Source organism: Solanum stenotomum, chromosome 4, assembly GCF_019186545.1.
Source record: "Solanum stenotomum isolate F172 chromosome 4, ASM1918654v1, whole genome shotgun sequence".
Taxonomy (NCBI): Eukaryota; Viridiplantae; Streptophyta; class Magnoliopsida; order Solanales; family Solanaceae; genus Solanum; species Solanum stenotomum.
Genome location: NC_064285.1, coordinates 13,995,399 through 14,067,487, shown reverse-complemented (window position 1 = coordinate 14,067,487; position 72,089 = coordinate 13,995,399). Strand labels below are relative to the sequence as shown.

Genomic DNA, 72,089 nt, shown 5'->3' with positions numbered 1-72,089 from the left:
TTCTTTAGTGAATTTTTTCGACTAACTCTATTATTATAATTAATTAATTAATATTATAATTGTTTTTGCAATTACAATTCTTTTAATGTGATCAAAGTTATAACATGAGCAAGTAGATAAAATTTGGACAGCCACTTATCTATTACGATTAACTATACTACTACTTTTTCTCTTTTGATTACAAAATTAGTAAAAGTTGAGTTATAATACAAAATAGAAAATGACACAAATTTAAGTATAGCATATAGTGTTGAAGGAAAGATAAATAGAAAATTTCAGATCAAGTTTTTGAAATTAAAGATGTTACGATCCAAAGGACAAGTCGTGAAGGCACTTATACTTAAATCAATAAGCGAACTCTAAGTATTCATCACCTCACCTATATGGTACTCCCTTATTCCAACCCTTCATATGATGTTGATACAATAGTCAGGAAAATTATTACATTATTGAGGAATAAATTAAAAAAAATCGATTATTTACAAGGACATTCCTCAATCGGCGACATCCCGATTGAGGACATTATGAAATTATTAGAACACTCAAAACGACTGAGGTCGCCTCTACACACTTGATCATGGAAAAAATTTCAACGTTAAATTAACTAGTAAGTAACCCAAGTGTCCAATATACTTCAAGCCCCTTATAACTCATTCAAGCCATCAGTCTGTGACCTAAGTCACACTGCAAACCTATAGGAACTATCAAAACTAAGTTCGAGATCGCTTACCTTAAATATTGACTTTGATCAATTTTTTATTTTTAAATTTCTAGCTCTTTTTATTTTCTTATCCGATATATATATATATCGGGGTTACTAAGTACGTTTAAATAAAATTTGAATAAGTACGTTTAAATAAAATTAAGACAGATATAAAATTAAGTTATGATGTTGTGATAGGCTGCGTTTGTAAATTATGTTGTAAAATCCTACTCAGTACTCCCTCTTCCTGCTCCGTTATCTAGTTTAGTAGTTTTTTGTTACTAAATCTAAGTAATTTCTCCCAAAATTACTTTTTTTTTTCATCTCACTTTACTTTACTCTGTTCATCTCTTTTCTTTAACCCATGTTCTTAGCACCTGCTTCTTTAACCACACACTGGGATACACAGTCCTTTCGATTCTAAAAGATCGATAATAGGTTTAACAGAAGTCGACATGAGTAATAATGGAGGAATTTTTTACTGTAGTCCAGATTTCATGATAAATTCAAAAGAATTTGGAAAATACATAAAAATAGGTATACAAATCAAGGGTTATGAAGAAATGAACTGTGGAAACAATCTTTTTGTTTGTGTTGGCTTCATAGAAAAATTAGTCACCAATAGCAGTTCAAGGTTTAAAATAAAAATAGACTATGCGGTAGGTATAATGGGAAATAAAGGAATCAAATTAATGAAACCTTTAAAAATAAATTCAGAAGAATACGCAAGTAGAGAATGGAATTTAGAAAAATTCTGTAAAAAAGAAGTGTTAAGACCAAATTACCACCTAACATACACTAATAATAAAGGAGAAACATCAATCAGATTCACAGATTATAAATATACAGATCAAAAAGAAATAGATGAAGATTTGGAAGATAATGAATCAACCATGGAAGGTATGAATATTCAAAATATAAAAGAAGAAGACTATGAAGTAGACTTATCAATAGCAAAAGCTAAAGAAATACATCAAGCAAATAAAACAACTTTGTTTAAATGTAAATGTTGTAAATTAGGAAAAATAGAATTCTCTATAATAGAAAACACTTTAAAGAATGCAAACATAGAATTGATAATTATGGATATAGACAAGATGAAGATACCCAAGGAGAAAGCGATAATGAGACAACACGCAGTTTAAAAGAATTTATGGAAACCGCTTCCTCGAGTTCAAGTCCCTTCCAAAAAACAACCCCAATAACACTAGTAGAATATACTATAGGTAACTTACCACGACATCGTGCGTTTAGACAAGACCCGACAACAGAACCAGAAATGGTTAGACCTATAGGAATAAGAATGCCAATTGAAGCCCCTATCAAACTTCAAGACGGAGGAGATAGAGGAAAAATATTACATATAGCGGCTCATGACCCGCAATTATGGAACTCAGTAATAGACGTATGGAAAGGAATAGTAGTAGCAGATTACATACAACATTATAGTGAAACAGATGCAGAAACCATGTATAGATACATGGAGACCTTTTTAGGAGAATCAATCAAAGGAGTATGGAAGGCGTATAAAGTAGCTTACCCTCAAGAATTCCAAGAACTAGTAAATATGGGACCAAATCCGTATAACTTTACTAATAAAATACACAGCCTAATAACAGGAGAAGACCCAAATAGGATTACTAGTGTTACAAAAGAATGCCTTAATAAAATTAGAATAACTTAGTATAACAAATTGGAGCCATATAAAAAACTTTTTAAAAGACTATTTTTACTATTGCGCTATAAGCGGTAATGCGTTTGATCAAAACTTGGGAAAAAAGCTTTTTAACAAACTCCCTGGAGCCTTAGGAAGAGAAATAGAAGAAAGATGGAACAAAAAAGAGGGAGTAATGCAGAATCCAAATGCTACTTGGTCTATAGGACATAAAATACAACATGTTATGGAAATATTACAAGAAAAATGTACAAATATACAAATACATAAACAATTAAAACAAAATGAGACAGGTTTTTGCAAAAATATATATACAACACAGAGCTAAGATCAAAGTACACCTAAAAGAAAATACAAAAAGACATATCAAAATAACCAAGAGTATAAACAAAGGAAAAGGTATTATCTAAGAAAATCTACAACACGAAAGCCCTACCTAAATAAAGATAGACACGTAAGAAAACATAATAATAACAGAATTTACAAAAATAGACTATCTTGTTTTACATGCGAAAGTGAAGAACATCTAGCCAATACTTGTCCAGGTAGAAATAACAGTAGAACGAGAAATTCCCAACTTATAGAAGACTTCCAAGAAACCCTGATAAATGTAGATGAGTACATGTCTAACAATTAAAGCATATATTCAATAATAAGTATAGATACCCTAGAAGGAAGACAAGATTCGTCGGATTCAGAAGAAGAAACTCTAATAAACGAAATAGGATTAGAAAAATTAGACTTAGACATCAAGGATTTTACTTTTGTTAACATACAATGTGATCACCAGTTTTCTAAAGGTAAATATTTAGATGGTCAAAAATGCTTTAATTGCACAGGATACCCCAGTAAAGACAGAAGAGCTAAATGTATGAATTGTCATATAGAAGGATGCCTTATGTGCATTGACAAGATATTTAACATCAAAGTCTTAGACCAAACAATAAGTACAAAAGAAAAAACATTAATATCTTTAGAAAAAAGGATTGATAGTTTAGAGGACAGAATAAGTAAATTAGAAAAAGGAAAAGAAAAAGCAGAAGAAGAAACCAACCAAAATACAACGCCAGAAGACGAAATCGAACTCTTAAATGAAAAAGAGGACTATAAATCATTTGAAGGATTAATTTGTAATGAAGACAAAAAAATTAATACTATTAAAATATTAACAAGAATAAGGATTCAAGATTACGAGATAGAAACGTTAGCTCTAGTAGACTCTGGATGTACAAAAAGTATAATAAATAGAAGTATCCTACCTCTAGATATAATAAAAGAATTTCCATAACCACAGAGCGTCATGCAAATGGATGGATCGTCAAATATATATAAACATTATGTTAGTAATGCTCAAATAAGTTTTCTAAATACATGTGCAGACTTCTACAAACCCACGTATAAATTAGAAAAGATATGGGTTAGAGATTTAAATATTAGAGTGGACTTTGTTTTAGGTTTAGACTTCTTACTACATAACAACGGAAGTTGTCTCCTTACTAGAGACGGAGTAATATTTTCTTAAAATATGACTCAAACCTCAATAACAACAGAATCAGTTCCAACAAGATCTAGGAATCTTAAAACTACTGATAAACTTAATACAAATACATCAAACTGTAATAAAGGAGAAAAATGTAATTGTACTAAGATACATGTTATTGAAGAAACTGAAGAAATTGAATTATTAGAGCTAAGTTTATCTGATATACAAATAGAAAAAAGTTATAACTTAATAGAAATAAATACAGAACTTTACAATTTCAATAAAGGATTACAACATATAGGAGTCGTAAAAAATCAGAAAGACCTAGAGGAAGTAATTTACATCTTAGATAAATTAGAAATAATTGGAGAAAGACCTCTGAAGCACTGGAAAGCCAATCATATAACTTGTAGACTTGATATTATTAACCCAGAATACACTGTTAAAACTGCTTCAATAGAATCCACAAATGAAGACCTAAAGGAATTTGAAGATCAGATAAAAGAATTACTAAAAATAGGAGTAATAAGAAGATCGACTTCAAGACATAGGTCAACTGCATTTATGGTAAGTGATCATAATGAAATAATAAGAGGAAAAGCTAGAATGGTAATAAACTATAAAAAAAACTTAATGACACTACTAGAATGGATGGATATAAATTGCCAGACAAATCAGAATTAATAAATAGAATACAAAGAAGAAATTTTTTTAGTAAGTTTGATTGTAAATTAGGCTACTGGCAAGTTAAAATGCATGAAGAAAGTATAGAATGGACCGCTTTTACTTGTCCAGAAGGACACTTCGAATGATTAGTAATGTCATTCGGATTAAAAATAGTCCCTCCAATTTTCCAGAGAAAAATGGATAATATCTTTAGAGAATATAAAAGTTTTATTTTAGTATATGTAGATGATATTCTAGTCTTCATACTCTTAAAGAACACTTAGGGCATTTACAGACAGAATTTAAATTATTTGTAGACCAATGGAATAATTATTAGTAAGAAAAAGATGGAATTATGCAAAAGCCTCATAAAATTTCTAGGAGTAGAAATTGGAAATGGAAGAATAAAATTACAACCACACATAGCCAAAAAGGTTTTAGAAATGCCAAACAAATTAGACAACACTAAAGAATTACAGAAATTTCTTGAAATATTAAATTATGCGAGGAATTTCATAAAAGACTTAGGAAAGATGGCAGGACCACTATATTAAAAAACAGGAACACATGGACAAAAGACTTTTAATATTGAAGATATAAAATTAGTCCAAAAATTAAAACAGATGGTTAAAAATATACCAGACCTATCTCTCCCACTAGAATCAGATTATCCAATAGTAGAAACAAATGGAAGTTTAGAAGGATGGGGAGCAGTATTAAAGACAAAGAAAAATAAATACAAAGAAAAGAAAGAAGAAAATATATGTGTTTATCAAAGCAGAAAGTACAAAGAAAAAGGAAACATGAGTAGTATAGACGCAGAAATATTAGCAGTCATATATGATTTAAACAGTTTTAAATTATATATTATGAACAAACAAGAAATTTTAGTAAGAACTGACTGCGAAGCTATTGTAAAATTTCATCAGAAAATAGAGGGAAAAAGTAGCAGTAAAAGAAGATGGCTAAACTTCTTAGATGCTACATCTATATACAACATATTTTTAGAACACATAAAAGGAAAAGAATAATTCTTTAGCAGATCAACTCAGCAGACTTATAAAAACTAATTATTTATTTTCAGAATGAATACAGGAAAGGAAAAGATAAGGCCAAGGCCTCCGGTTCGAACAACACTCAGAAAGATAAAGACTTATATTTGCAGACTTTATTGCGAAATACCCTATTTCAACCACAGACAAGATTAAAAGAAGCAAGACTGAACACCCCGAGTATGAAAAGACTACACTTTGGAAAACAAAATCTAATTTTTTACCNCCCCCCATCTAATCTAAGTTTCAGGGTAAAATCAGAAACAAAGATAGATAAACCGCAACAATGTCTGATAGACAACCTGTGGATAGCATACAACAAAATTCCAAGAGACAATAGTTATTTCATTTCAGTGTTAAATTCATTAGGCCATTACTTTACGGACAGAAATGAAGACAAAAAATTCAGATTCTATGTAGTAGTTCAAGGAAGACTAGCAGGAGTTTTTCAGACTTGGATAGAAGTAATAAACTCAATCAAAGATTTCCCAACCCCTCTCTTCAAAGGATTTAATTATTTGAACGAGGCATTAGACTATGCAAGAGGGACTCTCGGGTTTAACTATTTCATAAGCCCAGCCCTAAGACAAACTACACCCCCTTTCTTACAATACAACATCCGAAAGGATACATACAAAATAATTTTTTGTGACCACTGTTCCTCAATGACCGAAGGATTCAAAAGACTAAACCAAACCATTGAGAAACTAGAGAAAGAAAAAGAAAAAATGACCCAACATCTTCAATTTTTACAAGAAAAAATAAAGATTTTACATTTTGACACCAACCAAATTATACCATTACAAAGGACTTTACACTTCGACACCAACCAAATTATACCACTACAAACAAAAGACCATCAAGACGAATCAAAGAGTTCTCCATCTCAATATAAAATGGATAAGACAGGTGTACATTCCCCAAAGAATGTAGAAAAAGCTACTGTATCAGCTAAAGGTACAACTAGTCCCGTTCAAACGGTAGCAGATAAAGACTCATCAAATCCGTTGATGGCTGACACTTTGCCAAAAAGTGTAAGAATTCTACCGGCCAGTTTCAATACTCCAGGAACCTCAGAGCAAAGAAAAAAGAACAAAGATTTCCTACTAAAAAGAAAAAAAGACAAAGAGATTGAAAAGATAATACAAGACTCTCTCCAAAATTCCTCGGCGAAAAAACTAAAGAAGTAGTACGTGAATATCCCAATCCAGAACCAGAGACTGCAGACACAGAAGAATCAGGAAGTAACGAATACAATCCCTCGATGGAACAACTCGCACAAGACATAGACCCAAACGAAGACGACGACTCCGGAATGCGTTTTAATTCCGTAGCACTACACAACCTAGACACGTAATGGACACGTAAGCAATAATGATTAGAAGAACAAAACAAAAAGGCATAGGTAAGCACTGACGCATAAACCACTACTTTAATAAAGAAAACTCCACTCCTCAGAAACGGACAAGAAAAAGGACAATAATTGTGGAAAAGTCTTTCAAGACCATGTGACGATGGGGTCCAAAGAGCACCCGGCAGGGAAAGAAAGATCATTTTCAACATTTGAAATCCGAACTTCAAATCCGATTCTACTCCTATAAATAGAGACCATTTGCAAGAAAAGAAAGACAGAGCGAAGAGTAAGTAGAGCATACAACAAAGAAGAAATTTAGTTCTAAAAAATTAGTTTGATATTTCCTTTCCAAAAAAAGATAAAAAGAGTGTAAGTGTTTGTTGTGTTTGTGTACAAAGAGTGTGAGTGTTTATTTTCTGCAAGTAGCTACAAGGTCACTCGGGGACTCCCGAAAGGGAAACCTCATTCCGACCATTATCATGTAAGTAGCTAGTTATCTGTTTTCTAGATCTTAGTAAGTTTCTCCCTATGTATTATTATATTGTTATTATGAATGTATAATATGATGTTTATATTACTATGATGTTAATATGTTCATATACTCTTTAAATTACTTTTTCAGTAAATGGTTAGTTCTTTACCTTCTTAGTAACCCCGATGGATTAACCTGTAAATACTTAGAGAAGTTGAAAGTCCGCCATGGTCAGGGAACCGAAAGGACTGTGTATCTCATGGTGTGGTTAAAGAAGCAGGTGCTAAGAACATGGGTTAAAGAAAAGAGATGAACAGAGTAAAGTAAAGTGAGATAAAAAAAAAGTAATTTTGAGAGAAATTACTTAGATTTAGTAACAAAAAACTACTAAACTAGATAACGGAGCAGGAAGAGGGAGTACTGAGTAGNTTTTATTTTTAAATTTCTAGCTCTTTTTATTTTCTTATCCGATATATATATATATATTCAATTGCCTCAAAAACCATATCACTATCCTCACAAGTCATATATTACATGTTAAATCTACGAGAATGATCATTTAGGAAAAATAAATTTTAATACTTAAAACGATTGGATAAGTTGTTACAAAATAATAATTACTACTCTTATAATGAAATGTTAAATTTTGTCATTGGTAGTCTAATTAGAGAGAAAGGATTAGTTATTTCAATTTATACCTATTTAAAAGAAAAGTGTGAGAAAAAATAATAATTTTAGTGGAGTAAAATAAATAAAGTAACAAAGTAATTTAGTAAAATTAAGAAGTATATGTATATGGTATATAAGAGCACATATGATATATAAGTATTATATATAATATACGCAGGGTATATATAGTGTATCTTAGGTTTAATTGTCAAATTAATAAAAGTTAGTGCAAGAAGTATATCATAGTTTGGGCTTTCCGAAATAATATGTAAAGAATAGGAAACTTACCTAAATATATCATATTTAGAAAATATTTGTCAATTTAGCTATATAATTTTAATATATTTATATTGCATGTATAATTCACTTTTAATATAAAGTGAAGATTTTCTACTAAAACAAGCCTCATTCATTTTAAGATACTCATAATACATCTATATTGCATGCGAAAATTATTTTTATTTTTATACATAGTATAATCAGTGGTGGAGCCAGGATTTTCAATATATGGGGGTTCAACATGTGAAGAACTAGACACACAAAGTAGCCAAAGGGGGTTCGACATCTACTATATATACCTAAAAATTATTTTAACCATGTATAAATAATATAAGTTTTCGCCAAAGGGGGTACGGATGAACCCCTAGCAATAAAGTGGATCTTCCACTGAGTATAATACATCTATATTACATGCATAGTTTAGTATAATACATTTATAATACATATATATTGCATATATAATTCACTTTTAATACATAATATAATTGTTATAGATGATAAATATTTTTTTAATATGTTATATCAAGATAATAATTAAAAATATGTTATACTTTATTAAAAACCNGGTCCGGATGAACCCCTAGCAATAAAGTGGCTCTTCCACTGAGTATAATACATCGTTTAGTATAATACATTTATAATACATATATATTGCATATATAATTCACTTTTAATACATAATATAATTGTTATCGATGGTAAATATTTTTCTAATATGTTATACCAAGATAATAATTAAAAATATGTTGAAAGCAATAAATATTTTATTAAAAACCCCTCAAAAAGATAATTATCCCACGTGTATACCTCATTTCTTGATTTCGGCTTTAAAACAAAATTAGTCAGGCCAACTACATTTGGGCCAATTAACGGATTTAATGTTTGGGCCCAACAAACCAGTTGTTGAATGAAAAATCACACCACATCAACATTTAAAATCCTATCTTACCATACATAAAAATACTTTTAGGGAAGGGAAAATTTCATATATGGCAAACAGATTTTATGAAATAACGCTCTATAGGTATAGTTTACACAATTACATTCCATGGATATAGTTTAGTTTGCTATGAAGCTTTAAATATGTATAAAACATTTTTTTTTTGTTTTAAATTTATACCATATTTTTATTTTTTAATGAATGGAAATATGAGTGCTAAATACGGTAACAGTAAATTTACATAATCCCGTGATTTAAGCTAAACGTTCAAATCAAATATTTTCCCAAAAAAGAGTTCTATAGCGATACAAAGACGATACCAACTTGTTTCCTCATACGATTGAAGCATCGAATTAATCAATTTTTTTTGTATATTCAACGACATGTAAAGTTTCTTTGAAGAAAACTTCATGTTTTGAACTGCAAGAGAGTATACAATTGATTTGTATAGCATAAATATTGAAATTTTGAAACAATTTTTTTTTGTTGTGTTGATTGTAATGGTTTATAAAAAGGAATTTTCTATTTTCCCTTGTTTATACAGTATTAGATAAATTGTATATTAACAATTCATTTCTATTTTTTTTTTCAAAAAATTGAATGACACAATTTGTATATATGAATTATACTGTTTATATGTGAGAAATCGTGTAAAATTCTTATATAATGTATATGTGTAGTTAATTGTATAAAATTCATATGTCAATTGTATATATGACAATCGTGCATGATTCGACAAAAAAGATGTGTTGTAATTTCTTAATGTTTGGTGTAATTTGTTTGTATATATGTTTGTGTAAGGTTTGTCTATTGTACCATGTTAATACTTTTGTATATATGTATAATTACATTCTTTTATGCAAAACTAAAAAATTGTATAAATAAACTATATTTGTATATATCTATAAACTTTTATGTGTATGAGTATGTATATACTTAAATATACAAATATACACTGTCTCAAGCAATTTTGTATATACTATCTTAATATACAACTCACTATATACATAACNCACGATTTGTATATATGAATTATATTGTATATATGTGAAAAGTCGTGTAAAATTCTTATACAATGTATATGTGTAATTAATTGTATTAATTGTATACAATTCATATGTCAATTGTATATATGACAATCGTGCATGATTCGACAAAAAAGATGTGTTGTAATTTCTTAATGTTTGGTGTAATATGTTTGTATATATGTTTGTGTAAGGTTTGTATATTGTACCATGTTCATACTTTTGTATATATGTATAATTACATTCTTTTATACAAAACTAACAATACATTCTTTTATACAAAACTAACAAATTGTATAAATAAACTATATTTGTATATATCTATAAACTTTTATGTGTATGAGTATGTATATACTTAAATATACAAATATACACTGTCTCAAGCAATTTTGTATATACTATCTTAATATACAACTCACTATATACATAACTTCAAGTAATTTGTATATAACTAATAAAATACACAAATTACAGTATAAAATTGTGTTTTAGGCATACACTGTATGAAGACTTCAAGTAACCTTTTATATAACTAACAAAATATACAAATAAGGGATAAGAGTTTGAAAAATACCTCAATTTTGGTCGGATTTGCTGTTGCGATACTAAACTTTTATAAGGACCTATTACCTCCCTAGATTATTTAATACCGTATTTTTTACCCCCTAAACTATTTAATAGTGTATTTTAAAGGAATATATGTGCCCACGTGGACACATTACTATTTATAATTTCGCATTATTTTTTATGTCCACGTGGGCAAATATATATGTTTAAAATACGGTATTAAATAGTCTAGGGAGGTAATAGGTCCTCATGAAAGTTTAGTATCGCAACAGCAAATTCGACCAAAGTTGGGGTATTTTTCAAATCCTTATCCCTACAAATAACTAATACAAGTGTGATTTAAGCAGGAAATATACGATATACATGTATCTATATACAAATATGATTTAATGAGAATATATATATATATATAAAGTATATGTATATTTGCACATAACTTACGAAATATACAAATATCTATTTAGAGTTGTGTTTTAAGCAAATACATGATGTTCCTGATGTTCTTCAGATTTGTCAGATCTGATGAAGCAAATTCAGCCTCCTCTGAATCACTGTTTATTACTCTTACTTTCACCTTTAAACAATTTTAATGCCGCTTGCCTTTGCATTGTTGATGACTTTTTGAATTGCAATTGGGTCTTTTTTTTTTCTTGGATCTCAATTCTTCAATAGATTTTTCATCTTGAACTTGTTTAGATTTTGCCATAAACCCTGCATTGACCCCAAAATCCTGAGTTAAACCGATTGAAAACGAAAGTGGATTGTCAACAACTTTGGCATGCAAATGGCGTACCTCTCATAATCCTCTTAGATGGAGAGGAATCATCCATTTTGTTTTTCAAAACTGATAATCTAACAAGTAAGAAAGATTTTTTTTAAAAATTATCAAAAAACTAACAAGCATAATACATATACAATCGTTGAAAAACGAAAAAAAGAAAGAGATTCACCCACGATTTTGGCGATTGCCTGCGGAAAGTGAAAACACGATTGGAGGGAGAAGGTGGAATTCAAATTTTAAATTGAAAGTGGAAGAGTGATTTTAGGAGAAAAATATGGAATGAGGATAGGAGAGATAAATTTTATTTTGTATAAAATTATATAAAAAAACATATGAAGGGCTTTGTTGGTTCGGTATACAAGGAAGTGGTGGGTCCCATTAATTATGGCAAAAATCTGAAACTATATTTACTGACAGTAAATAAATTAAATTATACCCTTATAGGGATGTTTTCCAACTCACGTAATTTTCCCTACTTATTACTATTTATCAAACATAATTTACATTACAAAATGTAATAGATAGGGTTAAAAATATATGCATGATTTTAATTTTTAGGCTTCACTTGCGTTTGAGCAGAGACGTTTATGGTCATGAGATATCTCACGTTATTTGGCTCAAGTTTAGGGATATTTTTGGAACTTAATTCTCATCAGTCACCATTTCATCACTTTTCATATTTCAAAATTATTTGATCTCTTTCATACAAATGCACCAAAACTCTCTCTCTCTCTCTCCACATATCCAACAAAAACATCTACGCTTCATTTATTTGAAAATATTGTTCGATATACCCTGAGCACCTTCAGTGACCCGACAAAACTAGATCAATATGTATCTCTAGTCCCAAAGGGAATACAATCGCAATCCCAAAGATGTTACAAGCAACCTTTAGTCTAATTGCGATACAAGACACTTCTAGGCAACCCCAAAGGTGATAAATATACTGCTACAGAATCAAATTCCCACTATGTATTACTTTCGGATAATTAGAAGGGCTTAGTTTGTTGGAAAACTTTAAATAATTCATTCAAGATCGCAAAGTAAATCACTAAACATAGATATCAATATAAAAAAGTGAAAATAGAACTAATCTTTTTCTGTTGCAAAAACGTGACTGAAGAAGACAAGATCATCTAAACCTTGAAGAAGTGCTTTTTTAGTTGTTCTTTTCTGAGATGGAGGGAGAAGAGAAAAACAATGTTCTTCTAGTTTAGGGATCATGTTTATTTAAAGATTCTGAGATGCATTTTTACGTTGAAAATCTATCTTTTCAATAAGTCATCATCAGACTTAAGAAAAGGTTCATGAGTTTTTTAAGTTAACTAAAATAAACTTATATTAATAGATATTTACTTTTAAGGCTCAGAACTTTAATACTTTATTAATCATACAATTAACTTATTTAATGACAACATATCTATATATAAATATATTTATATGTGAGTGCACAAAATAGAAATTACTAACATCATTTGGTAAGATACATAATATTTTTATTTAAAAAATTATATCTTAACAGTGTCATGTTACCTCAGAAAATTGCTAATGACCGTCAAAAGGATCTGAGAAGTTTTTTTAAAAAGATATGGAAGTTTGATCTAACATTTGACCATAGATTTTGGGAATAGTTTTAAAAAATATCTTCAAATATCTGTTTGGCCATGAAGTTTGATCAAATTTGATCTTCAAATATCATGAAGACCTAGATTTTTGTGACTTTCACTCACAATTTTTTTTTTCAAGTAAAATGCTTGTTTAAACACAAATTTAATTGTTGGGTTCGAAAGTGATCAGAGCGTCATGTGAAAACTTACAATTGCAAATCATATTATTGATAAATCAGATGACAAAAACTTACAGTAAAAATCAAAATATTATTATATGAAATTTGACCGAAAATTAATAGAAAAACATTAAAATTGTAGAGAGAAAATCTCTCCATAAACAAAAGTCCTTAAACGACTACATTGTGGATGCTATTGTATTATGCTATGAGAAAAACGGTCTTCAATTTATAGAGTTCCAAACCTTCCCTCCAAGGAAAAAATAAACCAAATATGGAAAAAAATTATATTTTCATTTCAGAAAAAGTTCAAACATTTATGGTAATATTTTGACTTTTCTTTTAAGGAAAAAATAAACTTTAAATAAGGTAAGAAAATCAGGACAAAACCCTAACAAATCTCCCCTTTTGGCTTGAATTTTCTGGTACAATAATCTTGACCATCTTTCTTCACACAATCTTGAAGTATCACTACTGCTTACCATGATTTAAGAATTAATATGGGTTGAAAATTGGAGCCTTGTGTTAAAAGTTTATGAGCAGAGTTGAAAGTGTAGCTCATGCATTAAAAGTAATATACATTAGTTGAAAGTGGAGCTCGTGCGTTAAAAGTAATATGCATTAGTTGAAAGTGGAGCCCGAATATTAAAAGTTTGCAGGGATTGAAAGTTGGATCCCATGGGTTAAAGTAAGGATGGGTTGAAAATTTATTTTGTTTTAAAGGATAGAGCAACAAGATATTGTTGAAAATATATTTGAAATTTTTCTCCACATGTAGTAGCACAAAAAATTTCATTATCATCACATTGATTGCAAATTGATTTGAAACCACTTGACATGTCTTCAATCTTGTTCAATTATTGGATCATTGAACCATGTGTTCATATACCACTTGTTGGGTTCGAAAGTGATCAGGGCGTCATACGGAAGCTTACAATTACAAATCATGATATTGATAAATGAAATGACAAACTTATACTAAAAATCAAAATATTGTTATTTGGAATTGACCGATTGACCTATATATTAAAAACTAATAAAAAACATTAAAATTGTAGAGAGAAAATCTCTCCATAACAAAAGTCTCTAAACGACTATATTGTGGATGCTATTGTATTATGCTATGAGAAAAAGAGTCTTCAAGTTATAGAGTTTCAAACTTTCTCTCTTAGGAAAGAATAAACCAAATATAAAAGAAAATTATATTTTTCTTTCAAAAAAAGTTCAAGCATTTATGACAATACTTTGACTTTTCTTTTAAGGAAAAAATAAATTTCAAATAAGGTAAGAAAATCCAGGCAAAGCCCTAACACATTTAGCCATAGATATTGCAAGAACTTTTTGGAAATAATTTTGACAAAATTTGTTTGGTCATAGAATTTGTTTAGTTTGGAAAAAAAAAAAACATTGGCAAAAATTCCAAAACGTACAAAAAAGTGGTATCTGGCCCAAAAATAATTGTTGAGTTCTTTAAAAAAAAAATTAAAATTACTCCAAACTTGTATATGTTATTTAAAAAATTCATCTATTTATCACTCCAATTAATTCTATTTATCATTTTTCCTCATTAATTGGACTCCTAGCTACTAGAACTTTTTCGTAAAATATGAAAAAAATTATATTGAAGAATAACTAGTTACTATCATTGTTATTATTTATTTATTTTTGCACCGATAGATCTTCGTAACTAATTGTTACTTGATGAATTGTAGTAGCTGATAATTGTTTCATTAGTAGTTTTATTAAAGTAATTGTTGAAACTTCAATTCAAACTTCACCAAAATCTAATTTTCTAAAAATATTTAAAATTTATGATCAAATACTAATTTAAAAAATTATTATTTTTTAAAAATCAACTTCAAAATGTATAACCTAATAAAGGCGGAGTCTAAAAAAAAGAAGAGGAAAATGGAGTGGAAGGGGTATTGTAGACTGCAAGTTGCGCTTGCCGGATCAAAATCTTTTGTTGAGAGGGTAGGTCTTCCAATAATTGACCACTAGTCTTACCTAATTTAAATAATTCATGGGTCCTATGTATTTGGACTTTGGAGCAATCTTTTATTCTATCTACTCCATCATCAGAAGTTTAAGTTAGGAGAAAATGTTAGTTGATAACTGAATAGGAAATAAGTTATTTATGTATTAGTTTTTGTATAATTTATATGATATTTGGTAGGTAGATAGAAAATAAATTAATATACCATTTGATTGATAATTTAAAATTTTTCATAACTAATACATCATACATGTATAAATTATGATATAATCTATGTATTATTTTGTGTAGGAAACAAAGTGGAATAACTAATACATAAATAACTAATTCCTGCATAAAATAATACATAATTTCTTTCTCTCATAGCTAATTCATACATTATGAATGCATACATACTTCTAATTACCTACCATATGACTATGATGTGTATTATCTTATTGGGGGTAGAATGTGGAATTGTTAATATTCACATAATTATTACTGTCATAACTAATACCAACATTATCAAGACTTGCATAATTTTAACCAACTACCCCTTACGGCCTTATCAAGTAGTCATTTCTACATGTAATATAAAATCATAATTTAAATTCAGCGATTGGATATGCAATTTGGGATCATAATTTCAAATTACCCCCAGAGCATAATTTGAAATTCTAATTTTTTTTGAAACATAAAACTTGACTCATAAATTTAAACTCCCATCATTTGAATTATAAGAATAGGCTCATACTCGGGTTGAATAGATTATTCACACCATCTGAAAGGACTATATCAAATAATAATAATTTGTTACGACTATTATAGACTAGTGATTCTTTATAAAATTATGTATACTTGTAAAAATTTATAATCACAAATATTTATTTGTTAAAAAATATGAAGATATATAATTTATCAATACAATGCTTTAGTCACATATTTTGTTATAAACTATACATTACTCATTTGATAAGATTGTATAATTTTTTTTAAAAAAATATTTTGTAAAAAACATAATTCATAAATGTGTCATTTAACTTGACCTCATTTCACATTTATATCCTCCAACTTTGAGTATAATATATAAATTTGCACAACAAATACTTAAATTTGTATAAAATCGAACAAGTAGATACATAAGTCCTATGTGTCATAATACATGTAGGAGACCACGTAAAACACAAAATGCCATGTAGTACGCGTGTGTCTATTTATTCAATTTTATATAAATTTAAGTATTTACTTATGCGCACACAAAATTGAAGGACATAAATGTAAAATAAGACTAAATTAAAGAACGAATTTATACATTAGGCCTTTTAAAACTCATGGAATTTTCATATTTATATAAAAAAGAACTTCAAAAAATCAAATTGGTCTTTCCAGATGAAGCGCATTAGAGATGAAATCAAAATATGATTGTATATATGCATGTGCAAACTGACACCAAAATTGAAAATGGTAGGGTACACCCATTTTTGGTTTTGTGCTATTTCCCTTTTTAGATTCAACAAAAAAATCATGTTTTAGCACCACATAAAGTGAAGCTGTGAGTATGGCTACTCAATCTCTTCTACAAGATGCTGCTTTTCATCAGGTTTACTTTCTCTTTCTTTACTTCAGAATTGATTTTTTTATTCACACTCTGTACCTGGGCATTTGACTGTGAAATAAAAAAATATTCACTTTATTTGAAATTTTCATGCTTTTTGCAAAAAAATATTTTAAAATTTAGATGTACTTTTTTAAATATAAATTAAAAAAATCACCTAACCTGACTAATTTATCTCAAATATATGACATCTGTTGAATGTTTGGACTCATCTATGCCATTCTTGTTAAGAAAAAAGACTCGTCTATGTTATTATTTTTAACTCCGATTTTACAAAATCATTTTTTACCCCAAATAACTTTTAACACTTTTCAATTGGAGTTTTTGGGTCAAATGTATTTTTTTGCTGCATCTTCCCTTAAAACACCAAGAACACCTAGTAAAAATATCAACAACTCCCAAATCACCTCAAAGAATTGAAGATTTTGAAAATTTGGGCGTTGTTGATCTTCTTCATGTGTTCTTGGTGTTTTTGAGGAAAAAGAAACAAAAAGATTACATTTGATCCAAAACTCCAATTGAAAAGTGTTAAAAGTTGTTCGAGTGTAAAAAATGATTTTGCAAATTTGAAGTTAAAAAAAATGGCATGGATAAGCCTTTTGTTTAACAATAATGACATAGATGAGTAAAAATTTTAATGAATAATATAAATAAGTTTTTTCTAAAAGTTTAATGACATATTTAAGTCTTTTTCCAAAGAATAATGTCACATACTTATATGTTTTTTCATTGTTTTCTTCCTCTTTTGCTTGAGTTTGATGCACTTGAACTGAGATGAGGATCTTTCGAAAACAACCTCTCTACCTCCACAAAATAGTGATAAGGTCTGCGTACATCCTATCCCTAAACCCTACTTAGTGAGATACCCTACTTAGTAAGATTTCACTGAATATGTTGTTATTGTAGATCCATATACTAGCTACTATATATTGTTAAAAATATTTTTTCACTTTATTAGTAATTTCTGAAGTTTGAGTTGTTGGTGTGTTTGGTTATGGCTTTTGCAAATAATATTTGGCTGTTTGAATGCATTATTCCTAAGAAACATGAAATATGATTTAAATAAGGTTGTTTGTATTAAATTAAAAATTTAGGATAAATTTGAAAGTGAAAGATATAGTGAGAGTGAAAAAAATGAAAACGACTTTTTGGATGTTCGAATTTTTCATGGCCAAATACAGTGTTCCGGGAAAAAGTGAAAAATTCTCATTGCCCAATAGAGTCAACTTATAATTTTTTTAATTCTATTAATGTATATGAAGAAAGTAAGAAGAACCTTCTCACTTATAGTTGAAACTACATGAATTTCTAAATTGAACTTCATTTGCTAAATCTGAAATTGCTATGAATATTCCTTCATTTTATTTTTATAAATACATTAATTCAATGACTTATATAGTTCAGTTCAGTTCCTCTCACATATTGCAAATTATTTGCACTACAGCTATATTTGAAAATTATTCATATATATAATAATAGAAGTAGATACCTGATTTATGCATTTAAGTATACCATAAAATGGCCCCTGAACCAATATGGAAGAAGGACCGGGGATAGGGGATTTTCAATACTAACTTTTTTGGAGAGGACGATAAAAGAAATAATGGTAAAAGATGGCCCTAGACTTTGGTAACGGCAGGGGTAGGAACGGAACATTTTTTTAACGGAGGGAAAAATTGATCTATTTCGCATAGTCGAGGCCTCGAGGGGCATTATTTATCCTTGTACACTTTTTTTATATGGAGTACAAATTAAGTTGGTATGTGTAAATACTCTAGCTATTCCACATCTCAAAGCATATAGTTTGCCATTCTTAGAGCCTGTTTGGATTGACTTAAAAGTTGGTCAAACCTACTTTTAAGTCAGTTTTTGACTTCTGGAAGTGTTTGACAAATATTAAAAATAACTTAAAATAAGTTACGAAGCGTTTGTCAAGGTAAATATGACTTAAAATAAGTCAGAAACCAAAAGTAGGTCTCCCCCTACTTTTTATTTTTTGACTTAAAGTCATTTCAATTTGACTTTTTATTTTTGACTTAAAAACTACTTTTTTAAGCCAATTCAAACGGGCTCTTAATGTAGAAGTTGATAAGTAGATGCAAAGGTGATTACCTGCAAGTTATTTTGACATGAAGAAAGGCACAATACATAAATGTGCCCTTTAATAACTTGGCTTTAGCTGAGATCTATGCCCTTCAATTTTCGGTGTGCACAAGTAGAAATTTAAACTTGTATAAAGTTGAGCAAGTAGTCATACATGTCCTACGTAGCATAATACACATAGGATGCCACGTAGAACGTCAAAGTTGAAGTGTCTACTTGTGCATACCCAAAGTTAAGGACATAGATGTCGGCTGAAGCCAAGTTAAAAAAGTACATTTATTATTATGCTAAAAAAACAAGTTACTTTTGTTGGCATTCTTAAAAAAATTTCTATTTGTAGAATGAGAACGGTGGACTCTACACTAGAGATGGTTCTGTTGATATCAACGGTAATCCTGTTTTAAAGAGTGAGACAGGGAACTGCAGAGCTTGCCCCTTTATTCTTGGTATGTCACACTCAATTTTTTCTTTTCTTTTTCTTCTCTTTTTATCTGTTTTGGCATAGTTGCTTATTCACTCTATTTTATGGTATAATTGATTTAGTTGCGGACCTTGGTCTCAGGTAATGAATGTTGTGAACACTTGGCGTTCTATGGCATTGCTCTTAATCTTGTTACCTATCTTACCAAGAAGTTACATGAGGGAAATGTCTCAGCTGCTAGAAATGTCACAACTTGGCAAGGCACGTGTTACCTAACGCCCCTTATTGGGGCTGTGCTGGCAGATGCATACTGGGGAAGATATCAGACAATTGCTACCTTCTCTATTATCTACTTCATGGTAAATATCTCAGGTTCATTTTACACAAAATACTTAACTTATTGGTTGTGAGATGATTATAAAATTTCTTTCTGTGACTTGCATATTCATATTTTGTCATTTTTATTTTTTCCTTTCCTACCGGAGAGTTTATCTTAATATAACTAACTTCAATCTACTGATTCTTGTTTTGTTTCCTCTCCATGGGGAATGCCAAAACTAAGTGGGTGTTCAGCCTCTACTTCTGATGCTTCACTCCTTAAACTCTCCACTGCTACAGCCCCATGCAACCTATTCCACACAAACCTATTGTGTATGCGAACCTACTGTGACGTGGGATTCAGACAGAATCAAGGAAAATTTACAGTTAGCTGTTATTGGTAAATTTCATATAGATGGCCGAAACTTAAAGATTTAAGAAAGATCATTCCAATTCAATATGAGGTCAAGGTTGATTGCAAGATAGGGTTCTTAAGAAATCGTTTTGTTTTAATCGGCTAACACTTTTAGAGGACTATGTTAATGTGCTTGCCAAGCCGGCGTTCTATTTCAAGGTTAAAGACATTTTACCAATGTTAAAGTGGAAACCTTGGTTTGATCCAGATGAAGAATGTCAATTGCAGCTGCATATCCTTTCAGGCCTACCTCCTGATTTATCTGCTAAAGAGTTGGTATTTTCTCTTGCATCAACTGTTGGGAACCTTTGAGATTGGACTGATATCAGAATATTGTAATTAGTAGCTGAGTCAGCATAATTAGTTAGCTGCATAGTTGCCCTTGTTAGTCAGTTAGCTTAGGGGTTGTTGAATTAGTTAGAAGCAGTTATCAAGATAAGGTTCTTTCTCATTTCTATATAGGGCGTTGTATCATTACATATTGAATATACAAGTACACTTTTCTATTGAATTCTATTCTTCATCTTCTATCTTTTCATCCACCATAGCTGAATAACTCGAGCTTCTCCTCTAAGCTCCTGTCCAGCTCCTAGAAACTCGGGTTCTATCTTGAATCCCTACCTTTTAGGTCAATGTTACTAGTAAAAATTGAAGAATGAGATACTAGGAAAATACTAAATAACAATACTAAAAATAAAAGAAGGTGAGAAGAGGAAGCTAGTCCCTACCTCTCCCACATACAAGTACAATAACACATAGCTACCTACGACCCTTCTACCCCAAATCCTCGACCTCTATACCTTCGTATCTAGGGTCATATCCTCAGTAAGGTGAAGATATGCCATTTCCCAGTTCTTCTTTGACCTACCTCTACCTCTTATAAAGTCTGCTATAGCCAACCTCTCATACCTCCTTACTTGTGCATTCGCACACCTCTTCACCTGCCCAAACCAACCAGCCTTGCTCCTCATCTTGTTTTCCAAAGAGGCCATTCCCACGTTGTACTGTATAACTTCATTCCTAATTCTATCTCCCCTAGTATGCCCACACATCTACAATAGCATCCTCATCTCTCATCTCTGCCACCTTTATCTTCTGAACGTGTGCATTCTTGGCTGGCAACACTCTATTCCATACAATAATGTAGGTCTAACCACCATTTTGTAGAACTTATCTTTAAGTCTTGATGACATATTCTTATCACACGGTAACCCAGACGCAAGCCTCCATTTCATCCACCCCGCTCTAATACAATGAGTGACATCATTGTCAATCTCTCCATATTCTTGGAATACAGATGCAAGATACTTGAAACTTCCCCTCTTAGGTATGACTTATATATTGATCTTCACTTGCAGCTCCGCTTTATGTGTTACATCACTGGACGTGCACACTGGATGATCTATTTTAAACCTGCTTAACCTAAAACCTTTAGATTCAAGGATTCGTCTCCAAACTCTAGCCTATCATTAACTGTACCCGTGTCTCGTTGATCAATACTATGTCATTTGAAGATAACATAAACCATGACATCTTCCTTTGGATATGTCACGTAATCCACTCTTTCCGCTATCTCTTTCTTTATCTGTGTGATTGCAATCTCTGTATTTACTATTGTCCCTAAGAATAGTTTCCAATTTCTTGCTCTTTAAGTGTGGTAGATTCTGGCTCCCCATATAGCTGTAGCTTTATCCTTCTTATATTGCTTCCAGTGTCTTCCTTTTATCCATTTTAGGCATTGTACCACTTCCCTTTTTTGTACTTTAATACCCAACCAAGTCTCCAGTGCTTCCTTCACTTTTGTTGTCCAGGTGCATTCTGCAAATAAATGTACTTGAGTCTCCAGCTTTCTTACTCCACATAGACAACACTTGTCATCTTCTACTGGTTGTTTCAATCTGATCATCCTCTCTTTAGTTTGCAGTTTTTCCTGATTTGCTAGCCATATAATAAACTGTGTCTAGGCAACATGAGTAGATTCCATATCAAATCCTCTACAGGTAGTCTCAGCTGCCTACCCAGCAATTGGTTGTAGCTACAGCTCACAATATATGCTCCATTGGTCGATAGACAGTAGGTTTAGTATACCACATTCTCATAGTTAGTTTAATGGAGTTAAGCTTCGAGTACCAGGTGCTATCCTTAGAGGGTGTATGTGTCCATACATCTTGCTCATCTGTCATATATGGTCCATGCACCCATCTTATCCATAGTGTATCTGCCTTACCGTCAATCTGCCATATCAACTTACCAACTGATGCAATATTCCACAATTTGCAGCTCTTGATGTTCAGTCCACCATTCTTCTTTGGCACACAAATTTTCTCCCATGATACAAGTGCTACATTCCTCTTGTTCTCCTTATTTCCCCATAGATAATCCCTACATTTCTTATCAACCGCTTTCAAAATACTTTGAGGCAAGATGAAGACATTACTCCAAAAGTTATAGAGCGAGAAGAGTACAGCATTTATTACCTGCAGTCTGCCTGCATATGAGTTATGACAAAGTTTTTGAATATGCACTAGTAATCCTGTTGGTTATTTTGTCGACCAGTTGATGTAAATCTATTCTTGTCCATTTCTTTGATGATAATGGCAAGCCCAAATATCTGATTGGAAGATCACCTAGCGTAAATCCTGTCAGCTGCAACATTTGTTCCTTCATAGCATCATCCACCCCAGCTACAAATATATTAGACTTATCCAGATTTGCCATAAGACCTGTCACCCTACTGAAATGGTTCAACACCTCTATCATCCTTCATGTAGACTTAAGATCCCCTTTGCAAAATAGCATCAAGTCATCCACCAAAATCAGATGCTTTAGCTTGGTGCTATGACACATTCGATGGAACTTAAAGTTTGGTAGTTCTCCTACCTTCTGTAATGCCTAGACAGATACTCCATGACCAACACAAATAGCAGTGGTGACGTTGTGTCCCCCTGCCTCAATCCTCTCTTCCCTTTAAAATATCCATGATTTTCACCATTAACCTTGATGGATAATTTTGTTGAAGTCACACAGTTCATCACTAGTCTGGTGAAAGTTTCTGGAAAACCATATCCATGTAGTGCCTCCTCAATAAACTCCCAGGATACCATATCATATGCTTTCCTAAGATCTATTTTCATCATACATCTTGGAGATGTTATCCTCTTGTAATGCCTTGGGAGTGTTAGCATGATTGGACAGATTCTAAATATCTGTACATATCTATGTTATAACTCTAAATATTTGTGTAATGATGATAGGAGATAGCATAGATTAATGTAGCATATTTTAAGAGATATTACAATTAGGAATAGCATATATTTAGGGATATATAGCAGATTTTTAGGCATGTAAATCAGAATTCTTTCTATTTAATGGAAGAACTCTCATTTGAGAGAACTCATTCAGCAAAATTGACATGGTATTAGAGCCTTTTTCAGTGGTTTGATTCTTAGTGTCATTCATATGTGGTTTCTTTCAGATTTTTTTTTTTTGAAAGGTTTGGATAATGCCAATCATTACTAGAGATCAAAACGCCAATCATTACTAGAATTATTTAGTTTAATACTCCATATATACTCGCATACTTATTGTTTTATTATTGCTATACTTGTTAGGATTAATTTTGTACTGTAAGTCCATTAGACAATATTTTCAAAATTGTATGGATAATAACCAAAACATTTTAAATAGTATTAATTTATCTTCTCAAGCAGATTGCTAAGTTAGAAAATGATTTACAAAATTGGAGTATACCAGAAGAACCTTTTAAAAAGATTTACCACTTAGGTAATTTCAGTTTTATAACTCGTCACCATATTAAGACTTGTGAGTCTACCATAGCTATCAATAATTCTTTAGAAATTATTTGTCTGCTTAAAGATTGTGATATTAATCATTATAAATCTGATTATAATTATTTGCATATTGGTTTGGTGCAAGTAGCTGTTAAGCCTCTCTTTAGAAAAGGCCTTGATATTCCTGTTTGTGTCATCCTTCGAGATGACAGATTTTTGAATTTTGATGATTCTTTGTTAGGAGTTTTGCAGAGTAACCTTGCTGATGGGCCAGTTTACTTTAATTGTTATCCTAACTTTTCTTTAGACATTAATGATCCTAATGTCATGGATTCTTTGACTCTTAACGTCAAAACCAAAAATCTTAACAGTAAAATCAATACTCGCGATATTGCTATCATTTATCGCGTTTATTATAGGCTTATGAAAACCACTCTTGCCCCTAGAGCTCGTGTTGAGAGTACTAAAGGTGAGACTATGCTTATGGAAGCCAACCATGATCATAGTTCTATTTTTGTTCCACGTCTTCTCAAATGGAACGATATTCTCTCTAGTAATGATTGGCGTTTTGAAGCCATAACTCAACCTTTTGCGTCTCATTCTGAAAGATCTCAGATTGAAAAAGTCGTTCAATTTCCTGACGGGTCAATAGAACTCAAATTCCTTGACAATGCTGTTAGGAGATCTTCATCGTACCGAAGGTCATCCTGGTCTAGTCCCTCTACTTCGTGTCCTTCGAGACCCGTTCCCAGACCAGCGTCTTCTTCAAAAACCCCGGAGGAAGTAGAAGATGACACCATTCAAGTCATTGACAACAGCAAAGGCAAAGTCACAGGTGTAGACTTTTCTGGTAACATCCCCAAAGTGTTCTATCAGGATCTTCCTGGCAGTCCTTCAGCTAGTGAAATGGAACCACCAGAAGAAAAACCTGGATGGATCACTATGATAAAAACTGGTAAAGTCTTTGAACCTATTCCAAACATTTTGCATGAGCAATGGACTCATCTAGATAATCAGGTAAAGAGAAAATGGTATGTTGTTACCTATACTCTTGAACAAAGAGAATCCTTTAGAGATTTGTGGATGGCTGATATGAGAAGAATTGGTTGTGAAATAGAATTCTTCAAATGGTTTGAAATGACTGGTAAGATTGAAAATTGTACCGAGTCATTACAGGTTATCATTAACAAATGGTATACTGCATCCAATAAGGTTGTTGAATCTATTACTCCCCCTCTAGAAGGAATTAACATCCCTGTTGCAGGTACAGTGATCAAAGCTTCTCCTTTCAAAGAGAAAAGTGATAAGACAGGCGCTTTACTCACAGCTGCAGACATTGACCGAGTAGTAGAACAAAATAACTACTCAAACCAAATTCTTCATGTCATATCCAGACAAATAGAAGATACCAAACCTACCATTAGTAGAAGACCTACCCCGGTTTCTACTTCATCTAGCCATAATATTGAAACTTACCCAGGATTCAAAATCCCAGAATTTTCCAAAGAAAAAATCCCTAAATTATCTGATACTTTTGAAGTAACTGGAAACATCATTGAAAGAATCAATGAACAACTTAACAATTTCAACATCTCCAAGAAAGATGGTAAAACCCCCAAAAAGGTTTCTACCCTTCAGGAGAAATCTGTTTCCACTTTGCAGGAGAAATCCACTCTTCTACAAAAGCTTTCCAATGGTCGTTTTCATAATATGAAAAACTATCATACCAAACCATCCTTCCCAGACTTGCAGTATGAGGAGAATGCATTCTTATCCACTTCCTCTCATGAAGGAAGAAGCATCACTGAATGGAACATTGATTGCCTAGCTGAGCATCAGGTATACAATAAACTCCATGAAATGGGTGTTGCTATAACTGCTTATAAAATGCGAGGTTCTGCAGATAGAGGTGCTGCTAGTATGATTGCTGCAGGTTTCACCGGAATGTTAAAACATTGGTGGGATAACTACTGCACTGATGAAATTAAGCAACTCATCATAATGCCACTGCAACGGAGACAGTTGTTAAAACTGAAGGAAGCACTCAGTCTACTTCCCAGGTCACAAGGGAAGATGCTTGTGCTACTCTCCTTTATCATAACGCTAAGCATTTTATTGGCGAACCAAAGTTATTCCAGGATAGGAGTCTCCAAATCTTGAACAATCTGAGTTGTCCGAACCTAGACAGCTTTATTCACTACAAGCATGCCTTTCTCAGCAAGGTCATGATTCGTCCAGATTGCAATTTGGATTTTTGGAAGGAACGCTTCATTAGCGGGTTACCTCCTCTTTTTGCAGACAAAGTAAAGACTAAGATTCAGGATCGCAATGACGGTCGTATTCCTTACAGTAATCTGACTTATGGTGATTTGGTAAGCACCATCAACATTGTAGGGCTTGAACTCTGCACGGATATTAGACTTAAGCATCAGCTCAAGAAAGAGCAGTCTTCTTCTAAGCGAGAACTTGGAAGTTTTTGTCGTGACTTTGGCTTTATCACTCCCCTGATAAAGTTAAGAAGGACAAAAAAGAGAAATCTCATCGGAAGAAATCCTGAAGAAGAGATGATTCTACCAGACCTAGAAGAAAGAAACATAGGTCCAAGAGACAAGGATACCAAACCAGATGTGTGTTGGACATGTGGTAAGACTGGCCATAGAGCTAGTGAATGTCGTTCAGGAGCCAAGAAAAAGAAGATCAACCTTCTTGGCATTGATGAAGAAACAAAGGGTAAACTTCTTGCTATTCTTGACGAACCTTTTTCTGAAGATTCAGGTACATCTGATGAATACAGCGATGATGAAGACATTGATCTTGACTATGAATTAGACAATAGCCAATCAGGAAAAGATTGCACTTGTACTGAAGTCTTTTGTACTTGTGATAGTACCCCTCACATCAGAGTCCTTTCCGATCATTCGAAAGAAGCTCTTTTTGATATTGTTCAGCATATAAATGATGATGAGGCTAGGAATCGGTTTCTCCTAGAACTCAAAAATCTCATTCTCAACACGGACAAGCCTAAATCTCGTCCGATAGTTGAACCATTCAGCATGAAACAAATCATGAATCGCTCACACTCATTCTGAACCTTCCATCGCAGATCTTCGTCATGAGGTTTCTAGTCTCAAAGAAGAGATTAGAAATATCAAATCTCGACTTTGTATCGTTAAGATTGATATCCTCACCAACCAAGTTCCTAAAAGAACTACTATTCAAGACCTTGAATCTAAACATGATTCTTCAAAGGAGAATGAAAACGATATTGATATTGCTCTTCCCAATATTAATAACGATCATTTAGCCAAACCATTTGTCACCAACACAGGAAACATCACCTCTAGTTCTGCAGCTCCAGTGATGCTGTGGATACTCGGCTAAGGCTGTGAACTTGTTTTGGAAAGACAGTTCAGGTCTTTGTGGAGTTCCTGCTTTTGCTGGAGCTAGGGGGAGATGATTAAATGGTCTAGCCATTTATGCTTTGGCAAGATTTTCTCCTTTAGAAGGAGTGACAGGTTTAAACGGCCTCATGCTTTCCCTGCAAGAATTCACGAGTTAGAAAATCTGGTAGAGAATTTTCTTCTCCTTTAATAAAATCAATTTTGAAATCAAATCTAGATAGTAGAGCTTGCCACCTAGCGAAGATTTGTTTTGAAACAAGATTTTTAACATCTTTTTGTAAAATCTCTTTAGCAGACTTGCAGTCTACTCTTAGTAAAAATTCTTTGTTAATAAGATCATCTTGAAATTTCGTGATACATAACACGATAGACAAAACTTCTTTTTTAATAGTTGAATAATTCTTTTGTGTGGAATTCCAGATTCCGGATGTAAAACGGACAAGTTTCTCTATAGATTCAAGATCTATCTTTTGTTTTAGGATTCCTCCATAACCTGTTTCTGAAGCGTCAGTTTCGACAATCATATAAGCATCATGGTTGGGGATTCCTAAGCATGGAATACTATTTTTTAGTCAACAGTAAGTCCTAAGTATCTTGGAATTTTAGGCATCTTGGAATCTTAGTCTTGGTCATTCTGGTTATTTTGTATCATTGCATTTCTATCTTCCTTAACTTGTCAAGAACATGGCGTCATATCAGTTTGAGTCCTTCCATGTTCGTTTCACAGGAAAAAATTACTCTGCCTTGGAATTTCAATTCCAACTATTTGTCATCGGAAAAGAATTATGGGGACATATAGATGGAAGCGATCCTACTCCTACTGATCCTACAAAGCTCGGTCAATGGAAGGTTAAAGATGCTCGGATGATGACATGGATTTTAGGGTCAATTGAGCCTCTTATTGTTCTTAATCTCAGGCCATACAAGACAACAAAGGCCATGTGGGATTATTTACAAAAGGTTTACAACCAAGACCATAGCGCAAGGCGCTTTCAGTTAGAGCATGAAATTGCTATGTATTCTCAAAGAGGTCTGTCTGTTCAAGATTATTTCTCTAGATTTCAGAACTTATGGGCAGAATTTACCGATATCGTTTATGCTAAAATACCTTCTGAATCTCTCTCCATCATTCAAGGAGTTCATGAACAAAGCAAGCGAGATCAATTTTTGATGAAATTACTATCTGATTTTGAAAATGTTCGCTCCAACTTGATGAACCGTGATCCATCTCCCTCGTTGGATGTCTGTTTTAGGGAATTACTTCGTGAAGAGAAGCGTCTCTTCACACAAAATGCTTTTCATCAAGGAAATGTTGTCACTGTCGCATTTGCAGCTCAAGGGAAAGGAAAGGGCATGGATATGGCTAGAACTCAATGCTACAGTTGCAAGAAATATGGTCATATTGCTAGCAATTGTGGCAAGAAGTTCCGTAATTATTGTAAACAACAAGGACACATTATTAAAGAGTGTCCCACACGTCCTCAAAACCGTAGGGCAAATGCTTTTCAAGTTGGGATAAATGGTTCAACTACAGATAACTTGTCTTCAGTAGGACAAGTTCTTACTCCTGAAATGGTACAACAAATGATCTTGCCAGCATTTTCAGCTTTGGGGCTGTAAGGTAATGAGGTAATATCTAAATTTTGGCTTGTTGATTCTGGCGCTTCCAGTCATATGACCAACTCAACTAATTTACTCAAAAACATCCGTGAGTATAATGGTCCAATACAAATTCAAGTTGCCAATGGTAGTAATTTACCCATTACCAAGGTTGGGGATATTACTGAAACTTTCAAGAATGTTTTGGTATCACCAAAGCTCTCCACTAGTCTTATTTCAGTTGGCCAATTGGTAGATAACAATTGTGATGTGAATTTTTCTCGTAGTGGTTGCCTTGTGCAGGATCAGGTGTTGGGGACAATAATCGCGAAGGGGCCTAAAGTAGGAAGATTGTTTCCTATACACTTTTCTATTCCTCGTGTTCTAGCTTTTGCTTCTACCACTACTAAGAATGAGGTTTGGCATAAACGTCTAGGACATCCAAATTCTATTGTGTTGTCTCATTTGTCCAATTCTGGTTTATTGGGAAATCAAAATCAATTTTCGGTTGCTTCCTTTGATTGTTCTACTTGTAAATTAGGCAAAAGTAGAACTCTTCCTTTTCCTAATTTTGGTAGTTGTGCTGCAAAGTGTTTTGATGTCATTCATAGTGATGTTTGGGGCATTTCACCAGTTATTTCTCATGCTCATTTCAAGTATTTTGTGACATTTATAGATGACTATAGTCGGTTTACATGGGTGTATTTTCTTCGATCTAAATCTGAAGTGTTTTCCATATTCAAGAAATTTTTGGCTTACGTTGAGACTCAATTTTCCACATGCATCAAAATATTAAGATCTGATTCTGGTAGAGAATATGTCTCATGAATTCAGTAATTTCTTGCTTGAGAAAGGAATTGTATCACAACGCTCTTGCCCATATACGCCACAACAAAATGGGGTTGCTGAGCGTAAAAATCGTCATCTTTTAGATGTCACTCGTACTTTATTGATTGAGTCCTCTGTTCCATCTAAATATTGGGTTGAAGCTTTGTCTACTGCTGTCTATTTGATTAATAGACTTCCATCTAAAGTGTTAAATCTTGAGTCTCCATATTATCGTCTTTTGTCATAAGCATCCTAGCTATCATAGTTTTCATACGTTTGGTTGTGCTTGTTTTGTGCACCTGCCTTCTTTTCAACGCAATAAACTCTCTGTTCAGTCTATTAAATGTGCTTTTATAGGCTATAGTACTTCGCAGAAAGAATTTATTTGCTATGATCCAAGTTCTAACAAATTTCGTGTTTCTAGAAATGTTATTTTCTTTGAGAATCAGTATTTTTTTCCTACTCATGTTGAGTCATCTTCTGTTTCTCCTCTTCTTCCTACTTTTGAGGATTTGTCATTGTCTTCTAAGCAGTTCAAACCAGGATTTGTGTATGAACGACGTCGGCCAACTTTACCCCATCCCAAAACAGATCCACCACCTGAGACTGCTCCACAACCAGAATTTGAGAATCCTTCAAGGTCTGTTCCTCTTGAGCCTCCTCAGCGATCTACTAGAGTGTCTCAAACTCCTAAACGGTATGGTTTTTCTTCTATTTTATCCACCATCTCTATTCCAATAGGTCACTCACAAGCTTCCAAGCTTGAATGTTGGAAAAAAGCAATGGAGGAGGAACTTTTGGCTCTTAAAGAAAATAACACATGGGACATTGTTCCTTGTCCTCCAAATGTCCGTCCAATTGGATGTAAATGGGTTTAAACTTAATTCTGATGGAACTCTTGATCGGTACAAAACTCGATTGGTGGTCCTTGGCAACAAACAGGAGTGTGGTGTAAACTATGAGGAGACTTTTGCACCTGTAGCAAAAATGACTATGGTGTGAACTATTATTGCCATTGCTGCATCACAAAATTGGCCTCTTCATCAAATGGATGTCAAAAATACTTTTCTTCATGGTGATCTCAAAGAAGATATTTATATGAAACCCCCACCTGGTTTGTTCTCATCACCTACATCAGATGTATGCAAGTTGAAGCGGTCCTTATATGGATTAAAACAAGCTCCAAGAGCTTGGTTTGACAAATTTCGGTCTAATTTGCTTCAATTCTCTTTTGAGCAGAGCAAATATGATTCGTCTTTGTTTCTTCGAAAAACATCTGCAGGTTGTGTTCTTCTTTTGGTGTATGTAGATGACATTATTATCACAAGAACTGATTCTTCACTAATCACTAGCCTCCAACTGCAGCTTAAGGATTCTTTTCATATGAAAGATCTTGGTATTCTTACATACTTTTTGGGGTTAGAAGTTCATTATAATTCTTTAGGTGTGTTCTTGAACCAACAAAAATATACCCAGGACTTGATTGCTTTTGCTGGTCTTCAAGAATCTTCCTCTGTAAATACTCCATTGGAATTGAATGTAAAGTACTGTCGTCCGGAAGGAGATCTTCTTCCTGATCCAACTTTGTATCGGCAATTAGTTGGGAGCCTAAATTATCTTACTATTACTCGGCCTGATATCTCTTTTGCAGTTCAACAAGTGAGTCAATTTATGCAGGCTCCACGCCATCTACATTTGGTGGCTGTCCGTTGCATCATTCGATATCCCTTGGGAACATCTACTCGTGGATTATTCTTTCCTAGTGGTTCTGAGATTTAGCTTAATGCATTTAGTGATTCTGATTGGGCTGGATGTCCTGATACTCGTCGCTTCGTCACGGGTTGGTGCATGTTTCTTGGAGATTCCTTGATATCTTGGGAGAGCAAGAAGCAAGACCGTGTATCAAAATCTTCCATCGAATCTGAATATCGAGCAATGTCTACTGCTTGCTCTGAGATTGTTTGGCTTCGTGGTTTACTTGCAGAAATTGGATTTCCTCAATCTAATCCCACTCCTCTCCATGCTCACAACACAAGTGCTATTCAGATTGCTACTAATCCAGTTTATCATGAAAGGACCAAACACATTGAAGTGGACTGTCATTATATCAGAGAAGCTGTAGATAAGAGAGTCATTACTCTTCCACATGTATCCAGTGATCTTCAAATAGCTGATATGTTTACAAAGTCTATGGCACGACAACGTCATTAGTTTTTGGTAGGCAAATTGATGCTTTTTGATCCACCGACATCAATTTGAGGGGGGATGTTAGCATGACTGGACAAATTCTAAATATCTGTACATATCTATGTTATAACTCTAAATATTTGTCTAATGATGATAGGAGATCGCATAGATTAATGTAGCATATTTTCCGAGATATTACAATTAGGAATAGCATATATTTAGGGATATATAACAGATTTTTAGGCATGTAAATCAGAATTCTTTCTATTTAATGGAAGAACTCTCATTTGAGAGAACTCATTCAGCAAAATTGACAAGGAGGTCAGGCATATTAGCACATTATGCACTAGAGACCTTCCTTTTACAAATGGAAGGGATTTTCTGCCACAATACTGCTGATTGCTACCTTCAATCTCTCACATATTGTTGGTGTTTTTTTAAAAATGGGGCAGCACAAAAAGATTGAAAATTTGGATTGAAATGACTTTCAATAATTTTATTAAGCATTGAGGGGCTTTAAATAGCCAACATTAAACACATAATCTGCATAATTTAAAATTTAAACAACCTAAAATATCTTAACAACATAAACAAACTAACTAAAATTCAAAATTCAAATTTATTCATACTAAATAACTTATTTTGCTAAAAGTTACTGCAGTAACTAAAAGCAAACTTCAACACTCCTCCTTTGCTTTAGTTACTGCAATTGAAAAAAATGCTCCTCCTCAATTTTTGCTTTGGTAGTTGATGCTGAATTTTTTTCATTGTTTTTGAACTTGCAAAATTTCTTCTTTTTTCTTTTTCTTCTTTTGATTTTGTTCTTCAAAAACACATGCGATGACATTGTGTTGTGTAGAAGTTTTTTTGAAAGTGCTTTAATTTGAACTTTTGTATGATTTGCTGAGAGAGGTTGTAAGGGTTTTTCTTCCATCACATATCACATAGGTTTCAAAATATGACTTTATTCTCACAGGCCAAATTTGATAGTTTGTCTGTGAAAATTTTTGGGGCATTCAAACAGAGACTGTTGCTTGCCATTATTTTGGTTAAAAAATGATTTAGAAAAGCCTGTGCGTTGAAAAAAGCACGGGTTGGAAAGGTAGCCTTGATGGGTTAAAAATGGATAGCCCTGATGGGTTAAAAAAGGTAGCCCTTACGGGTTAAAAATGTATGGTAGTTCTTTGGAAGATTTCATAGATCCCTTAAGATCAATGAAGGTCTTGATACCATTGTTGGTGTTTTTAAAAAAATGGGGCAGCACAAAAAGATTGAAAATTTGGATTGAAACGACTTTCAATAGCTTTCAATAATTTTATTAAGCATTGAGGGGCTTTAAATAGCCAACATAAAACACATAATCTGCGTAATTTAAAATTTAAACAACCTAAAATATCTCAACAACATAAACAAACTAACTAAAATTCAAAATTCAAATTTATTCAAACTAAATAACTTATTTTGCTAAAAGTTACTGCAGTAACTAAAAGCAAACTTTAACACATATCATCTGGGTTATTGTTTTATACAGCAGATTACAACATGATATTGGTTTGAACTGGCCTGCATTCTGAGGGACGTCCACCTTTGGTATCAATGATATCACAGTAGCATTCAGCTACTGCAGTAGCCTGCCGTTCTTAAAGAAATCTAGAATTTCCTTTCTGATATCATTTCCTACAATATCCCAAGCTGATCTGAAAAACTCACTTCCATATCCACCCGGTCCACGGCTCTTATTCTTATCAATACTGAATATTGCTCTCTGGACCTCCTCATCTTTGTAAGGCTGAATTATTGCTATTTGTTGCTCCATTGTCAATTTAGGACCATTGTTTAGGAAACTGGAGAAAGCCTTTGTCCTCTTAGTATCTTTCTTTCCTAGCATGTCTTCATAAAAGTCCAATAGTATTCTACAATCGTTACTGAAAGAATCGTCCTCTTAGTATCTTTCTTTCCTAGCATGTCTTCGTAAAAGTCCAATAGTATTCTACAATCATTACTGAAAGAATCGTCCTCTTAGTATCTTTCTTTCCTAGCATATCTTCATAAAATTCCAATAGTATACTACAATCGTTACTGAAAGAATCGAGGTTGTCAGAAAAGGGGAATCTTTCCTTGTATTGCAGCAACAAATTTGAAATCGATATAACTTAGAATCCTGTTCGACATGACCGAAAAAAACATATTGAAACTTGTCGACACTTTATCAAAGAGAAAGTTACTAGTAACACTTTGATGTACCGTCAGAAAGCAACCAACAAATGTGCTTACAAAAAAGGCGGTAAGAAAAGGAATTTTCGTACTTTTTGCAAGATGGCATGTGTGGCATCTTTCCTCCAACTTAAGGGGAGTGTTGATTGTGTTAATTAATTAGATGTTGATTGTATTAGTTAGTTGACATGATTTTAGGAGACTTCATTTTCCCTCTCCCTAGCATAATTATAGGAATAAAATATTTCCTTTTATTGTAATTGATTGTCTTTTCTTAATCAGTTAGGATTCACTTGTATAAATACCCTTCTCATGGAATGTAAAGACATACTGAAATACAAAGAAGGCTCTTCTTCTTTCTCAATTCTACAGGAAGAGAGCTAAGTATGCTAAAGTGGTTATTAAACTGAATATTGCTAAAGGTCACAATAAAAGTATCTTGACTTTTTCCTTCAAAGATCCTGCATAAAATGGAATCTGGAGAGATTTTTATTGACATGGTCAGGAGAATATTTTCCAACAAACTGGTTTTCTGTTTTTCTGAGTGGACAATCTTATGGATTCTTTTAATCGTCAATAGGTGTGAAGCAAGGTGATTCCCTCTCTCGAGCTCTTTTTATTCTTTGTGTCAAAGTACTATCTAGTTTCTAGGAGTTTAAATGCCTTACATGACAACTTAGTGTTCTGTGAGTTTGCTATGCCAAAATGGAGTCCAAAAAAATCAATCATTTAGCATATGCATTTGATACTGTAATTTTATTTTCAAAGGATAAAGATTCTCTTTATTTTATTATTAAGGTATTGTTTGAGTATGAAGGTGTCTCGGGCCAAAAAGTTAATGAAGCGAAGAGTGCAGTTATATGCATGATAAGGCATCAGTGGAATTGGTGCTAAGAGTGTAGGGCGAAACGTTCTCACCTTTACTGGTAACAACAAGAAGAGTTCTCCTTTTACTTACCTTGACTATCCCGAATATTACAGTAGAAGGAAATTTTTTAAAATACAATTATATTACTATAAAAGTGATGAAACAAGCTTCAATCTTGGAGAGGAAATCTGTAATTTTATGGAGGAGGAGCTACATTGATCTCCTATGTTTCACAAGGTATGCATACCTATTGTCTGAAGTTGATTCTCCAAAATGTGTAATACATCAATTGCATAAATCATTTGCTCAATTCTTTTGGAGTCACTCGACTGGTAATAGTTGAAGACAATGGACATCTTGGGACACTTTAGTGTCAGATGATTTTCCTATTGATGAAGATACCATGAATGTGCCGGAGGTCCTGGATAATGTTTTATGTAATGCTGCAACACATCCCCATTGTTTATCAAAGGAGCAATAATATTCATGAAATTCAGCCCCCTAAGTTTGTTGATACTCATATTTGGAAAATATTACATTTGATGACGATGGTAAGGTATGTTTCAACTTTTAACTCATTTGAATTTTAACTCATTTGAAGAGTTTTTTCCCCAAAGATAGTAGGGTTCTTAATGTGGACAAGTTTCAACGCCCCTTCCTACGCGTAAGAACCATCAGGAAGTAATGAGTGAATGCCGAGGTGCTGACTATTTGTTGAAGTTGTAGGTCAATTTAAGTGAATTTACGTACCTGCAAAACATAAGATGCAAAACGGATGACATTAGAGGACGATGGAAACGGACAATTTCATGGTTCAGGGATGTGCAAGGCAGCTGTGTATCAGTTTTTATTATTCTACATGAGCATTTCTACCTTTCTCTCATGGTGTATTTGAATCTTAGTATCCAGTATAAATTCTAAAATGCTTTTGCTCTACTTAATTTTTGCAAGTTCTAACTTAAGATATGCTGTAAAAGGTAGAAGTGACCTTGCTAATTCTATTGGTTTGGAATAAATCAGTCACTCCGGCGCACTGCCTAGGGAGACATTAACTATAAAAAGAAGTGATACATATTTAACCTTTTTCATTTCTTTTATAATTGGTGGGTGCCACTGTGGTACTAAATAATTTGACATTGGTTCTAGGTTTGTGTATTATTGTTGCAACCTATGTTGCACGGACTCTCCAAAACAGTTGCCGCACCGGGTTGGTTACTCCAAAAAATGCACTTCTTTTGGAAAATCCAGCATGTACTCATCGACTTTTTCGGAGAGCCTGTGTAACATAGGTTGCAACTTTGAGGAAGCTAGAGTCACTTTCCTAGCAAACTGCTTAAGTGCCAATTTCCTTTTATGACAAGAGATCTACTTTACCTTCTAATCATTCATTTGCAAAAGGGAAATCCAGTGCACTATGACTAAGCTCCCGCTACGCGTGGGGGTCCGGGAAGGGCTGGACCACACGGGTCTATTGTACGCAGCCTTCTAATACTGTTTAAAGTTAGCTATCAACTTCATTATATGGAACTTATAACAACTTTGTGAAGTATGTGATATTTACCAAGTTTTAGACAAACTAAAGTTGGGGAAACATAAGAATGTGATAAGGAAGAAAGATAGTAGCTATGCTCTTAGTGTCTTTCCTCTTTTGAACTCTTGTGGTTAAAGGTCGCATCTTTACAACTGATATAGCAAGTTAAAGTGAGACAGTGAATACATGTCTTGTCTTGTGAACCGGAACCCTAACTTTGTAGTGACCTATCTCTCCTTTGCTACTGGGATTTTCACCTTTGCTCTAGCCTCTAGTGCAACAATGAATTACGAAGCATATCTTGTTCTTGCAGCCTTTCTTTCTCTTATATCTTCTTGTTGGAATTCCACCTCTTATTTCATGCTTTTTGTGTTGTTGGTTGGTTGTGTAGGGAATGTGCACATTGACACTATCAACTTCAGTTCCTGCTTTTAAGCCCCCTGAATGTGTGGGTTCTGTGTGCCCTCCAGCAACTCCTGCCCAGTATGCCATATTCTTTTTTGGCCTCTATCTGATTGCTCTTGGAACTGGTGGGATTAAGCCATGTGTTTCGTCATTTGGTGCTGATCAATTTGATGACACAGATCCAAAAGAGAGAGTTAAGAAGGGATCCTTCTTCAATTGGTTCTATTTCTCTATCAACATTGGAGCTTTGATATCAAGCACTTTGATTGTGTGGATTCAAGAAAATGCTGGATGGGGCCTTGGGTTTGGCATCCCTGCAGTTTTCATGAGCATTGCCATTGCAAGTTTCTTTTTCGGTACGCCACTCTACAGATTTCAAAAGCCTGGGGGAAGTCCTCTCACAAGAATGTGCCAGGTTCTGGTTGCAGCATTCCACAAATGGAACTTGTCTGTCCCCGATGATTGTACACTACTTTATGAAACCCCAGACAAAAGCTCTGCAATTGAAGGAAGCCGAAAGCTACTGCACACTGATGAACTGAGGTGATAATATTTTCTTCTTTGCCAGGAGAACATTTTTATTTTACACTCTCTTCTCCTATATGTTCTCATATTGCTCGTATGAAAGTCATCATGACATTTATAAAGACAATAACGATGCCAAAAATTCTTACTTTTGAAGTCAAAATCACTATCTTTTATCATATTATTTGATACTTAGAATTGCACTTTAAGGCATAGCATTCATGAAACATGGGAACTTGAGGTGCGCTTGCCCCTTCGAACATACATTCACATTCTAAAGCATTTCCGTACATCTTTAGAATCATGCTTTTGGACAAATGACTCAAGGAAGGTGTATCTCAACTTATCTTGGATGTAGTCATAGCTTTTCAACAATTGATGGTCTAAATGCTCAACAATATCTACATGAATATAGTTCAAATCTATCAATTCATATCCATTACAACTCAACATAAGCCATCTGGGCTTTAGACTTAGTCTGCAAGTCATCCAAGTCCGTAATTGTTCATGAGTGGTAAAATCTTGACTCACCAATTAATCCCCTTGATTAAATAGACTATTGTATCTGTTTGGATCACTACAATAACCAATTAATATTCACCTTCTTTCCCAACCAACACGACAACCTTCATTTATACCCATTCCTATGGTTCATCGATACTTCAATTCAACCATGGGTGCTACTCAGAATCGGCTTCTACATACTTATTTAAGCATCATAAACGAAGTATGGTAGTGTAATTACCCTTTTGTAGTAAAACCACCTCAGAAATCCAATATGTGGTGATTCTTAAAAATTTGATGAATTCTAACAAATTCAATATGATTTTGATGTTAGTGATAGCATTTAATTACTGAAATCTATCCAAAAACATCATAAAATGCTCCCAGTGTCTTAAATGCTTTGGTAGGTTTCCCTAAAAAAAAACTCTTCTCCAATCCTCTATTATCCCCCCCACCCCAAACCCCACAATCAAATATATATAGACAGGTAGGTGTGCAGTATGCTCGCGAGAATGGGAACCGAATGCACCATTTAATGTCTATAAAGATATAAAGATATGGCACCTGAGCCTAACTCAACATCAAAAGCTAGCTCATGAGGGGCGGATTGCCCAAGTCCATATAAGCAGACCACCTGGTTATTCCCCAACCGATGTAGGATTTTTACCCACTCTAACACCCCTTTCACGCCCAGGCTCAACTGGCCCTTCACGCCCAATCTCAACTCGAGCGTGGATTGTGAGCCCAAACGGGGATGGACCTAGCTCTACTGCTGTGAGAAATATAGGAGAAAAATATATTATTGAATTGTGTCTACATAATTACACTAAGACCCTATTTATAGACACTAGAATATAAGCCTTTTCCGAGTAGGATATATATACTTATCTTTTTCCAAGTAGGATTTTATACTATTCCTATTCCTATTCTAAGTAGGATTGTATATACTATTCTTGTTCATATTCCTATTCTAATACTTCCCCTCAAGCTGATGTATACAAGTCATGTATACCTAGCTTGTTACAGATGTAACTAATATGAGGACCGGTGAGGGACTTTGTGAAGATATCTGCAAGATGATTTGACTTCACAAATGTTGTAGAGTAGCTTTTCTTTGACAAAGTGACAATCAATCTCAATATACTTAGTCTTCTCATAGAAAAACTGGATTTGATGTAGAATGTCGATAAAACACAAAGTGATCAGCTCCACTACAAGTCATGCCAAACTACTGAATTATTGTGTTGAACTTCCCAAACCAAGCTCGAGAAGACTATTTCAAATCATAGAGTAACCTATGCAATCGACAAACAAGGCCACTAAACTCCCCCTTAGTAACCAAACTAGGTGGTTGCTCCATATAGACTTCTTTATAGTGCACCGGTCATCGAAAAGTGCTTAAAATTTGGTATAAAATATATAGATCGTCTTAGAATCAAGAGACAAGTCGATATTGAACCCAAAAGTTGCCAGAAAGCTGGTCAGACAGGCTCACGCATTGGCTTGTGGTACTGATGCGGTCGCTGGAACCCTAAATCTAGCTGCGAGTGAGGGATCTACGATCGACGACATTGGTTAGGCTTTGGTCGCCAGAGGTTGTTGGACCTTGCGGTAGTGTTGGATTTTGCACAATATTGACGAAAATTGGAACTTTGTAAGTCATATCTAAGGAGTTATTAAAAAGAACACAAATCAGCTATGAGAAAGTAGTCCGAGAAGATGCACGGTGCTACACTAATCAAATGTGAGAAAGTAGCCACTCGAAAGATGCACGGCGCTACACAAATCAAATATGAAAAAGTAGTCACGGAAAATATGCATGGTGCTACACAAATCAAATACGTGAAAGTAGTCACCAGAAAGATACAAGGTGCTATACAAATTGAAAATGAGAAAGTAGTCCCCGAAATGATGGCATGGTGATACACAAATTAGATATAAAAAAAGTAGTCACCAAAAAGATGCATGGTGCTATGCAAATTAGATATGAGAAAGTAGTCACCGGAAAGATGACATGGTGCTACTTTCTTTGTCCCAATTGCTTCTCAAATCAGTCATTCTCAGCATGATTATTTTTCATCCATATAGTATTGCCTCAACTTTTGCCAACATAATCATTGGCTAGATGGGTGGCTATATGAGTTATAGCGCCCGCCAGTTGTAGAAGCTTTTTTTTTCTAAAATTCTCTACCAAAATTGTAGAAGCTCTGATGTCGTGTGAGAAATATATAAGAAAAATATATTATTGAATTGTGTCTTATTTATAGACACTATAATACTTCCTCCGTCCAACAATAGTTGTCCACTATATTATTTTGGGATGTCCAACAATACTTGTCCACTTAATGAAATTAATGGATAGTTTTACACTTAGGGGTCGTTTGGTTTGAAAATGAGTTATGATGGGATAAGTTATGTTGGGACTAGTTATGATGGGATAAGTTGTGTTGGAATTATTTTTTATTGAGTGTTTGGTTTGTTGTATTCAAAATAATAAATTTTAAGAACAATTTATTTGTTTACAAAAAGGCCCTTCATTAATGTAAAAAGTGATATAACAAAAGGGTTGAAAGAGACATTTTTGTCATTTACCTATTTTATCCCGGGATAAGTTATCCCGGGATTACTATACCACCCAAGGAGAGGGATAACTTATCCCGGTACTAATTATTAATCCCGGGATAAGTTATCCCGAACTTGCCAACCAAACAACAAAATAAGCGGTACTATAATTTAATCCCGGGACTATTTGTTATTATACCTCACACCAAACGACCCCTTAGTTTCTAATTTACTCTTATCATTAATTATAGTCATTTCCTCATTATATTTTTCAAGAAATTTTATTTATTACATTCAAAGGGTGGTATAGTAAAATTACCTCTCTATTTATAATTTCTTAAGAAGTATGCAAAGTCAATAGTGGACAAGTATTGTTGGACAGAGGGAGTACAATCCTTTTCCAAGTAGGACTATATATACTTATCCTTTACCAAATAGGATTTTATATTATTTCTTCTCCTATTCTAAGGCTTGGGACTTCCATGTTGGAGGTCTCAAGTTCGAAATCCCTTGCCAGCGAAAGCAAGGGGTTTTGCCTTCTGGGTCGAGCTCGTCGCACCGGGCTTACCTAGTGCGGGTTATCTCTCCTATGTGGTTTGCGAGCTATTGCAAAGCAGCGGGGATTTTACCATGTGCGCACCCAAAGGGGTAGCGGCTGCGGGTTTCCCTTGTCATAAAAAAAAAGGATTGTATATACTATTTCTTGTTCCTATTCCTATTCTTATTCCTATTCCTATTCTAACAGATACCATGTAAAGATATGACACATGTGCCTAACTCAACCCCAAAATCTAGCTCATGAGGAAAGGATTGCCCAAGTCCATATACGCCAACCTTAACTAGGACACCTTTTCTCGTGATGCACCACAACAATGCACAATCCCTGGATGCTTTAGGTCTATCCCTGCGATTATCTCGTGATGGCTCATAGTGAACTTAGCTGTCTTTTGGTTGCTGGTTAAGAAGGAAATATTCATGTTTAAAACTAGCACAATTGATCGATTCAGACCAATGATTATAGATATGAAGCATGAACTTCTTGAGAAACCAGATAAAGGAACTGGTTCTCCAGAAAATGAAGATGGTGTACAGAGCAAGAAGAGAATCAGCATTGAGTTAGGACCTCAGGCAAGAGAAGTAATCATGATCAATAGACTAATTGAGGTACAATTCAGTAGAAGAAGAGCAGTGCACATGTGATGAAGAAGCAAGGATCACATGAGAGAAAGTGAAGAGGCTTACTTGAGAAAATTACTTAAGATGAGATCAAGAACTCTCTTGATTCCCAGTAGTTGTCCATGTTCTAGTTTTAGTAATGGTGGATGAATCTAAGACAAGTATATATCCCAACCTTATACCTTAACCGGTACGCACTCATGGATAACTCAAAAAGGCTAGATGAGTTCTGGTGATGTTACCCTACTCTTAAGAATGATCAGACGCAAAGAAAGTCAAATAATCTCGTTCTTATGACAAGTCAGGTATGCATCTCCTTTCTTTGTAGTTAAATTGCATAAGCTTGTCTACACTGTTAAACCATTAATCCAGTTCCCTAAAGCAAATTTTGACATCCTACCTAGATCACATCATCATCAAACTAGAAACCAATCACTAGAATGCTTGACATCATCATCAAACTAGAAACCAATCACTAGAATGCTTGATCACACTTCATCCCCACATAGTTTAAAACCTTCAAAACACTTCCTTATTTGACTCACATTACACCAAAGAATCTCTAATTCAAAGTTCCAAAATCCTCAATTGACAAAAGCCCAAAACAACAAAAGAGCATCAATATGAGGAGGCAGTGATTCAGGGGGGAAATAAAGAAGGTGGATTATAAAGAAGAAGATAACTCTGGATTATAAGAAAAAAATATTGATTGGAGTTGAGGGAGTTTCATCATTGTGAAAATTAGGAGTGAAAAATCAAAAGGGATGGTTGGTCTTGAATGTTGATGAAGAGCTGGATAATAAAAGAGACCGATAGAGAACCTGGTCATCTGAGTTCAGTCCAACAAGGATGAATCAAGAGGTGTGATAATAAAGACCTTATCATTAGTGTTTCCCTTGATAAGTCAGGAGCAGAAAACTGATGATAAGAAAGGCAAGGGGGAAATTGAAAGATGTCATTGCTTACCTTGACAAGGTTCTTAAGAACTTATTTAGAATATACTTCCTTCTTAGCAAAATAACTTATTTTCAACTCACCTTTGAATACCAAAACCTTACTAAATCTTTTCATAGCAGTGTTGTAAGCTAATGTAATTGTCTAAAATGATGCATCAAAATATCCTCTATTTAAGCTTTGATAAGTTCTTGAGTGGGAAATACATATTGCTATGTTCTCATGAAGATTCTACTAAGCACTGTTTTTTTCTTATGAATCCAAAAGGGTGAAACTTAGAGATGTTCCATTCTCATATGTACAATGTATTCATGTTCTATAGACTGAATTGTAAAGAAACATGTTCTTACTTAAAAAGGAATCTGGTTCTATGTAGAACAACCGGATATATTTGGGATTGAAGAAGAAAAGATATAATGTCCCGAGGAAGGACTAAGAAGGTTCATAAAGAAGAAATCTGCAACTGTACTATAACAATTGTAAAGAATTTTGTAAACACTTGGTTGTAGAAGAAAGAACCTGGTCCTTACACTGATACTGAAGAGATGTTCTTTGCAAAAGACATGGATTTCATTGGATTCCTAAACCTATCCATCTTATAGGGTTGCAATGAGTGGAGGGAGAGTCCCTAAAACTGATTAAGTGAGTTTACAAAACTTATTTAGTCAAGCAACCTAGCCATCTAGTGGGCTACAATAAAAGGAAGGTAAAACCTACATGGGTTCATACAAGCTTACAAACTTCGTTGAAGTCTACAAAGGCTGAAGCAAGCTTACAAAACTTGTTGAGGTCAAAATGGACGGAGGTAAGCTCACAAACCTTACTGAAATCAGATGGCAGCAGAAGTCGGAAGTTAGATCAACAATAGAGCTAGTTCTTAAGGGAAGATTGTCAACATAGGAGTTGTTCTTAAGGCGGAGGATGCACATGAAGATCAATAGAGATTGATGAAGCTATAGAGTGCACATAAAGATATATAAAGCTGCTTTGGGTTTTTCATTAACAAAATGGGGGAAACTGAGAGACTACACATATATAGAGAGTTATATAAGAGTCCTGAGGAGGATTCAACTTCTGCAACGACTGAAACCGATTCCTATTAATGATATGCACTAATTACTGAGTTGTCAAATCAAACAAAAAATCAAGAAAAATCTTTCTAATAAATTTTAGATACTCAGATGATCCATATAGAACTCTGTTTATGGTATGGATGCTATTCTTTAGCAGGAGGAATTAGTTCTTTTAGTGTGAAGAATGAGTTCTTTGAGTGTGTTTACTCTGTCATGTTACTGCTTTAAAGTTTTTCAGTAATCACTAGTGAATAAATTGGATTTACATAAAGATTTTGTCATGAACATATGAATTATTTTGAATTTCTTTGATAATTCTTTATATTTGTATTTCTAGGAAACTTAAGGCTGCAAATGTTGGTTATTTTAAAAGATGGGACAGCAAAAAAGAATTGAAAATGTCTCTCAATGTATTGAAATGACATTCAATTATTTTATTAAGCATGGAGGGGCTTTAAATTGCCCGTATAAAACACATAATCTGCATAATTTGAAATTTAAAACGACCTAAAATATCTCAACAACTCAAACAACCTAACTAAAATTCGAAATTTCAAATTCATCTTAAACTAAACAACTTATTTTGCTAAAGACAATTGTAGTAACTAAAAGCAAATTTCAACAACATGAATTTTAAGGATCGATATTTCGTGTTATTGTGTACTTGGTTTATTTTTACTTTGTGACATTGTGGCCCTTTATTCTGTCAGTAAATGGCTCCTTAATGGCATTTAGGTACTTGATGTTGTTATATTTATGCTTTTACACCTTTAATGGCCGGTACTTATCTTTTAGGGAAATCATCTTGTTCTAAGATTATCCTTTGTCTATACAAGTAATGTTACCATCTAATTATTCATTCAGATGCTTTCGAAAATACTTAATTTGAACAATATTTTAGTCATTAATATGATACTTTGAAGGAACTATAGCTTATTTTTGTTGGTGTTGTATGTTCTTAAAGTTCATTATATAAAATGCATGAACAAAAACTAGTTCTCCGAAAAATTTAGTGAATCACCTAGTATGTTTTCCACAATCCTCAATGCAACTTATGTTGAACTTGCAGCAACTTGGAATTGTACTTATTCTTGCTAGCTATCTCATGAAAATACCACTTTCCTCTACTATTTGGTTAAGCAAAGGACCTGGTTTAGTTTGGCTTCAAATTATCAATCTTCTATCTTCTTCAGGTGCCTTGACAAAGCTGCTGTAGTTTCAGACACCGAATCGAAAACTGGGGACTATTCCAATGCTTGGAGGCTCTGTACTGTTACACAGGTTGAGGAACTGAAAATTTTGATCCGCATGTTCCCGATATGGGCAACTGGAATAGTCTTTTCTGCTGTTTATGCACAAGGGACGTTGTTTGTGGAGCAAGGGATGGTAATGGACACTTCCATTGGTTCCTTCAGAATTCCTCCAGCATCTCTTTCACTTTTCGATATCATTAGTGTTATTTTATGGGTTCCAGTCTATGATAGGATCCTTGTTCCAATTGCAAGGAGGCATACCGGAAATGAAAGGGGATTTTCCAAGTTACAGCGAATAGGAATTGGACTTTTCCTTTCTGTGTTGGGCATGTCAGCTGCTGCTATCGTTGAGTTCAAGCGTCTACAACTCGCAAGAGACTTTGGTTTGGTGGATGAAGCAGTTGCAGTACCTCTCAGTATCTTTTGGCAGATTCCACAGTATTTTATCTTGGGAGCAGGCGAGATATTTACTTTCATTGGGAACCTCGAGTTCTTTTATGATCAATCACCCAATGCAATGCGTAGCTTGTGCAGTGCATTGTCACTGTTGACCAGTGCTTTGGGTCATTACTTGAGCTCTTTCATACTGACAGTAGTAACATCCATTACAACTCAAGGTGGCAAACCTGGATGGATTCCAAACAACTTGAACAGTGGGCATCTTGATTACTTCTTCTGGCTCTTGGCTGCACTTAGCTTCTGCAACTTTGTAATCTATCTTTTCTGTGCCAAAAAGTATAAATCCAAGAAGCCATCCTAAGTGCAAGTTTGTTTTATACGCTAAGTGGGCATTTGGCCATGGAAATTAAATATTATTCATTTTATTTTGGAATTTTTAAAGTTGAAATTGTGTTTGGTCATACTTTTTGCGAAGGATATTTAGAATTTGAATGTATTTTTTCTGACTATGGTTTATAATCCGCAATTTCTCAAAAGGAAAAATGGCTTAAAACACACTGTAACTTTGCTCAAAATTGTTATTACACACTCTGATATGCTTGCATTTGATGGCACATTTGATGTTTTTAGCTATGAATAATTGCTAGTTCTTAAGCAACGATAGTGACTTTTAATATTTTTTCTACAGTGTTAGATAGGAAATCAGTCAAGTCGAGAAAGAAAGCAAAATGAAGTAAAGTGCTGCCAAAGGAGAGCTCTGATGGCAAGCGTGACAGACCGTCAGGGTAACCGTCATACTTGCAGAGAAAAATTCTAGTGTTTGAAGCCTGGTTGATGGAAAAGACGACGAATCGTGAGGCCTATGATGTGCCGTCAGACCAAGCGTTACACTTGCAGAGTTGATTCCATCTTCTGTAGTTCAGGCGACGCTGGGTCTAACTGACCATCAGATCTCTGATGAGCCGTCTGCATTTGACATGCAGGGTTACAACCACTCTTTGATGAGCACACGACGGTCAGACGTCACACTTGTGTTGGGCTGTCAGGCGAGGCGTCGGACGAGTCAGGAAATTGCAGTCTTGATTCAAAATTCCTGGAACTAGAAATAGTATTTTTTAGGGTTTCTTTTAAGATCTTATTTTTTGCGAAGAACACAATACCACTTGAACGAGAGTTTACACTGATTTCTTGATATCATTATGTTGATTGCCTTTACCTTTTGTATGTAATTTCACATTCGAGTACCTTCAACCATAAGTGACCAACAACAGCTATCAACGTGCATTTGATAACCTCTCAATTCATCTTAGACGTTGAACTTCATTTAGCTACTTTTAACCCAGGCCCTTTATTATTTGCAATTCACTCTTTTCGCATCTCTTACATTAACCAACACTCCTTCCGCTACTAACTTCTATTTGAAAGTTAGTTGTTAGTTGAAGTTGTTATACATATGCATGCCTGAGTAAAGAATGTTTGAAACTACTTGATAGTCCATGAGTCTGTAAATACAGTGTTAGGTGTTGGTTGAGGACAAGTAAATGCTCTAAATTGAGGGTGTTGATGTGCCGGCATTTGACGGCACATTTGATGCTTTCAGCTATGAATAATTGCTAGTTCTTAGGCAATGATAGTGTCTTGTAATAGTTTTTTCTATTGTGTTACACAAGAAATCAGTCCAGTCAAGAAAGAAAGTAAAATGAAGCACAGTGCTGCCAAAGGAGAGCTCTGACAGCAAGCCCGATGAACCGTCAAACCTGTGAAAACACAACTCCAACTTTAAAATTTTCAAATAAAGTGAATATTATTTAATTTTCATAGTCAAACGCCCCCTTAGTATATAAAACGAACTTGGACTTAGGATGGCTTCTTGGACTTATACATTTTGGCACATAAAACATAGATTACAAAGTTGCAGAAGCTAAGTGCAGCCAAGAGCCAGAAGAAATAATCAAGATGCCCACTGTTCAAGTTGTTTGGAATCCATCCAGGTTTGCCACCTTGAGTTGTAATGGATGTTACCAGTGTGAGTATGAAAGAGCTCAAGTAATGACCCAAAGCATTGGTCATCAGTGGCAATGCACTGCACAAGCTACGCATTGCATCGGGTGATTGATCATAGAAGAACTCAAGGTGCCCAATGGAAGTAAATATCTCGGCTGCTCCCAGTATAAAATACTGCGGAATCTGCCAAAAGATACTGAGAGGTACTGCAACTGGTTCATCTACCAAACCAAGGTCTCTTGCGATTTGTAGACGCTTGAACTCAACGATAGCAGCAGCTGACATGCACAACACAGAAAGGAAAAGTCCAATTCCTATTCGCTGTAACTTGGAAAATCCCCTTTCCTTTCCAGTAAGCCTCCTTGCAAATGGAACAAGGATCCTATCATAGATTGGGACCCATATAATAACACTAATGGCATCGAAAATTGAAATAGATGCTGGAGGAATTCTGAAGGAACCAATGGCAGTGTCCATCGCCGTCCCTTGCTCCACAAACATTGTAACCATTTGTGCATAAACAGCATAAAAGACTATTCCAGTTGCCCATATCGGGAACATGCGAATCAAAATTTTCAGTTCCTCAACCTGCGTAACAGTACAGAGCTTCCAAGCATTGGAATAGTCCCCGGTTTTCCATTCGGTGTCTGAAACTACAGCAGCTTTGTCAAGGCATCTGAAGAAGATGATGTTATGCACAAGATCCAAAAATTTGAAATTAAATATTTTCTACTTATATTGACAAAGGTGTAAAAGCATAAATATAACCACACCAAGTGCCTAAATGCCATTAAGGAGACATGCATTTACTGATAGAACAAAGGATCGCAACGTCTCAAAGTGAAAATAAACCAAGTACGCAATGTCGCGTTGTTATGGATATGAATTGATAGATTTGAACTATATTGATGTAGATATTGTTGAGCGTTTGACGCATCAATTGTTTGAAAAGCTAAGCCTATGTCCAAGTAAGAATTTTTGGCTTTATTATTTTCTTTATAAATGTCATGACTTTCATACGAGCATTATGATAACATAGAGGAGAAAAGAGTTTAGAATAAAAACGTTCTCCTTGACAAAGAAGAGAATATTATCACCTCAGTTCATCAGTGTGCAGTAGCTTTCTGCTTCCGTCAATTACAGAGCTTTTGTCTGTGGTTTCGTAAAGTAGTGTACTATCATCGGGGACAGGCAAGGTCCATTTGTGGAATGCTGCAACCAGAACCTGGCATATTCTTGTGAGAGGACTTCCCCCAGGCCTTTGAAATCTGTAGAGTGGTGTACCGAAAAAGAAACTTGCAATGGCAATGCCCATGAAAACTGCAGGGATGCCAAACCCAAAGCCCCATCCATAATTTTGTTGAATCCACACAATCAAAGTGCTTGATATCAAACCTCCAATGTTGATAGAAAAATAGAACCAATTGAAGAAGGAACCCTTTGTAACCCTCTCTTTTGGATCTGTGTCATCAAATTGATCAGCACCAAATGAAGAAACACATGGCTTAATCCCACCAGTTCCAAGAGCAATCAGATAGAGGCCAAAAAAGAATATGGCATACTGAGCAGGAGTTGCTGAAGGGCACACAGAATCTACACAGTCAGGGGGCTTAAAAGCAGGAACTGAAGCTGAAAGTGTCAATGTGCACATTCCCTACACAATCAATAACACAAAAAGCATGAAATAACAAGTGTAAGTCCAGCAAAGATATATATATATATATATATATAAGATGAAGAAAGGCAGCAAGAACGGGATATATGCTTCGTAATTCATTGTTGCAAAAGGGAAATAGGGCACTAGAAAGTTAGGTTCCAGCTCACAAGACAAGACATGTATCAGTTGTAAAGATACATGTCTTGTGGTTAAAGTTTTGATTATACTAATTGTCCACAGACCATCATCAACATAGATGATAGTCGATGATCATTAATAAAGTGGTTGAATTCTTACATCAATAGAGAAATTAATTAGAGATAACAACAGCTAATCAGTTGAATAGCAATGACCGAGAGTTAGGAATAATGATAGTTGAACTTGAGAAGCTTTCCTCCATTGGGAGTGTTTTTCGATGAAAATCCTGAAATTGGTTTTTAAAGAAAAGAAGAGATTGCGTGTTTGCAATATTTGAGCAAATAATTATAATGTACGTTTATTCATTTTGATCTGACTTCACCGATAACAATGCCACGACAGTCAATCTGCACTTGTTTGGAAACTCTCCAAGCTAATCAACTTCAACCTTCACCCTAGTGTACCTAAGTCGAGTTTGATTTTGTAGACATGTCCACTGTCAAAGGTTTCCCAACAGCTGATGCAAGAGAAAATACTGACTCTTTAGCGGATAAATCAAGAGGTAGGCCTGAAACAAAATATATGCAACTGCAATTGACTTTCTTCATCTGGATCAAACCAACAATCCTGCTTTAACATTGGTAAAAATATCTCTTTAAAACTTGATATAGAACCCGGCTTGGCTGGCACATTAACTTGGTCCTCTAAAAGTGTTAGCCGATTAACACAAAATGATTTCTTAAGAACCTTATCTTGCAATCAACCTTGATCTCATATTGAGTTGGAGTGATCTTTCTTAAATCTTTGAGTTCCGGCCATCTATTTGAAATTTACCAATAACAGCATATTGTAAATTTTCATTGATGATAAGTCAATCAAACTCTGTCTGAATCCCATGTCATAGTAGGTATGCTGTGGTGATACGCAACAGGTTTGAGTAGAATAGATTGCATGGGGATGTAGCAGTGAAGGGTTAATTAAGGAGTGAAGCATCAGAAGTAAGGTTAGGAGGCTGTCCAGCAGTCACAACCGTCATGACTACTAATTGCCTCAATATCCCCCAAACTTCGTTAGGGAAGTGCTGCCTGCCTTAGCAGTTATTCTCTTTTCCATTTTTGAAATGGAAAACATGTTTTCAAAGCCCCAGAGTTTTAATCACTTGATTCTGTAACTTCTACTACTATTTTTCCTTTTCTTGTTGTCTCTCTTTCTTTTTTATTTTGGGGTGGGGGAGATGAAATACTCTCTGCTGTTACAAATAGGAATGACTAAAACATCTTCAAATATCAAAAGTTCCTTTTGACTATAATTCCACTGTCTATCCTAATGTTCCAGATATGAATAATAAACTAACTAGCTAAAACACAATAAATTTTATAAGTGTAACTTCTGTTTGACTGTCATCTGAATGTCTATATAAGATTCAGTAAAAAGTTGATGACGGACCCGCACCACTACTTCTGTTCCACCAAATTGTAGAAGAATAAGATTCACCAAGGTTAATCTCATCTCAGAAGCAAATAAGTTTAGTATTTTATGTAAAATGAAGCTGAGATATTTACCATGAAGTAGATAATAGAAAAAGTAGCAATCGTCCGATATCTTCCCCAGTATGCATCTGCCATCACAGCCCCAATAAGGGGCGTTAGGCAACAGGTGCCTAGCCAAGTTGTGACATTTCTAGCTGCTGGGACATTTCCCTCATGTAACTTCTTGGTAAGATAGGTAACAAGATTACCAGCAATACCAAAGAATGCCAAACGTTCACAACATTCATTACCTTAGACGAAGGTCCGCAATCAAATCAATTATACCATAAAAGAGATTGAATAAATAACTACGCCAAAATTTGAGTCTGACATACCAAGAATAAAGGGGCAAGCTCTCCAATTCCCTGTCTCACTCCTTAAAGCAGGATTACCATTGATATCAACAGAACCATCTCTAGTGTAGAGTCCACTATTCTCATTCTACAAATACGAAATTTTTATGAATGCCAAATACTATTTACGTCTTTGATATTTCATAAATCTGAAAGACTTAGCCCCAAATTGTTGAGAAAGATAAAATAGCCTTACTTGTGGAGTACGTCTTTGAAATCCTTATTTTAATGATAAACATAATTGAGTGATTTTTGAAGATAAAAATCTTCAGTTGAGTGATTTTATTCATATGAAACAAAGTTAAATGATGACTTTGCTAGATAAATTCTCATTGTTCAGTAACTTTTTAAAGATATTAACTCGTATTTTGAAGTAGAGAAAGATAAATTAGAACCTGATGAATGCCACCATCTTGTAGAAGAGGTATTTCTTCTGTTTGAGTACCCATACACACAGCTTCAACTTGATGGATCACAGTACACTTCACTTTATCTATTGAAATTTTTCTTTGAATCTGCAAAGGGAAATGGCACATGAAGAGCAAAAATGGGTCAACCCACAGAGAAATTGAATACTAATATGCTGGACATGCATATTGTAGAATCATATTTTCATGTGATTGAAATCATAACACAATAGTATTAAATTTTATATATAAATAAGTTAACCTCCTAATTAAATATATGTATGATTAATTAATATCTCTCTAACTCATCTTCAAATCAGTTACCAAACGATTCCTAGATATATTAGTTCTTTCATATATAATACACTGATTTTCTCATTACTTATACATGTATTATTAGTTATGTGGTTTCTAAATTGCAAATCAAATATCGTATTAGCTACCAAACAATTCCATAACTTAATTTAATATTTCTTGTTTTTTATAATATAAAATAATTTATAATTATATAATTAGTTTAAATTATAAAACTTTTTTTAAAATATATTTTTTCTTTGAACTTATTTTAGTGGTTGAGCATGGATGATTCTGATGATGGAGTGGAAAGAATAAAAAATTACTCCAAAGCAAAAAAAACAAAATTAAAAAAAAAACACGAGGAATTATTTAAATGAATTAATTAGGTAAGAGTGTAGTGGACAATTATTTGAAGAAACATGCCCTCTTCCACTTCTCTTTATTTATATATTTCACAAAGCACATCATTTTCCTCTTCTTTTCATTAGACTCGCTTTTACTTGGTGATAGATTTTGAAGTTAATTCTTAAAAAAGATTGAGTTTTTATAATTAGCAATTAATCATAGATTTTTAAATAATTTTTAAAAAAATTAAAAGTTTAGGGTAAAATTTGAATTAAAGTTTCAACAAATTTTCGAAATATATTTCACTTTTTTTTAATAAAAAAATATATATAAACAAGATTTATACTTATATGTTTTACAAAGGGAAAATAATTCGAAATATATTTGAACTTTAACCAAAATTATTGTAAGAATCTCAAACTCTGAACAAGACCTATTATCTTGTATTATTTAATAGTGTATTTTAAAGATATAAAGGTACTACGTAAACATCATAAATATTGCATCATTATAAATAATAACTTATTCAACGGACACTTATATATCTTTATCATCATCATCATCAAACCCAATCTTCAAAATTTAGCGAATAACTCAATGAACCGTCAGAGATTTTGTGCCGATTCAATCCATCTCCGACGAAATTGTATTTTGTGGCTAATTTGGGAGGTTATTGAATTCTTCCTTGTTGATCCACATTAGCGTTGAGTTCTCATAGGAAAATGCAACGGAGGAGGACGGTGGTGAGGAAGGCTTTGGGTTCTTCGTTGTTGACCCAAATCAGCGCCGAGTTCTCAATTTACACCTCTTGGTGTGAATTAACAAAATTAATTATTAAAATAATTTGGTCAAGGTGCGTAACCGCATCCTTGAGTTTCTTAAATATCTCAAAAAGATGTGAAACTACATTCTTGATTGAAATGAAATTTAATCATTATTGTTACTCATCTAATTTATAATAGAGCCTAATATATACCTATGATTATGGTCACAAGCTTAGCAAATTCCTTGAATCCTATTAAGGATATATATATATATATATAATGTGAATGTTGTTAAACACAAAGCTCTCTTTTTTATTGATATTCAGCAGTCATCCTTAAGCTAATTCTTTTTCATCTTTCACAGTAATATTCTAGAAAACACCTAAAGATCAATTTTAATCCACTATATTTTATTTATTTTAAATCTAAGCAAAGATATTAGTAGAATGACATGAATAATAGACCAAATAAATTATAAAGTTATTTCAAAAATCAAACAATGCAAAATAAATTACACACTTTTTCCTAAAAATTAAACAATGCAATAACAAGCCATAAAACTAAATCAATCAAATTTCAATCCGTATTTCATATGCATTTAAATAACTCTATGTAAGACCCAAATAAATAAGATAAAGTGCTAGAGTTGGACCTTAATCCGTAGATAATTTCCTAAAGAAAAGAATTTGAATCTAAAAAAGAGCCTTAATTTTGACTGGAGCCTCCAATTATAACCTGATTTTTTGGTTGTCTGCGTGTGTTTGCGTTTTCAGAGAAAAAAAAAGTTGTTTTGGTGCGTGTTGGTTTTCTTCTTTTTTTTGAGTGTATTTGCTGATGCGTTTTTGTTGACGTCAATCTGCAAATTGTTTTTGGTGGGTTGGGTGTGCCTATTGTATGTTCTGTGTGTGTGTTTGTATGAAGGAAAAGGAAAATGTGTAGATGGTTTTTTGGTTATCTTTTTTTTTTTTTGGGTTCTCTACATGTGTTTCTTCTTATGTGTATTGTAGTAGTGCATGTATAGATATGGGTGTAGATGTGGTGTAGGTGGGTGAAGAAGAGTGGGGTTAATGGGTGTTGTGAGTGGTTGGGGTAGTTGAGGAAAATGGGTAGCGTATGATATTTATTTTTTATAATTAAATATATAAAATATAAAAAATATAAAAATCTTAACTAACTATTTTAAATTACTGAAAAGAAAATTATAAGAAAAGCTAAATAGCTAATTAAAAAAATATAATTAAGAAACACTAGCTTATTTATTAAATCTAAATAAAAATAAAAAAATATTTTTTGTAACTTTTCATTTTATTTTTTTTAACAATTAAAAATAAAACTTACCTTAAAAAGTGATTCTATTTTTGTTGTTTTCAAATATTTTAAAATAAACTTAATAAAATAAGATAAAAGTCAAAATATTTAAATTAGATTTATAAAAATATTTAAGCTCTAAAAATGATGTAAAATTTTAGGTTCGGTCAAAAATTACGTGTCTACAAACTAGAAAAAAGAAAATAGTCTAAAGCCCTCCAATCTATACCCGAAATTTCAACTATACACTTCAACTTCACAGGTAACCTATCACACCCCCTGAACTATTTAAAACTAAAATAATTTACTCCCTAGACCCTTACGTGGCACAGTGAGTGTATCTCAATCTCTTAGAGAGTGAGGACCAACACAGATAATAAAACTTTATTTTTGAAAGTTTCATAAATATGTGTATTTTTTGTTATTTTTTTCTTATTAATTTCTTTCTTCTTCACAACATAAATCAAATCTCTTCGTGGCAATTTGATTGAGCATCTATGGCAGCACCAAAGTTCTTCACCATTTTGAAATCATTCCTATCACTACATTAATTGATACACCACAAATCGTTTATATCAATTTCATCCGTTATTCTCCATAATCAAGAACTATATATCAAAAATCTTTGATTTATGCACCAACAATCTTTTAAATCAAAGCAAATTAAATTAAGCTTGGATACGCTTAATACATGAACACCCAAATGATTTTCTTCAATAAACTTTGAAAATTAAGACAATTTTTTATCCTAAATTTAATACCCAACACACCCACGACTAATTTTAATAACTTTTCGTACGCATTTGAAAAGTTAGCATCTGTTCTTCATCTTCTTCATTCCATTACTCGGAAATTAGATGCAAAACCACCCTAAATCATCTCCAAATTACCTTAAATTTTAGATATAAGCTTCCCACGATGTTTCCAACCTTTTGATATATTACCCACTCAAAACGGTGCTCGTTTGTGGCAAGTCGAATTGTTAGCTCAAGCTTTTACACTAATTTTAATGGAGGGTTCAAGCTCATCGATTTCCATGAAATTTCGGGTGTTTCTTTAAATTTGAAAATCACAACCATAAACTCAATCAAACTCAATGTATTCAACTTCAAATAATTAACAACCATCTACATGTTTCAAATTGGAGATCCAAAATACATTCATAAACTTTGATGTTTTGACATTAAATTGTTTTTTTAAAATAATAAGTCAAAAAGAAAAAAGAATTAAAAAAAAGTTTTAAATAAAATTTCTATAGAGTGTGAGTCTCACCCATTAGCATAGATGTTGTTATGACGTTTTAAGGGTGTAGTAATTCCTGTTTTAAACAGTTCAGGGAGTGATAGGACACCCATAAAATTGGAGTGTGTAGTTGGAATTTCGGGTATAGATTGGGGAGACTTTAGACCATTTTCTCATTAGAAAATGTTTATACTACTTCATTCAGAAAAGATTAAGAGATAAAAATATTTTCTATTTTATTAAAATATTTTATCATTATCTAAATGAAAAATAGTGAGGGGTTACTATGAGGGATATAATAATTACTATAAAGGAATTTCGATAAAAATATTACTTTTAAAGAACCTTATTCTTATTTCTTTTCTTTTAAAATCACTTTAACTAATAAATAAATAGGAAATAATTAATCATTCGTTTTCTCTTAATCTCATTTTAATAATTAAAATAAACCAGGTACCTTTTAAGCTGATAATATATATGTATATATATATAGCTATATATATATATATGTGTGTGTAAGATCTTAGTAAGTCCGTCATTAATTTTCATTTAGATAATGATAAAAATTTCTAATAAAATAGAAAATATTTTTATATCTTAATCTCTTTCGAATTGAAGCAGGATAAACATTTTCTAATTAAAAAAATAATAATGCATAACTATCCTCTAAACTATGACCGAAATTCCATTGACACACCTTAACTTAACCAGAGTCATGCTACCCCACCGAATTCATTTTTCTATATTTTCATGCACCTTTTGTGGTGACATGATACCTTCAACTAGGTAGGTTGGTTGCGTTTGCACAACATGCATCTGCCACTACTGTAAAAACAAATTATTTTTTTATTTTTTTAAATCTTCTTATTTTCTTTATCTTGTATTTAAATTAAGTCAATACACACAAGTTTCTAAAAATAAAATTCCTTGTATCTAAACATTTTTTCTTCATTTTTTTTACCTTCCTTTATTGTTTTTTATTTTTGTTAATTTTATTTATTCTTTTTATTTTCTTTTCCTTTCCTTTTGATTTGGTTTCAAATTTAATTTTAAGTGCCTTATATTTAAAATAAGTTAATTCCGAACATATATCAAAATAATTGAAGAAAATCAAATTAAACATAAAAAAATTAAAACTTTAAAAACTAAATTAAACTTTTTAATTAATTTATTTTTTTAAAAAATACACATTTTTTAAAATAATAATATAAAGAGAAAAGATAAGAAATTAATGAAAGAAAAAAAAAAGTTTAAGAGAGGAAGAAATTAAAATAATTATTTTACAAAGAAAGAAATGATATATATATATATATATATTTATGTATACTAACTAATTTTAAATAGACCGATAAAAAAGGACGTGTATCTAATTTTTTCAGTCTTTATGCGTATGCACATTTTCTTTGCCACGTTAGCTTTTGAAGGTGTGATTATTCCATTTTAAAATAGTTAGATCCTGGTTAAGTTTAAGCATATCATAGAGATTTCGGTCATAGTTTAGGGGTACTCATGCATTATTTCTAAAAGAAAATCAACATTAGGAAAATAATTTGTTGAAAAAGAAAAGGATTAAAATATTTATTGAAATAAGACATTTTTAACCCATTAAATAATAATAAGAGAAATTTTAAACCAAATTATTAACCATATAAATATTTTTATTCATTTTACCTTATTTTACTGTGTAGACTTGTTTGAACTTGGTACATTGGAATGGAGAGAGGGAATGCGTAAATACAACTTTAAAACTCGAGCAGAGACCTAACTTGATCTCAACAGTGGTAATTGGGTTTGAATAACTGCAAATCAATGTGATTTGAAATGAGATCAAAGTATGACTGTAAGGAAATGCATCTTCAAACTGACCCAAAATATAAAAATGAGAGGGAACAATATCTTTTTAGTCTATTTAACTTCTCTGTCAGTTGACCCATTTTTGCTCTTCTGCCATTTTTTCCCTTTGTAGATTCAACAAAAATCTCAATTTTTAGTAACAGATACAGTAAATTGTGAGATCCATCAACTTGAAGTTGTGCGTATGGGTACTCAAACAGAAGAAACATCTCTTCTGCAAGATGGTGGCATTCATCAGGTTTCAATTTCTCTTTCTTTACTTCATAATTCAATTTTTAATCACTCTGTAAGTGGGCATCACTTTATTTGAAATTTTTGAAGTTGGAGTTAGACTTGTATTTGATCATACTTACTATAGTTTTTTGAAAGTTATTCATATACAATAATAAAAGTAGATGCAGATGTGATTACTTGCAAGTTATTTTATGATTAAAAAAACAAGTTATTTTTTTTTGGCATTCTTAAAAAATTTCCTATTTGTAGAATGAGGATAGTGGACTCTACACTAGAGATGGTTCTGTTGATATCAAGGGTAATCCTGTTTTAAAAAGTGAGACGGGGAACTGGAGAGCTTGCCCCTTTATTCTTGGTATGCCATACTCAAATTGCCCTTTTATTTTCTTCTCTTTTTACCTGTTTTGGTATAATTGATTTGGTTGTGGATCTTGGTCTCAGGTAATGAATGTTGTGAACGTTTGGCGTTCTATGGTATTTCTGTTAATCTTGTTACCTATCTTACCAAGAAGTTACATGAGGGAAATGTCTCAGCTGCTAGAAATGTTACAACTTGGCAAGGCACGTGTTACCTAATGCCCCTTATTGGGGCGGTACTGGCAGATGCATACTGGGGAAGATATCGGACAATTGCTACCTTCTCTATTATCTACTTCGTGGTAAATATCTCAGCTTCATTTTACACAAAATACTAAACTTATTGTTTGTGAGATGATTATTAAATTTCTTTCTGTGACTTGGATATTCATATTATGTCATCTTTCGTTTCCTCTTGAGATTGTTTTCAGCCTCCTAATCCTCCTTCTGATGCTTCACTCCTTAAACCCTTCACTGCTACAGCCCCATGCAACCTATTCCACTCAAACTTGTTGTGTATCAGCACAACGAACCTACTGTGATGTGGGATGCAGACAGAGTTTTGATCGACTTCATCAAGGAAAATTTACAATAAAATGTTATTGGTAAATTTCATATAGATGGCCGGAATTTAAAGATTTAAGAAAGATCGATCCAATTCAATATGATCAAGGTTGATTGCAAGATAGGGTTCTTAAGAAAACATTGTGTTGATCGAGCTTTTAGAGGACTAAGTTAATGTGCTAGCCAAACCGGCGTTCTATCTCAAGTTTAAGGATATTTTACCAATGTTAAAGGGGGATCCTTGGTTTGATCCAGATGAAGAACGTCAATTGCAGTTGCATATATTTCATTTCAGGACTACCTCTTGATTTATCTGCTAAAGAGTCAGTATTTTCTCTTGCATCAGCTGTTGGGAAACCTTTGACAGTGGACATGACTACAGATAGTCTAACTCGACGTAGCTGTGCTAGGGTAAAGGTTGAGGTTGATTAGCTTGGAGATTTTCCAAAAAAGTGCAGATTGACTGTCGTGACATTTTTATCGATGAAGTCAGATCAAAATGAATAAAAGTATATTATGATTATTTGCCCAAGTATTGTAAACACTACTGCCTTCAAGGTCATAGCGGTGAGGATTTGTTGCATGTTACACCCAAAAATTGAATGTGGATTAGAATGAAGACCAAACTGGTAGGTTATATGATGTACCTTCTATTGATACGACTGAACCAATTAAAGTGTTGAAGAGTGGTAAAGTTGTGTGCAATCCTGAAAGGAAGCACGTTTAGGATAAGGCTGAGTAGTAAGAAGGTTGATGGTGCAACTGATCAATGGATTGTTGCTCATAAATCTGTTGGTTCAAAAGGTAAGGAGTTATCTGATTTACCAACAAATAATTCTCTTGCTCCAATAGCTGATGTAGAGGAGAAAGAAAACTAAAGTGATGCTAATAACAATGTGCTGACTGTACCAGATGACTCTCCTAAGGAAGGAAGCTAATACTTCTAATTTAACTACAACGCCATTTACTATTTTGGAAAGGGAAGATATTCCATAGCAATCTAGGATGGAGGATATGGGGGAAGAGGCATTGGTTGATTTCTTTTAACAACAACAATAATGTAGCCAGTCTCTTAATCACAAGAAACATGATTAGGAGACTTTATTTTTCCTTTTCCTAGCGTAATTATAGAAATAAAATATTTCCTTTTTATTGTAATTGATTGCCTTTCCTTAATTAGTTAGGATTCACTTGTATAAATACCCTTCTCATGGAGTATAAGGACATACTGAAATACAAACAAGGCTTTTCTTCTTCCTCAATTCTACAGGAAGAGAGCTAAGTCTGCTAAAGTGGTTATTAAATATTGCTAAAGGTCACAATAAAGTATCTTGGCTTTTTCCTTCAAAGGTCCTGCATAAAATGGAATCTCGAGAGAGTTTTATTGACATGGTCAGGAGAATATTTTCCAACAACTGGTTTTCGATTTTTCTGAATGGACAATCTTATGGATTCTTTTAATCGTCAATAGGTGTGAAGCAAGGTGATTCCCTATCTCGAGCTCTTTTTATTCTTTCTGCCGAAGTATTTCTAGGAATTTAAATGCCTTACATGATAACTTAGTGTTCTGTGATTTTGCTATGCCAAAATGGACTCCAAAAAATCAATCATTTAGCATATGCGGTTGATACCATAATTTTCTCTTCAATAGATTCTCTTTATTTGATTATAGAGGTATTATTTGAGTATGAAGGTATCTCGGGCCATAAGTGAAGAGAAGAGTCTAGTTTATATCCATGATAAGGCATCAGAGGAATTGGTGCAAAGAGTATAGGACGAAGAGTTGTCATCTTTACTGGTATCAACAAAAAGAGTTCTCCTTTTACTCATCTTGACTATACCAAAATTTATAGTAGAAGGAAAATTTTAAAATACAATGATATTACTATAGAAGTGATGGATAAGCTTCAATCTTGGAGAGGAAATCTGTTATTCTATGGAGGACTAGCCACAATGATCTCCCATGTTTCACAAGGTATTCGGATACACCTACAATCGAGTTGATTCTCCAAAATGTGTAATAAATCAATTACATAAATTATTTGCTCAATCCTTTTGGAGTCACTCGACTGGTAGTAGTGGAAGGCAATGGACATCTTGGGGCACTTTATGTTTGCCAACTGGGAAGAAGGTTTGGGTTATATCCTTACATGATGCTAAATTATGGTAGAGTTTTTGAGGAAAACCTTCTTCGTGAATCTCTTTTATGAGTGATAAAATATTGTAAAAAGCTTCACTCGATTATTGTTCCATGGAAGAAGGTTTCTCATGTATGGCTTAAAATGTTAAGAGGCAAGAGAGTTGACTGAGTATTAAATTCGGTAACAAATTAACATGGGATCCTCTAACTTTTGGTTTGATAATTGGACGAGATTAGGTGTACTTTATTTTATAGCGTCAGATGATTTTCCTATTGATGAAGATGTCATGAATGTGCCGGAGGTCCTGGACGAAGTTTCATGTAATGCTGGAACACATTCCCATTGTTTATCAGAGGATATTGCTTCCCATATTATTCATGAAATTCAGCCCCCTAAGTTTGTTGATACTCATATTTGGAAAATTTTGCATTTGACGATGATGGTGAGGTATGTTTCAACTTTCAACTCATTTGAGGAGGTTTTTCCCAAAGATAGTAGGATTCTTAATTTGGACAAATTACAACGCCCTTCCTCCACGTAAGAACCATCAGGAATTGATGAGTGAATGCCAAGGTGCTGACTATTTGTTGAAGTTGTGGGCCAATTTAAGTGAATTCACGTACCTGCAAAACATCAGATGCAACAGGGATGAAATTATGAGGACAATGGAAATGTACAATTTCTTGGTTCAGGAACGTGCAAGACTATTGTGTATCAGTTTTTTATTATTTTACATAAGCATTTCTACTGTTTTTTCATGGTGTATTTGAATCTTAGTAATCAGTTTAAATCCTAAAATGCTTTTGCTCTACTTAATTTTTGCAAGTTCTAACTTTAGATATGCTGTACAAGGTAGAAGTGACCCTGCCTATTCTATTGGTTTGGAATAAATTAGTCACTCCGGCACACTGCCTAGTGAGATATTAACATTAAATAGAAGTGATACATATTTAACCTTTTTCATTTCTTTTATAATTGGTGGGTGCAACTGTGGTACCAAACATTTGACCTTGGTTCTAGGTGTATGTATTGTTGTTGCAACCTATGTTGCGCTGACTCTCCAAAACAGTTGCCGCACCAGTGTCGGATCCTCCAAAAATGCACTACTTTTGGAGGACCCGACACGTACTCATCGACTTTTTTGGCGAGACCGAGTAACATCGGTTGCAACTTTGAGGAAGGTAGAGCCACTTTCCTGGCAAACAGTTTAAGTGCCAATTTCCTTTTATGAAAGATCCAAAGAGATCTACTTGACCTTCTAATCATTTATTTAGAGAAGGGCAGCCAAGTGCACTAAGCTTCCGCTATGTGTGGGGTCTGGGGAAGGGCTGAACCACATGGGTCTATTGTACGCACTCTTCTAATACTGTTATAAATTAGCTATTGATTTCATCATATGGAACTTATAACAACTTTGTGAAGTGTGTGATATTTTCCAAGTTTTAAACAAACTAAAGTTGGGGAAAACATAAGAATGTGACAAGGAAGAAAGAAAGTAGCTATCTGCTCAGTGCCTTTCCTCTTTTGAACTCTTATGGTTAAAGGCCTCATCTTTACTGATATAGCAAGTTAAAGTGAGACAGTAAATACATGTCTTGTCTTGTGAACCGGAACCTTAACTTTGTAGTGCCCTATCTTCCCTTGTAACTGGGATTTTACCTTTGCTCTAGCCTCTAATGCAACAGTGAAGTTCTTGCAGCCTTTCTTTCTCTCATATCTTCTTGCTGGACTTACACTTCTTATTTGATGCTTTTTGTGTTGTTGATTGGTTATATAGGGAATGTGCACATTGACAATATCAGCTTCAGTTCCTGATTTTAAGCCCCCTGAATGTGTGGGTTCTGTGTGCCCTTCAGCAACTCCTGCCCAATATGCCATATTCTTTTCTGGTCTCTATCTGATTGCTCTTGGAACTGGTGGGATTAAGCCATGTGTTTCGGCCTTTGGTGCTGATCAATTTGATGACACAGATCCAAAAGAGAGGGTTAAAAAGGGATCTTTCTTCAATTGGTTCTATTTTTCTATCAACATTGGAGCTTTGATATCAAGCACTTTGATTGTGTGGATTCAAGAAAATGCTGGATGGGGCCTTGGGTTTGGCATCCCTGCAGTTTTCATGAGCATTGCCATTGCAAGTTTCTTTTTCGGTACGCCACTCTACAGATTTCAAAAGCCTGGGGGAAGTCCTCTCACAAGAATGTGCCAGGTTCTGGTTGCAGCATTCCACAAATGGAACTTGTCTGTCCCCGATGATAGTACACAACTTTATGAAACCCCAGACAAAAGCTCTGTTATTGAAGGAAGCCGGAAGCTACTGCACACTGATGAACTGAGGTAATATTATTTTCTTCTTTGCTAAGGAGAACATTTTTATTTAACACTCTCTTCTCCTCTATGTTCTCATAAAGCTCGTACGGAAGTCATGACATTTATAATCAATATGATGCCAAAAATTCTTACTTTGAAGTCAAGATCACAATATCTTTTATCAAATTATTTCATACTTAGAATTGCATTTTAAGCCATAACTTTCATGAATGATGGAAACTTCACGCTCGCTTTCCCCTTCAAACATACATTCACATTCTAAAACATTTTCATACATCTTTGGAATTATGCTGTTGGGAAAAGGACTCAAAGAATGTATAACTCAAACTTATCTTGGACGTAGTCTTAGCTTTTCAAACAATTGGCGCTTCAAACGGTCACAATATCTACATGAATATAGTTCAAATCTATCAATTCATATCCATTAGAACTCAACATAAGCCATCTAAGCTTTAGAGTTGATCTTCAAGTCATCCAAGTCCCTAATTGTTCATGAATGGTGAAATCTTGATTCACCAATTAATCACCTTGATTAGATAGACTATTTGATCTGTTTGGATCATTGCAATAACCAATTCATATTCGCAATTAATATTCACCTTCTTTCCCAACCAACACAACAACCTTCATTTATACCCATTCCTATGGTTCATCCGATACTTCAAATCAACCATTGTTGCTACTCAGAATTACCTTCTACATACTTATTTAAGCATCATAAACGAAGTGTGGTGGTGGATTACACTTTTGAAGTCAAACCACCCTAGAAATCCAATATGTGGTAATTCTTGAGAATTTGACGAGTTCTAACGAATCCAAAGTGATTTTGATGTTAGTAATTGCATTTAATCAATGAAATCTATCCAAAAACATCATAAGATGATTTCTAGTGTGTGAACTGCCTTGGTGAGTCATCCTTTCAGTGCTCCAAAAACTCTTCTCTAATCCTCTATTATTTTCTCCCCCAGCAATCAAATATATATATAGACAGGTAGATGCACGGTATGCTCACGGCGATGGGGACTGAATGCAGTAGTTAATGTCCTTTGCCAGCCTTAACTAGGACACCTTTTCTCGCGATGCACCAGTAGTGCACAATCCCTGGATGCTTTACGCATTCTGGTTGCTGGTTAAGAAGGTATTATTCATGTATTAAAACTAGCACAATTAATCCATTCAGACCAATGACTATATATATGAAGCATGGACTTCTTGAGAAACCAGATAAAGGAACTGGTTCTCTAGAAAATGAAGATGATGTACAGAGCAAGAAGAGAATCAGTATTGTGCTAGGACCTCAGGAAAGAGAAGCAATCATGATCAATAGCCTAATTGAGGGAAAATTCAGTAGAAGAAGAACAGTACACATGTGATGAAGATGCTAAGATCACATAAGAGACAACTGAAGAGGCTTAATTGAGAAAATTACTTAAGGTGAGATCAAGAACTCTCTTGATTCCCAGTATTTGTCCATGTTCTAGTTTTAGTAATGGTGGAGGAATCTAAGGCAAGTGTCTATCCCAACTTTATACCTAACCGGTACACACTCATGGATAGCACAAGAAGGCTAGGTGAGTTCTGATAAGTTAGGAGCAGAAAACTGATGATAAAAAAGGTAAGGGGGAAATTTAAAGATGCCATTACTTCCCTTGACAAGGTTCTTGAGAACTTATTTAGAATAGCTGCCTTCTTAGCAAAAGAACTTATTTTCTAGTCACCCTTCTAATACCAAAGCCATACTAAATCTTTTCATAGCAGTGTTGTAAGCTAGTGCAAGTTTCTATTTGGTCTAGTCCCTATGGATTAAAAAGATGCATCAAAATATCTTCTCTTTAGGCTTTGATAAAATCTTGGGTGGGAAATTAATATTGCTATGTTCTCATGAGGGTTCTACTAAGCAATGTTGTTTTCTTATGATGCCAAAAGGGCGAAATTTAGAGATGTTCCATTCTCATATGTGCAATGTATTCATGTGCTATAGGCTGAATTGTAAAGAAACACGTTTTTACTTAAAAAGGAACCTGGTTCTATGCAGAACCACTGGGAACCACTGGATATATTTAATGTCCTGAGGAAAGAGTAAGAAGAAGGTTCATGAAGAAGAAAGCTGCAACTGTACTATATATCACTGTAAAGAGTTTTGTAACACTTAGCTATAGAAGAAAGAACCTGGTCCTTACACTGATACTGAAAGATGTTATCTTTAAAAAAGACGTATGGATTTGATCGGGTTCTTAAACCTATCCATCTATACGGTTGCAATGAGTGGAAGGAGAGTCCCTACAACTGATTAAGTGAGCTTACAAACCTTATTTAGTCAAGCAAGGCTAGCCATCTAGTGGGCTACAATATAAGGAAGGTAAAACAAGTAATGTTACCGTCTAATTATTGATTCAGAAGCTTTAGAAAATATTTAATTTGAACAATGTTTTAGTCATTAATATGATTTTTGAAGGAACTATAGATTATTTTTGTTGGTGTTGTATGTTCTAAAGTTCATTTTATAAAATATGTGAACAGAAATTAGTTCTCTGAAAAATGCTTTAAAGAATCACCAATTATGTTTTCCACAATCATCAATGCTACTTACGTTGAACTTGCTGCAACTTATTGGAATTATACTTATTCTTCAGGTGCCTTGACAAAGCTGCTGTAGTTTCAGACACTGAATGCAAAACTGGAGACTATTCCAATGCTTGGAGGCTCTGTACTGTTACACAAGTTGAGGAACTGAAAATTTTGATCCGCATGTTCCCGATATGGGCAACTGGAATAGTCTTTTCTGCTGTTTATGCACAAATGGCTACATTGTTTGTGGAGCAAGGGACAGTGATGGACACTGCCATTGGTTCCTTCAGAATTCCTCCCGCATCTCTTTCACTTTTCGATGCCGTAAGTGTTATTATATGGGTCCCAATCTATGATAGGATCCTTGTTCCAATTGCAAGGAGTTTTACCGGAAAGGAAAGGGGATTTTCCAAGTTACAGAGAATAGGAATCGGACTTCTCCTTTCTGTGTTCTGCATGTCAGCTGCTGCTATCGTTGAGTTCAAGCGTCTACAACTCGCAAGAGACCTTGGTTTGGTGGATGAAGCAGTTGCAGTACCTCTCAGTATCTTTTGGCAGATTCCTCAGTATTTTATATTGGGAGCAGCGGAGATATTTACTTTCATTGGGCACCTTGAGTTCTTTTATGATCAATCACCCGATGCAATGCGTAGCTTGTGCAGTGCACTGTCACTGTTGACCACTGCTATGGGTAATTACTTGAGCTCTTTCATACTGACAGTAGTAACATCCATTACAACTATAGGTGGCAAACCTGGGTGGATTCCAAACAACTTGAACAGTGGGCATCTTGATTATTTCTTCTGGCTCTTGGCTGCACTTAGCTTCTGCAACTTTGTAATCTATGTTTTTTGTGCCAAAATGTATAAGTCCAAGAAGCCATCCTAAGTCCAAGTTTGTTTATACGCTAAGTTGGCGTTTGACCATGAAAATTAAATATTATTCACTTCATTTGAAAATTTTGAAGTTGGAGTTGTTTCGTCATACTATTTGCAAAGAATATTTAGAATTTGAATTTATTTTTCTAAATATAGTTGATATCCCCATTTTCTTAAAAGGAAAAATGGCGTAAAATACATTATAACTTTACCCAAAATCATTGTTACACTCCAATACTATTTTGAAGTGGAATTACTGTCTCCCCAAGTGTTATGATGGCAAAAAGATTGTATGCACTTTCTTTAAGAAAATTTTATTTATAAGCAAATTTTATAAATACTAGTTGTGAGACACGTGCATTGCACGTGAATATCAAATCATGTAATGCACTATTTTAAAAAATAATGTTAATTTATTAAATCAAATTTTAAGTAAACAATTATAAATGGAATAATAAAATATAAGTTCCTATGAACAGTTGATATGAACTTTCTTATGATTACAGATTACTATTAAAATTGTCAAATCAATATTCGAAAAAACCTATAATTATTTATAATATAAAACTAGATATAAATAAGGTAATGTGACACTTTATATGGGCTTCCAATTAGATTTATCTTTTTCCTTTTTTTTTTTTTGACTTTTTTCTCATTTTCAAATTAATTGTGATATGTAAAAATAAAAATGTCACTATTAAAATATCTTAGTTACACCTCTTAAATATAGTTTCTCCTCCCTATAGTGCATTACTTAGTTATTATTGTATTGTTGGAGTTCCTGCTTTCAATATAATATAAAGGGAAAAAAAGACAAATATACCCCCGAACTATTGTAAATGGTATGCAGATACCTTCCGTCATACTTTTGGGACATTGGCGCCCATGCCATCCAAAAACTAGAGCATATATGCCCTTCAATCTAACGAAAGACTAAATAGGGACGCGTGACACAATCTTATCGGTCGATCCAATATTTAATAAATGTCGGGTCGGTGAATAAGATTATGACACATTTATGTCCGTTAGTATAAAGGGTATATATGCTCTAGGTTTTGGACGGTAGGGGCACCAATATCCCAAAAGTATGACGAAGGGTATCTACATACCATTTACGATAGTTTGGGGGTATATTTGTCATTTTTCCCTAATATAAATATATAACCATTGATATAAAATATAGAAGATATACTACATTGGATGATTTTAGTTGAAGTATTATATTAATTTAACATTTAAGTTATGGATTGTTCGAATACCACTGAACTTTGAGATTCTCAACATCTGTAAATCACACGTGAGTTTTTGAGAAGAGAAGAATAAAAAATTTAAGAAACTCGTAGTTTAGAAATGTGAGGAAACTCCTCTATTTATAGTTAACAAAGGTAGTATGAACATGTGCTTATTGTGTTAAATCATAAAAGTCACAACGCTTCAGAAAGTTACAACCCTTCGAAAAGGTCCCAACTCATCAGAAAAGTCACAACCATTCAATGTGACAAAGTGAGTGCTTTTAAAATAAAATAATATAAATAAATATAATATAAAATATAGAAGATATACCAAATTAGGTGTTTTAAGAAGAACAATTGAAAACTTCAAAAAATTGTAGTTTAAAATTTTGAGGAAGCCCTTACTTAATTTAGGGAAAATGCATAAGTACCCCCCCAGCCTATGCCCAAAATCCCTGAGACACACCTAACCTTTACTAATGTCCTATTACCCCCCTGAACTTATTTTATATATAATTTTCTACCCCTTTTCCGCCTACGTGGCACTATCTTGTGGGCCCAACGCGTGTTGACAATTTTTTCAAGGATAGTGCCACGTAGGCCGAAAAGGGGTAGGAAATTATATATAAAATAAGTTCGGGGAGGGGGGGGGGTAGTAGGACCTTAGTAAAAGTTAGGTGTGTCTCAGGGATTTGGGGCATAGGCTGGGGGGGAACTTATGCATTTTCCCTTTAATTTTTATAGTCGAAAAATGATAGTATGAAAAAATTGGTTATTGTGTCTTATCAAAAAGAGTCACAACCCTTCGAAAAGGTCATAACTCATCGGAAAAGTCATAACTCTTTGGAAAAGTCACAACCCTTCAAAAAAGTCACATTCCTTTAGAAAAATCACAACCCTTCGAAAAGGTCATAACTCGTCGAAAAGTTCTTAACTCTTTGAAATAAATCATGACCCTTCAATGTGAAAAGGTGTCTACTTTAAATATAATATTATATAGTATAAATAAAAGTATATAGTATAATATGATATAAAATATAATAGATATACTAAATTTTGTGTTTTATGTCGTGGGTATTATAATAAGTTAACATTTAAGATATCTAATTCATACTTTTAAGGTAATATAGATAGATGGGATAAGGCACAAGTACCCCCTTTAGACTATGACCGAAATCTCAGAAACACACCTTAACTAAACTAAGGTCCTAATACCCTCTAACTTTTTTTTTTGTAATTTTATACACCTTTTTGCTTACGTGGCACACTCAGTGACTCTACCTAGTTGAGACACGTGGGAGATATTTGGATGTCACGTCAGCCAAAAAGGTGTACGATGATCGACGATTCATGGACAAGTCTCGTGGGAAAATATTGAGTTTTTGGGTTTCAGAAATTGGTTCTATGGTTGACCAGTACGGGCCATCGAAAGTCCTATGGACCGTAGGTCGGAATCGTAGATCACTCCAACAATTTTAAGTAAAGGTGTTATGGTCTTTTTCCACCCCTTCTAAACCTAAACCCCGATGTTTTTACACCTAATTAAGGGGTTTAATAGTGTTAATCAATCCTTTTACGTTCATTTACACTCCCAAGTCTTAGAGCAAGGATCCAAGAGGAGAAAGTTAGGATTTATAAGTCATTCTCTGAGTTTCATCAAGAACTTTGTTCTTCCAAGTATGTAAGGATATTCATATTGATGGATTGAGTTCTTCCTCACACCATACATCTTAACTTAGTTTGTAAGAGTTAAATCTAAGGTTATGCCCTTAGTTTCGAGAATCTATTATATGAGTCGAGTTATTGTTCATGAATTCTAAATTCTTGATTATGAGTTACACTATATTATGCTTTGAGATCTTTGAGTTATTATTCAAGTTGATAATCCCATATTATGCTTTGAGATCTTTGAGTTATTATTCAAGTTGATAATCCCACATGAACCCTACTTTTTGAGTTTTGATTGAGAATCTTTAAAACAAGCATCCATTCTTAAATTTATTTTGAGAAGTTAGCATGAGTTCAAGAGCAAGTTAAAGTATAAACTTATAATTTTGAGAAGAGATTAAGGGAACTGTATGATTCCCAAATGTATCATTTTTTCATAAATAAAGAGTATTATTTTGAGAAAAGTAAAGAGTTTTATAAAGTTTGAGTACAGAGCAGTTACCTCTGAAAGAGGTGCTTTTGAGAACTTATCTCAACCAGAGAGTATTTTTGCATTAAGCGCACGCGCGCACACACACACACATATATAGTAGTATTGAGCATCGATTTGGGTGAGAGTTCAGATAACTCATAACCCCATAAACCACGTAGCCAGCGTGGGATAGGATCATACCGACTTCTAGAGACTCTTCACTGCCTTTGAGAAGGCCTATTAGATGAATCCATGAGTTGAGTTTGTTTTAACCCCAACAAGGTATAAGATAGTTCTGGCAACATGGGTGAGGTGATGTATCATCACGAAGCTCATACTGATGATTGCCAATTTGAGGATCTCCCATATAGAGTAAAGAGTATTTTACTATCATACTTATATATGTACAATTCATTGAGTTAGCATTTCATTTGTAAAGATTTTAAATGATTTTATCTCTACTTATGCTTTACATTCAGTTGAGTATCTTGCTTTAGCCTCTTCAGTTCAACTATTTATTTTCCTCAACTATATATGTAGGTACATTCAATATACTAATGTCATTCAACCTGCATCTTTTTATGATGCAGTTGCATCTCTTGCTAGCTTTGGTAAGTCTTTCTTGTATTCCGAAGGACTCAACTTTTGTCTTTCAGTTTAAAAGTTTTGAGGTGTCGAGGGTCTTGTCCCGACATCCATGTTGGACTATAGAGGATTAATAAATAGTTAGTGTTGAGTTTCTTTCCGCATTTACTTTGAACTATTTTAGCAAACATTAGTTGGTCACCAAAGAGTCGACCATCAGGATGTGAAGAGTGCGAGAGTTTCTAAGAATGAACCCTTCAGAGTTCAATGGGTCAAAGGTCAGTGGGGATCCAAAAAACTATGTGGAAGAGCTTCAGAAGGTATTTGAGGTTATGCATGTTGTTGATGCAAAGTTGGTGGAGTTGTCTTCTTAACACCTCAAGGGTGTTGCGAGGATTTGGTACGATCAGTGGAAGAAGACTAGGGGAGAAGATGCACCACCCTTGTAACACCCCGTATTCGAAAACAGACCTTAAAATAGATTTCCAGAAGTTGCAGGTGCAACTCATGGATGCCACCCACGGATTGTAGGGTGACCCATGGCTTGTGCTGGTGGTCCATGGTTCACATCTGCAACCCACCCAGAACTCAACCCCTAAATTCGTCTAAGGGTCGACCCACGGCCGAACCCACAGACCATAGGTCAGACCACGGACCGTGGTTCGCAGATCAGACCCCCAGAAACCAGCCTCCAGTACTAATCAACGGTTGACCAACATGGACCGTCAGTCGATCGATGGTCCGGCAGTCCCGTCCGTCAGTGACTCCGACATAAGTTAAGTCGAGAGTCTTTTGGTCTTTTCCTATTTCGTTGGACCCCTAAACTATGTCGTTTAAACCCTAAACTACGTGGTTTTGGTCAGTTTTAGCATAGAAACATAACTAGAACTTACTTAAGTTAGATCATTCATCAGAACTTAGAAAAATTAGAACGTAAAAGGAGAAGGAGGTCAAGAACCCTAGTTCAAGAATGCAACAAGATTCCATCGGTTCCAGCCCTGAAATCATAAGATTTCTCCATGGAATTCGTCACCAGGTATGTGGGATTTCACTAGTGGGTTCCTTTCGCCCATTAGGTCCCTAGAATTTAGTCAGATTCTTAATTCCCTTATTATTATTTAGACCTAGGGTTTCTAGAACTTTAGCAGATCAATATAAATTAGTTACTTTAATAATCCAAATCAGATTATCATATTGTTACATCATTTCTTGTATGAATTCCAGAACCCTAGATATGTAGTTCTTTAGTTCTCAAATTACATGCTAGGTCAGATATTTCAGTTATTCAGATATACATGCCTCAGTATTTGAATGAGTCATTATTAGTATATTAATGTTGCATTCTCAGTTAGCATGTCAGTATTTTGAGCTATCTAGTATATTACACAATTTCAGTCATAACTTGTTAATTACTTAATCAATTAGGAGAAACTTAATACCGAGTTGGACTAGGGTCAGTCACCCTCATAGTCCCAGAACTACGTGCCCCCGTAGGTTGTAAGTCCCCTCTGTGGGCATCATTTTAGTGATCACACCAGTCATGCCTCTATACCCTTGGCAAGGTATATTGGGTCCTCTCGATAGGGCGTATACAT

The 72,089-nt window shown here is 33.8% G+C and overlaps 3 protein-coding genes across 3 annotated transcripts; 2 read left to right on the top strand and 1 right to left on the bottom strand.

The window, feature by feature from the left end:
- The first annotated feature begins 16,813 nt into the window (after positions 1–16,813).
- LOC125862062 (protein NRT1/ PTR FAMILY 8.3-like) lies at positions 16,814–46,017 on the top strand. Its single transcript, XM_049542039.1, has 5 exons — positions 16,814–17,027; positions 19,486–19,591; positions 19,708–19,925; positions 37,110–37,666; positions 45,111–46,017. Exons 1-5 carry the CDS (start codon positions 16,986–16,988, stop codon positions 45,928–45,930), a joined length of 1,743 nt encoding a protein of 580 aa, XP_049397996.1. The 5' UTR covers positions 16,814–16,985; the 3' UTR covers positions 45,931–46,017.
- A 1,355-nt stretch (positions 46,018–47,372) lies between these two features.
- On the bottom strand, positions 47,373–51,849 carry LOC125862060 (protein NRT1/ PTR FAMILY 8.3-like). Its single transcript, XM_049542037.1, has 5 exons — positions 51,646–51,849; positions 51,233–51,338; positions 50,931–51,148; positions 48,671–49,227; positions 47,373–48,249 (listed from the first exon to the last, which is right to left on the bottom strand). The coding sequence occupies exons 1-5, from the start codon at positions 51,784–51,786 to the stop codon at positions 47,427–47,429; spliced, it is 1,845 nt and encodes a 614-aa protein (XP_049397994.1). The 5' UTR covers positions 51,787–51,849; the 3' UTR covers positions 47,373–47,426.
- Positions 51,850–57,483: 5,634 nt separating this feature from the next.
- Positions 57,484–66,653, top strand: LOC125862061 (protein NRT1/ PTR FAMILY 8.3-like). Its single transcript, XM_049542038.1, has 5 exons — positions 57,484–57,705; positions 57,951–58,056; positions 58,143–58,360; positions 62,541–63,097; positions 65,725–66,653. Exons 1-5 carry the CDS (start codon positions 57,652–57,654, stop codon positions 66,545–66,547), a joined length of 1,758 nt encoding a protein of 585 aa, XP_049397995.1. The 5' UTR covers positions 57,484–57,651; the 3' UTR covers positions 66,548–66,653.
- Positions 66,654–72,089: the final 5,436 nt, after the last annotated feature.

What these genes read in the sequence shown, in the direction of transcription:
- LOC125862060 (XM_049542037.1), bottom strand. Translation starts at nt 51,786, where the DNA reads ATGTGCCATTTCCCTTTGCAGATTCAAAGAAAAATTTCAATAGATAAA. An exon ending in AAGATGGTGGCATTCATCAG is followed by an intron (nt 51,339 to 51,645) that starts GTTCTAATTTAT and finishes TCGTATTTGTAG; the next exon opens with AATGAGAATAGTGGACTCTA. An exon ending in AGCTTGCCCCTTTATTCTTG is followed by an intron (nt 51,149 to 51,232) that starts GTATGTCAGACT and finishes CCTTCGTCTAAG; the next exon opens with GTAATGAATGTTGTGAACGT.
- LOC125862062 (XM_049542039.1), top strand. Translation starts at nt 16,986, where the DNA reads ATGGCTACTCAATCTCTTCTACAAGATGCTGCTTTTCATCAG. An exon ending in AAGATGCTGCTTTTCATCAG is followed by an intron (nt 17,028 to 19,485) that starts GTTTACTTTCTC and finishes TTCTATTTGTAG; the next exon opens with AATGAGAACGGTGGACTCTA. An exon ending in TCTCTATTATCTACTTCATG is followed by an intron (nt 19,926 to 37,109) that starts GTAAATATCTCA and finishes TTGGTTGTGTAG; the next exon opens with GGAATGTGCACATTGACACT.
- LOC125862061 (XM_049542038.1), top strand. Translation starts at nt 57,652, where the DNA reads ATGGGTACTCAAACAGAAGAAACATCTCTTCTGCAAGATGGTGGCATT. An exon ending in AGCTTGCCCCTTTATTCTTG is followed by an intron (nt 58,057 to 58,142) that starts GTATGCCATACT and finishes TCTTGGTCTCAG; the next exon opens with GTAATGAATGTTGTGAACGT. An exon ending in TCTCTATTATCTACTTCGTG is followed by an intron (nt 58,361 to 62,540) that starts GTAAATATCTCA and finishes TTGGTTATATAG; the next exon opens with GGAATGTGCACATTGACAAT.